Genomic DNA, 72,089 nt, shown 5'->3' with positions numbered 1-72,089 from the left:
CGCCCAACCGACTGAGCCACCCTGGTGTCCCTGAGGATTCACTACTTCTAAACTGGTCTCTTGGGAACATGGTTCATTAGAGAAATTTCCTATGTGTGCAAAAGTGTTCCGCTTGGGAACTGTGCTGGAGTAAGAAGAGGGAACATATACCTAATGAGCAGACAACAGGGAGCTGTAAATACCTCCTGGGCTCCTGTCTGTCAGCCTGTGCAACCTTGCACAGGAAGGGGCATGCTTTTCTGTTTGTTCTGAATCCTAGTTCTGGCTGAGGACTGATGCTTCACTGCCTCCTGCTGTCTCGGGTGAGGGCAGAGCTTTAGTCCCTATCATCTGCTATCCAGGGAGGCATTCAGGCTTCCACAAGGAGACCTTCCCGTCAGACACCCCAGCCAGGTGAGTCCAACAGCGCAGTGGACCGTGGGTGAGAGGGTCAGAGAGAATGGAAGCCAAGATCATTAACTGTCACCACTTGAGAGCCAATCCAACGTAGCCCAGAGCAAGTGGTCACTGTGTTTGTTTGCTTAATTAAGTAATTCATGTATTTATTCAGTGGCTGTGTCAGTTTCAGAGGGAGTGCCATTCACACTCTTGAAGAGCTTTCTTATTCTTTATCATTCAATTGCTATTATGGCCATGCTAGAAAAACTATGTTGAGATCGTTAAATTCAATGTGTGGTTGTAATCAGGTGTAATTTTGTCACCCGGGGGACATTGATCAATGTCTGGAGACACTTTGTCTGTCACGCTGGAGAGGGGTGCACAGAGGTCAGGGATGCTCTGAACATCTTACAGGGCACAGGACGCTCCCCACCACAGGGCAGGCTCTGGGCAGGATGGGTGCAGAGACTGGGAAACTCCTGGTGAAAGAATGTCAGTATCTGTAATACAGCTGCTTTCAGGTTCTGCCTTCAACCTTGTAACACTTACCCTTAGGCCAACAAATTCAGAATAACCCTTTGGCTCCTTTTTGAAAGTTTCAACCACAAACAATGTAACAGCCCTGTAAGTTTTTTTCCAGGCTGCTGGGTGAAGGAGACAGTTTTTGTTATTTTCCTAAATCTTGTTATTTTCCTAAACTATCCCTCAGTTTCAGCCAAGGTCATATGTTTGATGACCGTCTGGTTGGTTTTATTATTATATGCCCATAGGTTTCTCTCTCTGTCTCTCTCTCTCTCTCTTTCTTTAAAACACTATCAGCATTTCAAATGATTTCCTGAGATCATTGTTTCTCAATTGATTTTTGCAACATATTTTGATCATAAAATTTTTTAATTTTATTTAAATAAATCTATCTTCTTACTTCTGAGATTATGGCTTTATTTAGTGGGTTTGCTCATCTTGAATGTTATATGTAGTTTCCTTGATGTTCTGCTATATTGTATGGCTACACTTACATTGGGGTCATAATCCCTCTGAATTTTCGTGAAGTGTCTGAGGAGGGACCAGTTGCATATTCTTCCGGATAGATATCCATTGCTGCCAGCACTGGTTTAGATATTCATTTATTCTAGCTGTTATATACCAATTCAACCTTTTCCAACTAAACGGAAATTAAACCTTGTGAACAAAGAAGGTGAAATCCCTTCACTAGCGTATGTTTCTGTGTAGCATCATGGACAGAGAACAATAATATAAATATACGGATGGCATCATGCGGTCAAGCATAATCATATGAAACAAGTTTTGGTACAAAACTGGACTGTCGTGATGTCGGGAGCATTTACAGAGCATGGTCTGGGGAAGCCTCTGTCTACTGGCTGACATACAGAATGAGGATTCGAGGTGCCCTTGGGTTTGTGAAAAAGAGACCCAATACCCAGAGTCCAAGAGTATCAATGAAAGGACATCACATAGGGAAGGGAGATGAGCGCCTGGGTGGCTCAGTGGGTTAAGAGACCTCTTCTTGGTTTCGGCTCAGCTCAGATCTCACCGTTCGTGAGGTCCAGCGCCATGTTGGGCTCTGTGCTGATGGCATGGAGCCTGCTTGGGACTCTCTCTGTCCCTCCCCTGCTTGTGTGCTTGCTCTCTCTCTCTCTCTCCCTCCTCCCCTGCTTGTGCTCTCTCCCTCTCTCCCTCCCCTGCTTGTGCTCTCTCTCTCTCAAAGAAATAAACATTAAAAAGTGAAAGGGATAACAGGGCTGCCCTCACCTGCTGTCAGCCCCCATGAAGAGGAATTGCCCAAGTAATGATGTGAGGGGCACGTGAAAGCGAAGTCTTCCGTGGTTGACCTTGTAACTGCCCACCTTGCAGCCAATCGTGTGTGCTTCCTTTTGTGAAGTGTTGGCTTATCCCTTCGCTCATTTTTTCCCTTGGGCCCGCCATATGTAAGGTGTTTGACATTAGGACGATTTCAGCACTTTCATCTTTGGGGGGACGTAAATGTGTTCTCACGTGGTTTTTGCTGGGCATCGGGGGAGGTGGTCGGGTGCAAAGCTTCCAGAAGCGAGGAGGTTGCTGTTCGTCACAGTCCCTCGGGGACCCCCTGAGCTTACTGGATCCTTGCTCTGCTGTCCAGACTCTGGGTCTTGTCTAGCAAGGGATGATTATAATGCGAGTGAGGCTAATGTCAGGGAGGAGACCAGAGCCCCAAGTAAGGGTCCTTGTTCTGCTTTCATTAGGATCAGGAGGCTTACAGGTGTGATGGGTGTGCACAGGGACGATGGAACCGTCCATATTAACTCATGGGCGTGGGGGAAGTGGGGCTTTGAAGACGTGTGGTGTTAGGGGTTTGGGTCAATGCAAAACAAATCCTGGGGCAGAAGGTTGGTTAAAGCAGACATGAGGCGCCACCTCTGTTTACCTAAACTGGCCTAGGGCGCAAGCCAGACAGAGCAGGCTACCTTAGGGTCTACAAGGCACCTTTCTTTTGCTAATTAGCTCCCCTCGGGGCAACTTCCCCTTGCTGAGGTCTACAGCCCTGTTTACCCATTTACCTAATTTTAGTCCTTCCTTCCTGGGAAAGCAGCTTTCTGCTATTGTATTCAGTTGGGGGGTGTTTCTGCCCTGAATACCTAATCTTTTCCCCTCATTTTGGATGCTTCTATGCAGAGATTTCCCATTCCTATGCTTTTGTCCTATGGTGGGGACCTGTGCCCTGTTTGCCTAATGTTGGATGCCTTCATCCTGTGTCTCTTTATGCCTTGTTAACGCATCTGTGCAAGCTCAGGGAATTCCTAAGCTTATTCCCCACAGTTGCCCCCTTTTGTTTTTCTTGGTTCTTCTAGTTTCGTGTTCCAGGACCCTCATGATGAGCTCCTGGTCCTTCGTTTGTTGTAGGAAGGCTTGGAGGGTGATTCCGCAAAGACACAAAAAGAGCCTCAGTGGAAGCATTCCGCTTCCCAGAGTTATCCAGAATTTGAGATGAGTGTTGGCTGTAAGTGAGAAAGGATTTAGGTCGCGCCACATTGCCCAGGAATCAGCCCGTTCATTTTTAAGCTGATCTTCTGCATATTGTAGCTGTCGGCACAATGTCACATCTAGATTTTCTATATTGTTAGAGTTGTAGGGAGAGAAGACACTGCAAAAGTGTGTCTGGACAGCATCCCAAGCTTGGGAGTGAGTATAAGGAATGCCAGCGCATGCAAATATGCTGGTAGTTAGGGTCGCAGGACAGTTTAGAGCGGAGGGACAAGGCCTCCTGTCTTTTCCAATAAATTCCACTGAGGCCTGAAGGGCTTCGAGGCGGGCCAGAACTTGTTTATCAATGGAAGTCTGGCTTATAAATTCTTTCGTAGTGTTGACCGTAAATTTATTAAGGACACGGGCTGTCTGGATAGTACGGTGCAGGCTGAGTCCAGCTACAGTGGCAGAAGCGATAATGCCTGCTGCTGCTAGGATGCCCGTGATTAACAGGCCAACACATCATTTCTGCCTTGCAGCTGAGTGCCAGTGTTGAACAAGCTTGGAAAGAGCTCCTAGTCCCGATGGATGCGTATAGGGCTGAGAGCTATTAACAGGAAGCCAGGCCGAGATGCGCTTAAGTGCTAATAAAGAGGAGATGTTTAATTGGGTGATATTATCATTATTTACACAGGACACAAGCCAGCCCTGGGAGGTAGATATATTATAATTATTTTCTAGTTGTTTGATCTGTAAAGTGGAGGTAGCAAAGAGAAGGTAGGAAGAAGGGATACAAATAGTGGCCCCTGCAAATTGATGGTTGTGCGGGGAGGCCCAAGTTATGTTGATATGTCAATTTACATAAATTTCACTTGCTAACAGTATGAATGAAGAAGGGAAGGCCTACCTTCCAAAGGTTAACAAGCCCAGGTCCTTTTAACTTCCTTTTATGTGCAGAAATTATAGGGCCAGACAAGCCTCTGTCTTTCAAAACAATATTCTCCCTACTAGGCTGGCCAAAAGGTACGGTCTTATTACAGTATTTTGTTTCACGATGTCCTCTAGGACCCCTGTCAATAATAGTTCAATTGCCCCAGCAAAGATTATGCTGTTTCTCCATAACAGGTTGTCCAGGGAGAATGTTCCAGGGATGGTCTGAATATTTGAGAGTAGAGCAAGCTAGAACATTAGGAGTGTGAGATATGTTTGTTTGTTTTTTTGAGGTATATGAAGCTTGTGGCTGAGAAGGAGGTAAAATTGTCTGGCCTTGTAGAGGTTTTGGGCTGTACATATAAAAGCCAGCTGATTTTTAGTTGGAGACAAGCAGACAAGTTGCTAAGTTTAGTAACACACACAGGAGGTGCTGGAGGAAGCCATCATTGAGGTCTTGGCATAGAAAGCCAATGGTCTTGTTCCATTTGGAAGGGCGGGTTAAGATTGGCTCCTCCCAGGAACTCAGTGTCATAATGGCCAATAGGAATATCCCAGTCCAGGAGCGTTAGGCTGTCAAATATAGGTGGGTTAAGGAGATGAGCCCAATAGAATACTGAGGTTGGCTTGGACAAATGAGAGCAAGGAGGGGAATCAGGGTTACACATATCAAATTCCTGTTAGTGATGGAAATCGTGGCCATCAGATGTGAGTCAGGGTATACGCAATGTAATTTTCTTGTAAGAGGATGCCGGTAGACAGACGTTTAAAGCTTCCCCATGTTCTATCAGGGGCAGGGATTTGTGTTTGTGGAGTGGCTTCAGGATGGGGAGTCCACCAAGAGGCTTCTTCCATCTTGAAGAAGGGGGACAGGGGCTGCTCATTCAGAATCATTCTCTGGATGCCCTGGCTCATGGGAAAATATCCCGGGTGTCTCCATCATGCCACGGTAAGCCTTCAGCAACCGAGAGGGAATCCACAGAAGTCCAGAATCTGAAAGTACGCAGGCATATCCTCGACCGCAGGTGAGAAGTCGAGTGGGCCCAGTCCGTGTGGGCCCCCGTTCGGGGGGTTTGCGTAGCGCCATAGGGTGAGAGGGTTTATCTGGTTTTGAAGAATGTCACTCAGCTGTAGTCAGTCCTTGAGGATTAAGATTTAAAAAGTGAAGATCCTCGAGGATTAAGATTTAAAAAGTGAAGAGTAATCATAGCATGATCAAGAAGGAGCTGAGGTTGTCATGCAGACTGATGAGGTTTTTTGGGGTGCTAGTGGGGTTCGTGGGGTCTGGAGCCGACGACCAAGAAGGAATTCTCGAAGACGTCTTTTGTGCCAAGAGGTGATTTATTGAGGCATGGGGACAGGACCCGTGGGCAGGAAGAGCTGCCCAGGGACCGTGAGGAGAGACTGGTTTTGCACTATGGAGCTGGGGGGAGGTAAGGTCCAGGCGGAGTTCCCAGTGAGATTTTCATATGCTAAAGACAACTCCCAGGTTACTGGAGGCCTAGCTAGTGTCAAGTGAAGATAGTTCCTCCCTCTAGCAAAGCAGTAAGACAGCAAGGAGTTCCTGGAGAAACGTTTTACTCTGCCAGCCTCACGTATTTGTCAGTGGGCTGCAGGGTGTAAGGAAATGGAGTTCTGTTAGCCATTTCCTTCTGCCTCTGTTTCCCCCGTCACTGTGGAGAGGTGATGGAGACTCAGGTCCTGCTGGACTGCGATCTCCATCAGTTCACCCTCTGTTTGCCCCTTTCCTTTGTTCTTGGGCAGCGGGAGTGCCCAAGGAATATCACACACATCCCACCTGGTTGGGAGGGGATGTTTGCGGCCGGTCAGCTTGCCTTAGGCTCCCTCATCACAGACAGCCAGGGGCCTCTCCCCCTTTTGGTTTGTGTAACATGCTTTTCCAGTGTATGATGTGCTCATTTTACAATTGCTTGGCTTTGTGGATTATAAGGAATGGCTAATTCCAACCAAGGCTTCAGTAAAACAACTTAAAAGGGCACGTTGTCCTTTTTTCCCCCCTTTTAGTTAAGATTTTATTTATTTATTTATCTATCTATTTATTTATTTATTTATGTGGATCCTGAGAAACTTAACAGAAGACCATGGGGGAGGGGAAGGGGGAAAAAAAACTTACAGAGAGGGAGGAAGGCAAACCATAAGAGACTCTTAAATACTGAGAACAAACTGAGGGTTGATGGGGGGTGGGGGAGAGGGGAAAGTGGGTGACGGGCATTGAGGAGGGTACCTTTTGGGATGAGCACTGAGTGTTGTATGGAAACCAATTATAATCATAATAAAAAAATTTTATTTATTTAATTTGCAATAAATATGCAAATTATTTCTTTAATTTATAAGACAATAAGTTATATTTAATAAAAATTATTATTTATTTATAAAATATAAATATATATTTATTTATAAATAAACATGTTTATGTATTTTATTACCTTTAACAAACACGTATTTTCATTTTTTAATCTTTCTTACATATCTCTTACTTTTTTATATACGAAGTTACTTATTTCCATCAGCCTTAATAGCATTTAGCAGAATTTTAAGTCTTAGAAACCTTTCGTCTCCATTGAAAATTAAATAGTAACCAACTGTGAATTGTCTGTTACATCAGAAAGTTTTTAGGTGGCCGACTTATGAATCCGTTAAGCATAATGCATGTTTTTTAATGGATTTACCTGTTCTTCGTTTTTTTTTTCTTTGCCATAAGAAGTCGGAAGCATAAACCGTGTTTAGTAAGCAATGTTTCAGCGTTCTGTTTGATGTGGAAGAGGCCTAAGTATCCGATGAACTTAATTCAATTTATCCTTTGAGCAAAACGCTAAAGTTTTAGGTTTCCAAAGACCCTGAAAGCTATTTTAACAATTACCCATGAAAACTGTGAGACAAAGTTAACTATTACTACAGGTCGTCCTTTTGCTAACAAATTGGAACAGAGGGGCGCCTGGGTGGCGCAGTCGGTTAAGCGTCCGACTTCAGCCAGGTCACGATCTCGCGGTCTGTGAGTTCGAGCCCCGCGTCAGGCTCTGGGCTGATGGCTCAGAGCCTGGAGCCTGTTTCCGATTCTGTGTCTCCTTCTCTCTCTGCCCCTCCCCCGTTCATGCTCTGTCTCTCTCTGTCCCAAAAATAAATAAACGTTGAAAAAAAAAAAATTAAAAAAAAAAAAAAAAACAAATTGGAACAGAGATCACAGGAGCTTATTTGGCCTTCAGTAAGCCTCAGTAGAATAAAGTTTTAATATTTAATTTTAATAATTTAAGAGACATGTCTATCTTAATTACATTTTATCTGTGTGTCCCCCCAGCCGCCCCTCCCCCCTCCCCCAAGGACACCGGAATAGCAGTGTCAAAGTTCTGCATAGCGGGAGCCCCGCAAGCAGCATGAAACTCTTGGGCACAGACAGCATACTGGGCTGGGGTCAAAATGATGCTCATAAGAGAGCCCCAGTCCCAGGCACCCATGGAATAAGTACCCAAGTATTTTCCAAAATGTCGATTGTAATAGGGCTGTGATGGACATACAGCTGAACTGATTTTTGCAATTCTTTTGCTACTGGAAAGAGCAGGCCTCCATGGACCTATTGCCCACTTTGCCTGACAGCGGGAAACCGCTGGAACTTACCCGCCTTATGGGCTTCCTTAAAGTACTTTCCATTGGGGTGAGGACTTTATCAGAACCGGTCGGTGAGGTTCTTAGAGGCTCCGTATCTTCCCACCCTTTTGGGAGAGGAGGAGTATCTTTTGGCTGCAAAGGCACCGAAGGCACAGGTTGACTATGAAAAGTTCAGGTTTTTCCTCTATTTGGGGTAATTTTACATCTTTAATCTTTCTTTTAAATTATTTTTTTAATGTTTATTTGTTTTGAAGGAGAGAGAGAGAGACAGAGCATGAGCGGGGGAGGGACAGAGAGAGAGGGAGACACAGAACCCGAAGCAGGCCCCAGGCTCTGAGCTGTCAGCACAGAGCCTGACGCGGGGCTCGAACTCATGAGCCTTGAGATCATGAACTGAACTGAAGTCAGACCCTTCACTGACTGAGCCACCCAGGAGCCCCTGGGTAAGTTTACATCTTTATCTACATCCTCTGAACTCAAGGGCAGTATGGACAATGGGCTAAGTGAGGATTACCTTTGGGGGACATTAACCCCCTCAGAATGCCCAGCTTTAAATGTTTTCCCTACTTGTTCCCAAATATCAAGTCCTTGGGACTTAACAAGTACCTTGTTTTGGGAACCAAGGGCAGTGTTGCTGGGTAATCATTAGATATTTAAGGAGTGCTTTCTGATTGAGGATAGTGTCGGCCACCTTTCCCAATGATTATAAAATACGAATGTATTGTTCCTGTTTTGGGGAGAGGGAGTTTCCTATAATAAATCTCTCAAAAGTTCCACAGCAGCAAATTGTAATATAGTTTCGCTTTATCTCTTACCTTGTCAGGAAGAGACTGTAACCCCGTGCATTTTTCTTGGAGCTCTTTAGTCGTTCCGCGGGTCCTGCAGTCCTTGAGTTGCACCACCTCCTGGCCACCCCGGGTTCTGCCCACATCAGCCTATAGTCCTCTTGACTCTGATCATGTCGGGGTCACCATCTGTCAGAGACTCTGGGTCTGGAGTTCTCTCTTGTCCAGCAAGAGGGTGGATGCAGGGTTAAAATGCAAGAGAGGCTAATGTCTGGGAGGAGACAAGAGCCCCGAGTAAAGGTCCTTGCTCCATTTTTATTAGGATCAGAAGGTATACAAGCATGACGGATGTGCACAAAGAGACAATAAACCATGAACATTAACTCAGGTGTGTGAGGGAAAGGGGGCTTTGAAGATATCCTGGCACTGGGCAAGTGGTTGTTTACAGCAGACATGAGGCACCACCTCTGTTTCCCTAAACTTGCCTAGGGCACAAGACAGAGCATGCTACCTTGGGGTCAATAAGGCACCTTTCTTTTGCTAATTAGCTTCCCTTGGGGCAACTTCCCCTTGCTGAGGTCCATAGCCCTGCTTACCTGTTGACCTATTTGGGTCCTTCCTTCCTGGGGAAGCAGCTTTCTGCTATTGTACTAAATGGGGGGGCATTACCGCCCTGAATATCTAATCTTTTCCCCTCATTTTGGATGCTTCCATGCTGAGATTTCCTATTCCTATACTTTTGTCCTATACTGGGACCTTTGCCCTGTTTACCTAATGTTGGATGCCTTCATCCTGTGGCTTTCTCTTTCTTTATGCCTTGTTAACTCATCGGTGCAAGCTCAGGGAATTCCTAAGCTTATTCTCCACACTCTGCCTCATCCATTTCATTCACCATCCCTATGTCTTTCCACGTATTAAACAAATGTATGTATGCATATATGTGTATATATATGTGTATATGTACATACATACATTTGTTTAATATGTTTAATACATGTTTAATATGTATATATATATATATATTTGTCTTCAATCTAGTTTATTTTTTTAAGTTTTTTTCAATTTAATTTTTTATTTTTTTTAATTTACATCCAAATTAGTTAGCATATAGTACAACAACGATTTCAGGAGTAGATTCCTTAGTGCCCCTTACCCATTTAGCCCATCCCCCTCCCACAACCCCTGCAATAACCCTCAGTTTGTTCTCCATATTTATGAGTCCCTTCTGTTTTGCCCCCTCCCTGTTTTTATATTATTTTTGTTTCTATTCCCTATATTCATCTATTTTGTCTCTTAACGTCCTCATATGAGTGAAGTCATATGATTTTTGTCTTTGTCTGACTGACTAGTTTCCTTTAGCATAATACCCTCCAGTTCCATCCACGTAGTTGCAAATGGCAAGATTTCATTCCTTTTGATTGCCGAGTAATACTCCATTGTATATCTACATACCACATCTTCTTTATCCATTCATCCATCGATGGCCATTTGGGCTCTTTCCATACTTTGGCTATTGTTGATAGTGCTGCTATAAATATGGGGGTGCATGTGTCCCTTCAAAACAGCACACCTGTATCCCTAGTAGATAAATGCCTAGTGGTGCAATTGCTGGGTCGTAGGGTAGTTCTAGTTTTAGTTTTTTGAGTAACCTCCATACTGTTTTCCAGAGTGGCTGCACCAGCTTGTGTTGCCACCAACAATGCAAAAGAAATCCTCTCTCTCTGCATCCTCGCCAACATCTGTTATTGCCTGAGTTGTTAATGTTAGCCACCCTGACAGGTGTGAGGTGGTATCTCATTGTGGTTTTGATTTGTATTTCCCTGATGATGAGTGATGTGGAGCATTTTTTCCTGTGTCGGTTGGCCATCTGGATGTCTTCCTTGGAGAAGTGTCTATTCGTGTCTTTTGCCCATGTCTTCACTGGATTATTTGTTTCTTGGGTGTTGAGTTTGATAAGTTCTTTATAGAATTTGGATACTAGCCCTTTCTCTGATATGTCATTTGCAAATATCTTGTCCCATTCTGTCGGTTGCCTTTTAGTTTTGCTGATGGTTTCCTTCGCTGTGCAGAAGCTTTTTGTTTTGATGAGGTAGGTCCCAGTTCATTTTTGCTTTTGTTTCCCTTGCCTCCAGAGTTGTGTTCAGTAAGAAGTTGCTGTGGCCAAGATCAAAGAGGTTTTTGCCTGCTTTCTCCTCAAGGATTTTGATGGCTTCCTGTCTTCTATTTAGGTCTTTCATCCATGTTAACTTTATTTTTGTGTCTGGTGTAAGAAAGTGGTCCAGGTTCATTCTTCTGCAAATTGCTGTCCAGTTTTCCCAGCACCACTTGCTGAAGACACTGTCTTTATTCCGTTGGATATTCTTTCCTGCTTTGTCAAAGATTAGTTGCCCATAGGTTTGTGGGTCCATTTCTGGGTTCTCTATTCTGTTCCATTGATCTGAGTGTCTGTTCTTGTGCCAGTACCATACTGTCTTGATGATTACAGCTTTGTAGTATAGCTTGAAGTCTGGGATTGTGATGCCTCCTGTTTTGGTTTTCTTTTTCAAGATAGCCTTGGTAATTCAGGGTCTTTTCTGGTTCCATATAAATTTCAGGATTATTTGTTCTAGCTCTGTGAAGAATGCTGGTGTTACATTGATAGTGATTGCATTGAATATGTAGATTGCTTTGGGTAGTATCGATATTTTAACAACATTTGTTCTTCCTATCCAGGAGCATGGAGTCTTTTTCCATTTTTTTGTGTCTTCTTCAATTTCTTTCATAAGCTTTCTATAGTTTTCAGTGTACAGATTTTTCACCTCTTTGTTTAGATTTATTCCTAGGTAGTTTATGGTTTTTTGTGCAACTGTAAATGGGATCAATTCCTTGATTTCTCTTTCTGTCGCTTCATTGTTGGTGTATAGGAATGCAATCGATTTCTGTGCACTGATTTTATATCCTGCAGCTTTGCCAAATTCATGAATCAGTTCTAGCAGTTTTGGTGGAATCTTTTGGGTTTTCCATATAGAGTATCACGTCATCTGCGAAGAGTGAAAGTTTGATCTCCTCCTGGCCGATTTGGATGCCTTTTATTTCTTTGTGTTGTCTGATCGCAGAGGCTAAGACTTCTGATACTAAGTTGAATAACAGTGGCGAGAGTGGACATCCCTGTCTTGTTCCTGACCTTAGGGGGAAAGCTCTCAGTTTTTCCCCACTGAGGATGATTTTAGTGTTGGGTGGTTCATATATGGCTTTTATGATCTTGAGGTATGCTCCTTCTATCCCTACTTTCTTGAGGGTTTTTATCAAGAAAGGATGCTGTATTTTGTCAAATGCTTTCTCTGCATCTAATGAGAGAATCATATGGTTCTTGTCCTTTCTTTTATTGATGTGATGAATCACGTTAATTGTTTTGTAGATATTGAACCAGCCCTGCACCCCAGGTATAAATCCCGCTTGGTCGTGGTGAATAATTTTTTTAATGTATTGTTGGATCCAGTTGGCTAATATCTTGTTGAGGATTTTTGCATCCATGTTCATCAGGGAAATTCGTCTCTAGTTCTCCTTTTCAGTGGGGTCTCTGTCTGGTTTTGGAATCAAGGTAATGTTGGCTTCATAGAAAGAGTTTGGAAGTTTTCCTTCCATTTCTATTTTTTTTGGAACAGTCTCAAGAGAATAGGTGTTAACTCTTCCTTAAATATTTGGTAGAATTTGCCTGGAAAGCCATCTGGCCCTGGACTCTTGTTTTTTGGCAGATTTTTTATTACTAATTCGATTTCCTTACTGGTTATGGGGTCTGTTCAAATTTTCTATTTCTTCCTGTTTCAGTTTTGGTAGTGTATATGTTTCTAGGAATTTGTCCATTTCTTCCACATTACCTATTTTATTGGCATATAATTGCTTATAATATTCTCTTATTATTGTTTTTATTTCTGTTGTGTTGGTTGTGATGTCTCCTCTTTCATTCTTGATTTTATTTATTTGGGTCCTTTCCTTTTTCTTCTTGATCAAACTGGCTAGAGGTGTATCAGTTTTGTTAATTATTTCACAGAACCAGCTTCTGGTTTCATTGATCTGTTGTACTGTTTTTTTGGTTTTGATAGCATTAATTTCTGCTCTAATCTTTATTATTTCCTGTCTTCTGCTGGTTTTGGGTTTTATTTGCTGTTCTTTTTCCAGCTCCTTAAGGCATAAGGTTAGGTTGTGTATCTGAGATCTTTCTTCCTTCTTTAGGAAGGCCTGGATTGCTATATATTTTCCTCTTATGACGGCCTTTGCTGCATCCCAGACATTGCATATGCATATATTTAAGTTTGTGAAATACACAACAGGAGATGGCCATCCCAACATGGAGCTTCAACTTCATTTGTTCATGGGAGGCTTAGGAATTAAAATTTCCAGGAGCCATTTCTACATTTTTCAGGGGAAATTTCGCTGATCTGGTCTATTTGGGTTGTATCCATTCCCAGCATAACCTGGATGGCATGGGCAGTAAAGACGGGGATTACACAACCCAGAAGACCACGGTGTCCTGTGTGTTTGTTTGTGTGACTTGTAGAAGGTGAGCAGTCCTCACAACAGGGGCCAGGACTCCTAATCTCAGGGTGACACAATACAGGGGCCAGAACTCAGTCAAGAGCAGGCACCAAGATGGAGATCTGTGTCAGTTCATGGGATGTCTTTGCAGCACGATGAATACAGAGGGAGAGGTAGTGTGGACAAGAACGGCCCTGTGCCCTGAGGTCACAGTTGTAGCAGAGAGACTACTTCCGTCATCACATGTGTGACAGCATCTGTCCTCAGTGTCCCCCAGGCTCATTCCCCTTACAGCGCTGGCTTTGCTTTTTGACTTGAACATTTGAAACAAGTACCTTCCTCAGGGCCTCTGCACCGACCTGCATTCTGTCTGCTGGGCACACATTTCCCCCATAATCCCACATCTACCTCTCTTTCCTATCAAGGTCTGTGTTCCAATATCACCTTGTTGCAGAATATGCCCAAATACCCACAAAAATAGAATGCCCTATTTGCTCTGCTTTATGCCTGTTTTTCTTTTCTTCATGTGCTATGCACATATGCACCCCTCACCATCTAAAAAGTTATACAATTCTCTTATATGCTTATATTTTTTCTCTATCATTGTAGGACTTTGTTTCTTTAACACGATATGCTCATTCCTTAGATAGTGCCTGACACATGGTCAGCACTCAGTGTATATTCCTGAAATTCTTGAAGAACTTCTTAGTAAAACTATAAAATATGATTCCTTAGGAAAGAAGCTGATTGAAAAAAAAAACACACAGAACATATCAGATATGTCCGACTGCATTCCTGAAGGGGGGCATATCCACATACAACATATTAAAATGAATTTCTGCACTCCAAACTATAAAAGTAGTATTTCAATCTGTGAGTAATGAAAGTTTGTGTGAAATGTACTCACATTATTTCCTTCTTTCTAAGAAGCCACCTCCACCACATGGAACTGAGCAACAAAACACGAATTTCAGAATTTCTTCTCCTGGGATTTTCAGAGAGACCAGAACTGCAGCCCCTCATATTTGGGCTTTTCCTCTCCATGTACCTGATCACTGTGTTTGGAAACCTGCTCATAATTTTGGCCATCAGCACAGACCCCAACCTCCACACACCCATGTACTTCTTCCTCGCCAATCTGTCCTTCGTAGATATTTGCTTCACCTCCACCACGATTCCGAAGATGCTGGTGAACGTCCAGACTCAGAGCAAAGTCATAACTTATGAGGACTGCATCACACAGATTTATTTTCTCATTCTCTTTGCTGTACTGGACGTCTTCCTCCTGAGTGTGATGGCCTATGACCGGTTTGTGGCCATCTGTCACCCCCTGCACTACATGGTCATCATGAACCCCCGGCTCTGTGGGCTGCTGGTTCTGGTGTCCTGGATCATGTGTGTCCTGAATTCCCTGTTACAGAGTTTAATGATGTTGCGTCTGTCCTTCTGTACACACTTGCATATCCCCCACTTTTTTTGTGAACTCAATGAGATGCTCCAGCTTGCCTGTTCTGACACCTTTCTTAATAACGTGGTGATGTATCTTGCAGCTGTCCTGCTGGGTGGTGGTCCTTTTGCTGGGATCCTTTACTCTTATTCCAAGATAGTGTCCTCTATACGTGGGATTGCATCAGCTAAGGGCAAGTATAAAACGTTTTCCACCTGTGCGTCTCACCTGTCGGTCGTGTGTTTATTTTACTGTACGATGCTCGGCGTGTACCTCAGCTCTGCTGCTACCCAGAGCTCCCACTCAAGTGCCACAGCCTCGGTGATGTACACGGTGGTCACGCCCATGCTGAACCCCTTCATCTACAGCCTGAGGAACAAAGACATAAAGAGTGCTCTGAAAAGAATTTTTTGGGGTCAAGTGATGTAATGGCCAACTGTCTTGGGGTTGGAGACGTGCGAATGATTGCAGGGCAGAGCCTCAGAACCAAGAACTGCTCTTCCTTGAATAGACTTTGGCAGGAGAATCTGCTCCTTCTGTTTTTCTCCTGGAATTTCCACTTGTTTGCTTTCAACTTCTCTATACATTTAAGGAACTCACTTTATCAAGCTTCTTCTCTGTCTGACATACAGTTTCCCCTTTGTCCATTTTCATACATCCCCAGTGTTTTCCCCAGCCTTAGAACACAAATGCCTGGAAATTTCTGTATCTAATGGGACAAGTTGGATATCTTAAAATAAATTTTTTTTCAAATGACTTATCCCACGAGAAGTAAATCTCCCCTAGATTTTCCAAGAACATAATCATGAGTTATAGTCTTCATATGGAAAAAAGCTACACTTGGCCCCTAAGCCTGTTGCATCCACACGACTCCTGAAACAGAATGCTACGGGCACCAGTGACAGTTACAACAAAGTTTTTTACAATGAGAGGCAAGGCCGACCGATCGGGACCAACACTCTTGATAAGAGTGCGGCCTCGAACAGCCTGGGTACAGAGTTTTTAAAGCTGATCACATCGTTTTATCATTACCTGAGAACAGAACAGAGAAACAGTTCCCAGATGAGTTAGAAACAGTTCCCAGATGAGTTAGAAACAGTTGCCAGATGAGTTAGAAACAGTTGCCAAATGAGGTGATTATTTTAGACTTTCTGCCACTAAGTTGCAACCAGTGGATCTCCTTGACCTTGCCTCTGATGCTTTCTTTGAGTTTTTGTTTTCCTTCATGGGTAAACCTGATTTACAAGAGTATGAAACGTGATTTACAAGAGTAAAGTAAGGCTGTTTTCTCTTGACCTTCGATGTCAGAACAAAGCTGTTATTTTTAAAGCTACATGTTAGCCCTACACTACAATTTAGCCCTTATATTTCCCCCTTTTCTTGCCAGTGAATCAATCCCTTGATTCATCATTAGGAACTAAGGGGACATCGTGGGACCTAATCATCATAATTTTTATTTCACCAACTCGCCTCTTGACTAACCAATTGATTATGCATGGGCCAATGGTTAACCCAAGAAGTAACAATAGCAGTGGCCCAGCTATGGTGGTGAGCAGTGATGTGAGCCAGGGGGACCAAGAGAGTAAACTCTGATACCAATTATTGCTGGCCTCCCTGGCACGTTCCCTGGTCCTAAGATTATCCCTGACCAAACTGAGAGTGTCTCAGATTACTCCGGAATTGTTCGCATAAACACAGCACGTTTCTCCGAGGGTCACGCAGAGGCCCCCTTCCTTCATGAAGACTAAATCAAGTCCTCTTCTGTTTTGTAATACAACCTCGGCTAAAGAGTCTACTTGGTGTTCCAGCTGAGAAATTGAAGTTTCCAAGTAGCCTAGGTCTCGGTCCACTTGCTTGCTTACAGTTTTGTAATTTCGGTCCCCCACAATGAGTCCAGCAGTTCCAATAGCTGTGGATCCCGCAATTCCCAGTCCCACTAGGAGTGGAATGAGGACTGGTGCTGCCCTTTTTACCCTGGAATGTCCTTCGAATAGACGTAAGTGTTCTTTCCCTGCTTCTCCGCTGTATAGGTATATTTGTGGGAGAATATGAACTAGGATACAAATCTCTCGGGTGCCAACCCCAATGTATGTGGCTGCAATGCAGGAGGTAATTCCTGATGAGCAAGCAAACCAGTCTCCAGTAAGGGCTTGGTATGCTACATTTTTGGGGGCTATCAGTATCTGATCTACTTGGAATATACACTTCAGCACAAGAGTTTTTGTAAAGGGAGTTATGCCAATTATATTCTTGGGACACTATGCACCAACCCTGCCCTTGGAGGTCTCCTAGGGTTAAAATTGGTCGTGAACCCCAAGGGCATAATGTCATGCTTGGATTTAGCAATTTTATGACATGCTTTTCTATGTCTTGTCCAATGCTGGCATTTGTAGCCACTCTCACATAATACGGGGGTTTAGGGTTTAAACACAGCCAACAATCTTGTACAATCTTGGTGTGAGATGAATGTAGCCAAGCATACATAGAATCTACTACATCTAGCCAATGCGTCTCATGGGAGAAAGGGTTCTGGATATGACCTGTTGGTAATTCTGACTTTGTGAGGGCACCTGATCGTTGGGTAGGTTGGGAAGGGACAGTCAGAAAGAGCGGGGGGTGTAAAATCATGTCCTTGTTTGGCCCTACCGGATTGGGTGGAGTTTTTCTTTTAACCCTTTGTATAGTAAAGGAAATGCCCTTGTCATCTCCTGGAGCATACATTCTGAGACCCCCCCCCCCCAAGTGTGTCTAGTGTCCCAGGAAGAGGAAAGATTACTGGAACTAGAAACCTTTTTAAAACATTTTTGTTGGGTTACATTTTCCTTGAGTCTTACGTTTGGGATCTGGAGTTCTAAGGCGGGTGATTAAGCAGTCATGGCCCTGTCCTGCCAGCCAGGGAGCCAGCGTTTCACAACCCCGTTTTGCACAATGGTATTGGCCTTTTCCTTCACATTCAACCTTTCTATTTGCAGGGCAACTGTATAACCCTGGTAGGTTAGCCCATTTTTGTTCTTGATCCCTGTGTCCATATCCATAGGTAACCACATAGGGGTTTTCGGGGATGGGAGGAGTGGAGCCCGTTGGCTGTTTATAATTAGTAACTAACTCCCCCATGAGTCCCCCACCAAGTCGCATAAATCAAACAAAAAAAACAAGGCACAGTGGAAGAGGTATTAGATGCTATCACCTTCCCCGTGACAGTGTCCCTGAGTTCCCATTGGTATGGACAAAAAGATAGGGGATGCAATTTCATACAGTCCCCCACACTTAACACCATACAAACCCAGAAAATTATTATTATGCCCGCATCAGTCTTAGTTTTAAAGGATCCTCTGGGGCCTTTGAACCTTCCTTTGCTGTTTGTTATCTGGTTCTGTAACAGCCTTCACGCAGTTTTTCTTGACCTGAGAGTGATGAATCCAGGTTCGGACACCGTCTATCTTCACGGCCACGGGTGTAGTCAGAATCACGGTGTGTGGTCCTTTCCAGCGCGGCTCCAGGGTTTTAGGCTCGTGCCTTTTGACCCAGACTAAGTCTCCTGGTTGAAAGGGGGTGGGGAAGAACAGGAGGATGAGCAAAGGCTTCTCTCAAGGCCCTGGTTATTTCCTTTTGTACATGTTGCAGGGCCATGAGCGAAGCCAGCAAATGGTCCCGTTCCAACTGTTCCATTACGTTGTCTCCTAGCCTCAGCAGGATAGGTGGATGTCTGCCGAATAAAGTTTCATAAGGGGAAAATCCCTTGACAAATGGAGTACAACGCGCTCGCAAAAGGGCAAAAGTCAGGACATCAACCCAATTTTCTCCTGTCTCAAGGGACAATTTGGTTAAGGTCTCTTTTAGGGTCCGATTCATCCTTTCTACTTGACCTGAGCTCAGGGGTCTATATGTACAATGTAATTTCCAATCTATTCCCGATGCCCGGGCTAGACCCGGGGACACCTGCGCCGTGAAGGCCGGGCCATTGTCTGATCCTATGCTCAGAGGCAGCCCGAATCTAAGAATTATTTCATTTAATAATTTCTTAACTGTCGCCTGAGCCGTTTCTGATTTAGTGGGGAACGCCTCGACACACCCGGAGAAGGTGTCTACAAAAACAAGCAAGCATTTATATCCGTATTTCCCTGGTTTAATCTCAGTAAAATCTACTTCCCGAAAGCGGTCTGGCTCAATTCCTCTATCTCTTTTAGCTTCTGAAACCTTCCTGTTTGCACCCTGATTTACTTGGGCGCAACTTACACATCTTTCAACCACCTCTTCCATCTCTTTTCCCAGCCCTTGCGCCCTGAACTTTCTCCGCACTAATTCCGCCATCCTCGTTTTTCCCAGATGAGTCCCTTGGTGGAGCTGACCCACCATGCGCCGCCCGAGTGCCGCGGGTAAGAGTATCTTACCTTCAGGATCCTGAAACCACTTTTGTCCTGGCATCTTACTTCCCCCCTTTTCTGGAAATCCACTCCAAATCTTTAGGAGTGTAATTAGACTCCAGTGGAAGCAGGGGCTCTGTCAAGATCGGTAGCTCCAAGGCACTTTCACTTTTAGTTAGGGCAGCTTCTCGGGCTGCTGCATCAGCCAGGCGGTTTCCGATTGCCTGTAGGGAGTTGCCTTTTTGATGTCCTGGGCAGTGAATGATTGCCAGCCGTGCAGGTTCCCAGATGGCTGCTAGAAGATCTAAAATTTCAGCTTTATTTTTGATAGCCTTGCCTTCTGCTGTGAGGAGACCGCGCTCTTGATAAAGGGATCCGTGTACATGCGTAGTTGCAAAAGTACAGCGGCTGTCCGTATAAATGTTAACTGACTTGTTTCTTCCGAGTTTTAGGGCTTTTGTTAATGCGATGAGCTCTGCACGTTGGGCTGAAGTTCCTGGGAGAAGGGTCTGTTGCCATCAAATTTCATGGTCTGTCGTCACCGCAGCACTGGCACGCCTTTGCCCTTGAAACACAAAACTACTGCCGTCTGAAAACATGCTGATATCAGCGTCATGTAAAGGAACGTCCCTAAGATCAGAGCGGAGGGACGAGATCATTGCCAAGGTTTCTGGGCAAGAGTGCAGAGGGGGATTCTGTCCTTCGGGCAGCAAAGTGGCTGGGTTTAAGGTTGTGGGGGCACAAAAACGTACTCGGGGCTGGTCGAGTAGCAATGCTTGATATTGGGTAATCTGAGCATTTGACAGCCATCGCTCTGGGGGAGCCCGCAGTAAAGTTTCCACTTCATGGGGCCCCGTGACAGACAATGCTTGCCCCAAGGTTAGTTTGTCTGCATCTTAACTAGAAGCGCGGTGGCGGCGATTTGTCGAATGCATGGGGGCCACCCGGAAGCAACTGGGTCCAGCCCTTTGGATAAATAAGCCACCGGTCGGCGCCAAGGTCCTAGGCGCTGAGTCAGAACTCCCTTGGCTACCCCCCCTTTTTCGGCTACAAACAAATGGAATGGCTTGGTGGGTTCTGGCAAAGCCAAGGCCGGTGGGGTCATGAGAGCATCTCGTAAGGCTTGGAAGGCTTTAGTTTGAGTCTCTTCCCATGTGAAGGATTCTGGAGACCCTTTGAGAGTGGCGTATAAAGGAGCCGCCAGTTCAGCAAAGCCAGGTATCCGTAGCCTGCAGTAGCCTGCTGCCCCTAAGGAACTCGCGGACTTGTTTGAGAGTTCTAGGCTGAGGAATATCGAGTATAGCCCGAATTCTTTGTTCACCAAGATAGCGCTTACCTTTTTTAAGGTTGTCACCCAAATAGGTCACTGCAGTACGACAGATCTGCACTTTTCTGGCTGACACTCTACCCCAGTTTTTGTAGAAGACTCAAGAGTCCTTTGGTGGCACTCAGACATTTCAAATGAGAAGGGGCCGCCAACAAGATATCATCAACATATTGCAATAGAGTTACCTGTGGGTTGGAGGTTCGAAATGGCTCTAAATCTTGGTGCAGGGCTTCATTAAAAAGAGTAGGAGGATTTTTAAATCCCTGGGGGAGTTGCATCCAGGTGAGCTGTCAGGCTTTTCCCTCTTCAGGATCAGTCCATTCAAATGCAAATAGTGGCTGGCTTTGTGGCGCCAGTGGGAAGGCAAAGAAGGCATCTTTTAAGTCCAGAACTGCATAATACGCTTGAGAAGGGGGAAGCAAACTAAGGAGAGTAGAAGGGTTGGGTACAGTGGGATGAATGTCCAGACCAGAATTCTTTGGGCGTTCTGGGTCCTCTTCCCTCACGGGCATCCAGGACGGCCGCCACCACCCTAGTTAATTTTTTTTGTCTGTCTTTCTTCCTGAGAATCCCTATTGTTGAAAACTTTTGGGGCTATTTCAACTAACTCAGATAAGTTTATTCCTTCAAACCCATCTAGTTTTTGTAACTTTTTCCAAATGTCTGGGGCTGCCTGTGAGACAAAAGCCAGATTTAATGCCCTTCTATTTTCAGGTGCCTCAGGGTCAGTAGGGGTAAAGGTGCGGTATGCCTCCATGAGCCTTTCTAAGAAGGCCGAGGGGCTTTCCTCAGTGCCCTGAATTACTTCTGTTACCTTAGACACATTTGTGGGCCGGCGGGCGGCCGCTCGGAGACCTCCCAGTAGAGTCTGGCGAAATAGGGTCAATGATCGCCTACTGCGAGGAGTGTTTGGGTCCCAATTCTCAGGATGCGAGGAAGGAAAAACTTCCTCGAGTACAGTGGGATCCTCGGTGGGTTGCCCATTTGGCCCCATCACTAAGTTCTGGGCCTCAAGACGGATCTTATCTCGCTCTTCAGTGGTGAAGAGAACCCGCAAGAGCTGCTGGCAGTCATCCCAGGTTGGCTGATGGGTCACAAATATAGTCTCAAGAAGAGAAATTAAGGTTTGGGGTCTCTCTGAGAATGAGGGGTTTTGAAGCTTCCAATTATAAAGGTCGCTAGTGGAGAAGGGTACATAAGTCATAAAGGGTCAGACTTCACCCTGCAGGGGTGGCCCTGGACGAAGGGGTAGGGCAGTGGGAGGGGGATGGAAGGGAGTCCCTGACCGGGTATGAGATGGGCTCAGGGGAGTGTCCCGACTCGGGCTTGCCTCCTGATCTGAAGCATCTTGACTTGTATTCTTTGAGCGAGAACTATAGGGCGGCGGGCGGCAAGTTTCTTCTTCCTCTGGTGCAGGTGATAGAGGGGGCAGCCGCTTAGTCCCGTCAAGATTCTTATTTTGAGCTCCAGATGGGCTGCCTTTGAGTGATAAAGCCTGTACTTTAGGGAGGCAAGGGGGAAGGGGAAGGAGAAGTTTTAGCCAATCTGGAGGGTTTTCGATGAGGGTCCTCCATGCCCCAATATATGGGATTTGGTCTTCGTGCCTAGAAAAGACAATATCATGAACCTTATATACCAAAGTAAGGTCAAAGGTCCCCTATGGAGGCCATTCCACCTGAAAGCTGGCCCATTCCACCTCGCAGAGAGTTCGAAGGACTGGCTTCTTAACGTGGAGGCCAAAAACTGAGGCAGCTCTCCTGTAGTCCTGGAAATGGGTTAGTATGAGACTCAGAGGGGTGGGGGTACTCTGATTTTGACCCATGACAAAGATAGGCAGAACTGACAAGGACGCACAGTCAACAGGAAGAAGACAATTAAGACACGAAGGAAACACAAGTTTGAGATCTCTAGGCCAGTAGGCCGTGGCAGCCACCTGCAAATAGGATCCTTCTTGACAAAAACCAAACCGAATGGGGTCCACCGGCGTCCCGGTAGGATCCCTGACTCTGGGTCTATAGCCGCGTCCAGCAGACCCTCCTGAGTCATTCAAATGACGCGCCCCAAGAATTCCTTATCTCTCCCAATCCCGAGCTTCCTCCAGGGGTCGGCAGAGCAGTCCGCAGAAAGGGCCTTGTTTCAGACCTTTAACTTTCCTGGCCAATGCACCAAATGTTGCATCCACGTGACTCCTGAAACAGAATGCCACGGGCACCAGTGACAGTCACAACAAAGTTTATTACAATGAGAGGCAAGGCCGACCGATCGGGACCAACACTCTTGATAAGAGTGCGGCCTCGAACAGCCGGGGTACAGAGTTTTTAAAGCTGATCACATCGTTTTATCATTACCTGGGAACAGAACAGAGAAACAGTTCCCAGATGAGTTAGAAACAGTGGCCTAATGAGGTGTTTATTTTAGACTTTCTGCCTCAAAGTTGCAACCAGTGGATCTCCTTGACCTTGCCTTTGATGCTCTTTTCTTTGAACTTTTGTTTCCTTCATTGGTAAAGCCTAATTTACAAGAGTAAAAGCAAGGCTGTTATCTTTTGACCTTCAGTGTCAGAACAGAGCTGTTATTTTTCAAGCTAAGCATTAGCCCTACACTACAATTTAACCCTTACAAGCCCTCTCCATAATTTTATTGCAGATGAACATACAAACCAAAGTTTTCACCTTGTGTCTGTCAATCTTTTACATCACAACCTAAGCATTCCTACTGATGACGTGGACTCTAACAGTGTTCCCTTTAAGCCTCTGGCTATTGACACCACAATGCTCTGGCTAGGAAAGCCCCAGCACTCACCCGTGCCCATGTGCTTGTGGACATTCCCAGAGCTTATGCTGTGACTCACTGGCCCTCGGGTTCTTATTGTGATCAGAAGACACACCTCGGCACCACCATCAGAGAACTCTAAAAAAGCAATGCCTGTTACTCACAGATCCCGGAGGGCACATGGGATGACCAAAGGCCATTTGGAGAGGTCTGAGAAAGGGAGACAGAGATTGACAGACACTGGGAGCACCGCTGAGGGATCTGATTTATTGAGGACCATGGCCAGAGTGGCTAGGGGGTTGCGGGTTCACACCTTACTGGACAGTTTTATAGGAGCAGATTTCAGCAGCTGAAGGGGAAAAGCAAGGTCACTCAAGGGCAGTTATATCAGTTACCCAGGGCTTTGTCAAAAGGAACTTCCTGGCTGGGGCGATCCGAGTGCTAATTTGGTAATTGTGTCATACACCTGACAATATGTTTGTTCAACATGGTTGTTTTCAAATGGATGCCCCAGAAATGCAAAGCTTAATTTCAGGCATTTACATTATAATCAAAAGCTTAATGTCAGGCACTTACTCTAAAAAACATGCTACTGTATTTCCTAATCGGTCTCCTGTTTTTTCTCTGTTATTCAATAGCGCGGTGTCCAGGAAGCCTACCATAGCCCAAGACAAAACTTGTTCAGCATAATATATCTCCCAGTGGAGTCTATATGGAAAGACAGACTTAAATAAGTTCATCAACCGGATATATTCTTAGTGTTGGGACGACCATAAATATGAGGAGGCAAAATTTCAAAACCCTATCTCTTATTACACAAGTTTCTTTCTTCTTTCTTTCTTTTCTTTTTCTTTCTTCCTTCCTTCCTTCCTTCCTTCTTTTCTTTCTTTCTTTCTTTCTTTCTTTCTTTCTTTCTTTCTTTCTTTCTTTTCTTTTCTTTCAACAGTTGATCCTGTGCATCTACTTATTGAAGCATAGAACATTTGTGTCCACAGCTGAAGGGACTTAGTTTTTGAGGTGAAGGATTGCTCAGTGTCTTCTATGCTTTATCATGGAATTTTCTTCCTGTTTCTACTTGAGAACTTCCGGTGCTACCTGTTAATATGACACTTCCTGGTATTATACATAAAATAACTCGCTTTTCTTCATTTTTGTCACAAATGCTAAGGGTTGGCAAAGGAACAGTATCAGCCCCATCTATTTCGTGCCTCCGTCCTGCTCTGAAATCTCTCCCACCTGCATGACCAGAGGATGCTTCATAGGAGAGCTGGATGTCCTGCTGGCATGTGGTTCAGGGTCCCCAGGTCTTCTGCACAAACATGCATGTCCTACAAACTCTCCCCCTTACCCTGAGGGGAGCCCATATATAGTCACTTGTTCATCAAGTCATGGGAAATAGACTTGAACCACAGAAGGATGACAACCATTCTCCTCAATTATCGGACCATATGCCACAAATAAAAAGCAGCACATGTCTGATCACCTGAAGTCTGTTTGCTGGGGTGATCATGTCAGCCAGGTGTTGCTGTATAACAAACAGGCTGTTCTTATCAAATGGGATATCATAATGATGTGGGGTTGCCGAGCACAATGGTGAAGAAAGAATTCTTGAGACATTTTATGATCCAAAAAGGTGTGTTTATTAGAGCTTGGAGATAGGACCCATGGGCAGAAAGAGCTACACTGGGATTGTAAAGAATGGCTGATCATATACTTTTAAGTTTATGGAGGAGGGGAGTAGAGATAGCACGTTTCTAAGGAATTCCTTTATGCTGAAAGTGAGGTTTACGGGGCCATGGAGGTTTGGTTCTTGTCAAGATAAGGTTGCTTTTCTTGTCTAGTAAAACATCAACATTAACACAGCCTCGAGTTCCTGGAGGTGACTCAGGGATTTGTCAGTGGGCTGCAAGTTGTAAGGACACTGATGTTTAGCTACATTTCTCTTGCTTTTGTTCTCCTCATCGATGGTAGATTTAGCATCAAATGGCATCATATTGGGAAACATTTCTTTCTTTGTCTTTTTAACATTTACTTATTTTTGAGAGACAGAGAGACAGAGCGCAAGTGGGGGAGGGGCAGAGACACAGAATCTGAAGCAGGCTCCAGGCTGTGAGCTGTCAGCACAGAGCCTGATGCAGGGCTTGAACCCTCAAGCCGTGAGATGATGACCTGAGCCGAAGTCAGACGTTTAAGGGACTGAGCCACCCAGGAGCTCTGGGAAGCATTTCTTTTTTTTTTTTTTTTTTTTTTTTTTAAATTTTTTTTTTTTTCAATGTTTATTTATTTTTGGGACAGAGAGAGACAGAGCATGAACGGGGGAGGGGCAGAGAGAGGGAGACACAGAATCGGAAACAGGCTCCAGGCTCTGAGCCATCAGCCCAGAGCCTGACGCGGGGCTCGAACTCACGGACCGCGAGATCGTGACCTGGCTGAAGTCGGACGCTTAACCGACTGCGCCACCCAGGCGCCCCCTGGGAAGCATTTCTAATCTCTGCTGGGCTCCTCATGCGTCTGTGGTCTGGTACGAATCTCTCTGTTGTGTTTCTAGGGCTCATCCCTGATGCTGTGTGTGGTTGTAGTGCTCTACTGTCTCAGCCAATTTGTGGTCTTATTACTACATTTCTATGTGCAGGGTATTCTTCTATTTCTAAATAAAATGAATTATCATGTGAATTCTTTGCATTGAATCCCAGTGTTCCTACACCCGTATGTAACATTGGTTTTCCTTCCCTGGTGGAAGGGCTATCTCCCAAACCTGTAAGGAGAGTCATCTATCTATGCTCTCTATCCAACCCTCAGCCTGTACCATAGATATGTGCCCATTTAATTAAATTACCAGAGTATAATTACACAGAATACACCACATATTTAAAGGGTACAGTTTGATGAATTAAACGAGCTACACGAAAATTCATAGCACATAGTGCAAGTTTCCATTTGTGTATAATTTAAGTTTTAACTGCTTTGTGAGGTGTTCTTAAAATTTTAAACTCCCTAAGCCTCTCTTTCCTTATTTCTGAAGGCAGAGTGGATGCTAAACATATCTTCCAATGAAATGTAAGGAAAGAATGAAATGCATGGAAATACATTTTTTACTCCAAGGAAACCATTCAAGTGTAGTGGTTGTGTCTTATGTGTGTGTATGTGTGTGTGCACACATTTTTCTTTCTTATAATGTGTACACACACAGATGATTTATGATTTCATCTTTATGTTGAAAGACTTGAAAGTTGGAGAGGATAGTACTGAAAAGAACGAATGGTTGAATCAGCCTAAAATAAAAAGAAGCAGAGATAAAGACACAAAACTTTAAATTACAATGGGTGAACTTAATTTCTGTTTTTAAATTTATGTATTTAAATTAAAGTTAGTTCACATACAGTTTACTATGGGTTTTAGGCGTAGAACCAAGTGATTCGTCGCCTGCCTTGACACCCAGTGTTCTTCCCAAGTGCCCTCCTTAATGCCCTTCACCCATTTAGCCCATTCCCCCCCCACACACACACCTCCTCTCCAGCATCCCTGAATTTGTTCTCTTTATTTAAGAGTCTCTTAAGGTTTGCCTCTCTCTGTTTTTATTTTATTTTTCCTTCCATTCCCCTGTGTTCATCTGTTTTGTTTCTTAAATTCCACATATGAGCAAAACCATGGCATTTGTCTTTCTCTGACTGACTTATTTCACTGAGTATACTACCATCGACTTCCATCCACGTCGTTGCAAAAAGATCTCATTCTTTTTGATGGCTGACTAATATTCTATTGTAGGGATATATCACATCTTCTTTATCCGTTAAAGGGCACCTGAACCCCAATGTTCATAGCAGCACTATCAACAATAGCCAAACTATGGAAGGAACCCAAATGTCCACTGGCTGCTGAATGGATAAAAAAGATGTCGGTGACCCTAATTTTGATCATGAGTTCCTTTCCTATCTTGTTGCCTCAAAGACATTATAGTCAGACCACACTCACATTTATGCCCACAGGAATTCACTCTACCACCTACTGGGCAGAATATCTCCAAATCGTTTTAATTTTTTTTCTACATATTGTGGGGTTTTTAAAATATAATTTATTGTCAAATTGGCTCTCATACAGTGTGTAAAGTGTGCTCTTGATTTTGGGGGTAGATCCCCATGGTTCATCGCTTACCTCGTATTGTGGGTTGTTAAACTGTAAATTGCCCTTAACCAAGGGCAGCTAATGAGTGAATTGAGAGGCTTAAAGTTGGTTGTCTCAAATAATTTTATTGACTATGTTTATATGAGATTCCTACTGCTGCTGTAAAATATCCCCACACCAGCTGCTTGAAACAAACACATACAGGCTCTTACACTTCTGGAGTCAGAGGCTTGGAAGGAGTCTCAGGGCTAATAGCAAGAAGTCTGCAGGGTTGAGTTCCTTCTGGAGGCTCAGGGGAGAATCTATTGCAGTCTCTGTGGCTGGCCACCTCTTCCTCCACCTTCACGGCCAGCAGGGTAGCATTTTCAAAGTCTTTCTGACACCAACTCTTTTGTCTCCTTCCTTAACAATTGGGGGACCATCATGATTACCTTAGGCTCACGTGGATAATCACAACTAATGTTTTTATCTCAATGGCAGCTGACTAGCAGTCCTGTTCAATTTGCCACCTAAATCCTTCTTTGCTATAAAAATATTTTAAAGGTACTGGGGATTTGGAGGTGGGCATATTTGGAGTGTTGTATTCTGCCCACTACAAAGTATTTTTCTCTTTTTCTCTAAGTATATTATTTTGATCACTTACAAAAGCAATAAACACAGAATTTATGCAGCTTAATGAATGAGCAAATACTGTATTCCTTCAAAATCACATCATGCAATGACAATATTCAGTGCAGAAGACTTAAAATTACCTACACCTATCTCTAACACAGGACCGCCTCCTTGCTAATCAGAGTGTTCCACAGACGATAGTGTCCCACCTATATCACCTAGGAACTTGTAGAAATGCAGATTCTCTGGGCCACTCAGGATGTGTTATCAGATTCTGCATTTGTAGTGGGATCTGTGTGGATTCACAGGCACATTGAAGTTGGAGAAATGCTGGTCTATTTGGGTTTCTACCTTTTGTGGTTGACATTTGTGGCAGGATAGTAATATTTTGGGGTGCTTCCTTTTTCCTTGTAGGTGTTTGGCAGCTTCCCTTCAGACTTTGACAGGTATCCTCAGGGGAAAACGCATTTCTGGCTGAGAACCACTGCCCCAGTGTTTGAGAACTAGAAGCATCCTGACAGAATCAAACTTAAGGGACACCTCATGCTCAGATATTCAATTCGGACAGATGACTAGATACCACCAAGCGCCATTTCTACAATGCAAAGTGGACTTGTAGGCTTCTGGGTGAAAAAGACATTTCCAGGACCAGATGGCTTCCCAGGAGAATTCTACCAACATTTAAAGAAGAGGTAATACTTATTCTTTTGAAGCTGTGTCAAAAAAATAGAAATGGAAGGAAGACTTCCAACTTCATTCTCTGAAGTCAGCATTACCTTGATTCTAAAACTAGAGAAAGACCCCACTAAAATAGAGAATTACAGACTAGTCTTTCTGATGAACATGGGTACAAAATTATCAACAAGATAGTAGCAAACCAAATCCAACAATACGTTAAAAGAAGTATTCACCACAATCAAGTGGGATATTCCCGGGCTCTTTGGGTGGTTCGGTATCCTCAGATCAATCAATGTGATACACCACATTAATAAAAGGATAAGAGCCACATGATCCTCTCAATAGATGCTGTAAAAACCCTCAAGAAAGTAAGGATAGAAGGAACACACCTCAAGATCATAAAGGCCATATACAAAAGACCCAGAACTAATATCACCCTCAATGGGGAAAAAGTTAGAGTTCTCTACCTAAGGTCAGGAACAGGACAAGGGATGTCTGCTCTCATCACGTTTGTTCAACATAGTGTTGGAAGTCCTAGCCTCGGCAATCAGACAACAAAAATAAATAAGAGGCATCCAGATTGGCAAGGAAGAAGTCAAACTTTCACTCTTCGTTGATGGCATGATACTCTACGTGGAAAACCTGAAAGGTTCCACCAAAAATTGCTAGAACTGATGCATGAAGTCAGCAAAGATGCAGAATATAAAAATTAACATATAGAAATCGGTTGCAATTCTATGCACCAATAATGAAGCAACAGAAAAAGAAATTAAGAAATGAACCCCATTTACAATTGCACCAAAACCCATAAAATACCTAGGAATAAACTTAATAAAGAGATAGAAAAAAACTGTACACTGAAAACTATAGTAAGCTTATGAAAGAAATTGAAGAAGACACAAAAGTATAAAACATTCCATGTTCATGGATTGGAAAACAAATATTGTTAAAATGTTGATAGTACCGAAAACAATGTATACATTCAATGCAAGTGCTATCAAAATAACACCAGCATTCTTCATGGAGCTAGAACAAACAATTCTAAAATTTGCATGCAACCAGAAACGACCACAAATAGCCAAAGCAATTGTGCAAAGGAAAATCAGAGCCGGAGACTTCACAATTCCGGACTGCAAGCTGTATAACAAAGCTGAAATCATCAAGACAGTATGGTACTGGCACAAACACAGACACGTAGATCAATGGAACAGAATAGAGAACCCAGAAATGGACCCACAAATGCATGGCCAACTAATTTTTGACAAAGCAGGAAACAATATCCAATGGAATAAAGACCGTCTCTTCAGCAAATGGTGCTGGGAAAACTGGACAACAACGTGAAGAAGAATGAACCTGGACCACTTTCTTACACCATACACAGAAATAAACTCAAAATGGATGAAAGACCTAAATGTGAGATAGGAAACTATTAAAATCCTACAGGACCAAACAGTCAACAACCTCTTTGACCATGGCTACAGCAACTTCTTACTAGACACGTTTCTGAAAGCAAGGGATAGAAGGGCAAAAATGAACTATTGGGACTTTATCAAGATAAAAATCTTCTGCACAGCAAAGGAAACAATCAACAAAACTAAAAGTCAACTGATGGAATGGGAGAAGATATTTGCAAACGGCATATTGGATAAAGGGTTAGCATCCAAAATCTATGAAGAAATTCTCAACCTCAACACACAAAAAACAAATAATCCAGTGAAGAAATGGGCAAAAGACATGAACAGACACTTTTCCTAAGAAGACATCCCAATGGCTAACAGACACATGAAAAGATTCTCATCACTCATCATCAGGGAAATACAAATGAAAACCACAATGAGACACCACCTCACACCTGTCAGAATGGGTAAAATGAACAACTCAAACAGCAACAGATGTTGGCTAGGATGCAGAGAAAGAGGAACCCTTTTTCACAGCTGGTGGGAATGCAAACTGATGCAAGCACTCTGGAGAAGAGTATGCAGATTCCTCAAAAATAAAAAATGGAGTTACCCTACAACTCAGCAATTGCACTACTAGGTATTTATCCAAAGGATACAAAAATGTTGATTCCAAGGGACACATGCATCCCAATGTTTATAGCAGCACTATCAACAACAGCCAAATTATGGAAAGAGCCCAAATATCAATCAACTGATGAATGGATAAAGAAGATGTGGTATATATCTTATCTTATCTTATCTTATCTTATCTTATCTTATATATAATGTAATATTGCTCAACAATAAAAAAATGAAATCTTACCATTTGCAACAATGTGGATATAAGTAGAATGTATTACGCTATGCGAAATAAGTCAGTCAGAGAAAGATAAATATATCATTTCACTCATATGTAAAGTTAAACAAAACAGATGAATATAAAGAAGGGAGAAAAAAAAGAATAAAATAAAGAGGGAGGCAAACCGTAAGAGAGTCTTAAAGTGAACAAACAGGGTTGCTGCAGAGGAGGGCAGAGGAATGGGCTAAATGGGTGATGGGCAATAAGGAGGATACCTGTTGGGATGAGCACTGGCTGTTCAAGGCAAATGATGAATCACTGGGTTCTACTTTGAAACCAATACTACACTGTATGTTAACTAACTGAATTTACATAAATAAAAAAAATTTTAAGGTGTAACAAAAACCTTGGGTACTACATTCTTTGGCTTCGTGATAGTTTCGCCAAAACCATTAGGAATTTCATAGTTAGATCACAAAATAAGAGTCATCATTTACTCCCTCATGATGCAGTATTTATTAACTGTAAGAGATACATTTTGATTTTCTGCAGCATAGACGAGCTTAGCACACTAAAGGGATTCTATGGTTTAATTTTGACAAAAGTACAATCTATGATGTAGTACTTTCATGAGCTGTTTCTCTATTGTAGAAATGGGCTCAGAGGAATTCAATGTGCTGCTCAAAGGCACAAACCAATCAGCAAGTAGTCTTAATTGGAATGATGTCAGGATGTTTCCGGTTCTGAAACTCTGGGAAGTGGTTCCCACCAGAGCTGCTCTTGGGATTTTTGTCCATGTCTGAAGAGGTGCTTCTGAATACCTTCAGCGGCAGGACAGCACCCGACAAAAATAGTTATCCAGCTCCAAGGGTCAATGGCGAGAAGGTGATGAAACCTGTCCCACACTAAGGTTTCTCCACTCCTTGTGCACACAATTCACTAGAGACTGTAGTTGAAATGCAAATTCTGATTCCTCAGGTCTCCAGGGGCCCCGAGGACCCTGCTTCTCTAACAAGCTCCCTGGTGGTGGTGATGCTGCGGGTCCTGGATGTGGAGCCCAGACTGAGAGCAAAGCTGTGGTCCCTCGTTAGGAGAAATTTCAGTTAGAATTAAAGTTGTTAAGATTGAAGGCAATACTACCCAAAGAACTACAGATTCAATGATAATTTGAAAATAACAAAAATGGGGTATTCTTGGAAAAAATTTTTAAAACCATCCTAAAATTAAATAAAAAATCTTCCAAGCATGAGCACAGGAGGTCATCCCATTTATTTATGTCTTCTTTAATTTCTTTCAGGACCATTTTATTGTTTTTATTTATAAGCGTTTTGACGGCAATAAGTAACCAATCATTCACCCCAGCAAATAAATCCCCTTAAACACTGCCACTGCTATTCCATACTTGATTGAGAGATGTACAGCTTGAGAAGAAATGTAGACCATAGTAATACAAAGGAGAATTTAAAATTTGCTTTATCATAGTCGAGGTCATCTTTGACTCCAAAGCCGTATTGAGTCATTCTACTTATTTGAATTTCTGTTTCCGTGTAGACTCCACTGGTAGACAAGTTTTTGATAATCAGATTTGCCAGTGACTAATGTAAGCACTGGGGACATAGAGCCTGAGAAGAGAACAGAATCCTAATTCGGAGAAAAAAGCTAATGGCCCATTATAAAACACACTGGTTTGTTCATCAGGAAAAACAGTTAAGGCAGTGATAAAGGAATGACAGACTCAAAATGAAAAACTGTGGTCCCAGAGTTAGAATAGAATAGAATAGAATAGAAATGGCCTATTTGCCAAATTGAATTTATTCCAAAAGAGAGGTAACAAATCACTATTCTTTTAGTAAAACTAAAAACATTATTATGTGGAGTGATTTTGTCATTGGTGAAGAAATTATTCTTTTTTCTTTAAAAATTTTTTAATGTTGTTTTTTTATTTTTTGAGGGAGAGAGACAGAGACAAAACATGAGTGGGGGGGGGGAGAGAGACAAAGGGAGAGACACAAATCTGAAACAGGCTCCAGGCTCTGAGCTATCAGCACAGAGCCCGATGCAGGGCTCGAACTCGGGAACCAGAACCTCAGCCGAGGTCAGATGCTTAACCAACTGAGCCACCCAGGTGCCCCTGTGAAGAAATTATTCTTAAGAAATCCAGGCAGTTCCATGAGACAAATGAGAACTCCTAATTTTCTCATATCACAGCTTGTGAATCAATTTAGAAATAAAAGAAAAAGAGAAGGGAAAAAGGTTGGAACACAGAGAGGGAAAAACTTAGTAAAATGAGGAACTAAATTGTACTGAGTGGTTGAAAAAATAAGAATTCCGGGAAATAAATGAGAGACACAAACTCTATGTCTACAATCTGCTTAAAAAAAACAAAACACAATTTCTGACACTAAGACTTTGAGGCTTGCAATCCTGGGAAATTCTTCAACCGCAGGACAATTGGACCTTTTCTAACCGCCATCGCAGAGAATCTCTTCAGAGCCCCCTTTATATCTTTGTTCCTCAGGCTGTAGATGAAGGGGTTCAGCATGGGCGTGACCACCGTGTACATCACCGAGGCTGTGGCACTTGAGTGGGAGCTCTGGGTAACAGCAGAGCTGAGGTACACTCCTAGGCCCGTACAATAAAATACGGAAACAACCGAGAGGTGAGATGCACAGGTGGAAAATGCTTTATACTTGCCCTGAGCTGATGAGATCCCACGTATGGAGGAAAGTATCTTGGAGTAAGAGTAAAGGATCCCAATGAAAGGACCGCCACCCACTAGGATAGCTGCAAAATACATCACCAAGTTGTTAAGAAAGGTGTCAGAACAGGCAAGTTGGATCATCTGATTGAGTTCACAGGAAAAATGGGGGATTTCCAAGCCTGTCCAGAAGGACAGCCGCAACACCATTGAAGTTTGCAACAAGGAACGCAGGACACTCGTGACCCAGGACACCAGGACCAGCAGTGCACAGAGCCGGGGGTTCATGATGACCGTGTAGTGCAGGGGGTGACAGATGGCCACAAACCTGTCATAGGCCATCACACTCAGGAGAAAGTCGTCCATCCCTGCAAAGGTACGAAAAAGTTCATCTGTGTGATGCAGTCCTCATAGGTTATGACTTTGGTCTGGGTCTGCATGTTCCAGAGCATCTTCGGGACAGTGGTGGAGGTGAAGCAGATGTCCGAAAAGGACAGGTTGGCCAGGAAGAAGTACATGGGGGTGTGGAGGTGGGAGTCAGAGCTAATGGCCAGGAGGATGAGCAGGTTCCCAAACACAGTGATCAGGTACATGGAGAGGAAAAGTCCAAATATGAGGGGCTGCAGTTCTGGACCCTCTGAAAACCCCAGAAGCAGAAATTCTGATGTCCGTGTATCATTTCCTGGTTCCATGAGGTTGCACTGACCACGAGGAAAGACAATGGGAGACATCATTAATTTTCACATGAACAGTATCACTCACATTGTTGCAATGCTACGATTTATATTTTGTGGTCAAGAGGTTGTAGTGAGGGTCAAACATATTCCAGGCATTGTCGAGGCAATGAGTCCGGGAAAATCAAAAGCCAGTATAATCCAGTGATGGAGAATGAACAGAAGGAAATCAAAATATCAATAGGACATCAGAGGGTGTCGAGTGCTGTGAAGAGAACAAGAGTAGGTGTAAAGGAGAGTGTGGATACAAGTGTTATTTTGTAATTGGTGTTCAGTCAAGAACAGTGAACAAGGCGACATCTGAACAGAGACCTCAGGGAAAGGAAGGCAGGAGCCACGAGCATCTCTGGGGAAGTGTGTGCTGGCTGAGGGAATGGCCTCTGCTAAGGCCCCGAGGATGATCCTACTTTGAGCTACGTGGGTCCCAAACAGGAAGCATGTGTAGGAAGGGGAGTGAACAGGAGGGAAATCAGAGACGGTGTGAGGCAATTTCAAGGAAATGGGCGCTGCTGGTTAACCCTCAAGAAAACAGAGTCACTCACCCACACTATGTACTGCTTGTATTTTAGACTCTCCTTGCAAAGTCTCCTGTAAATTGACATCGAGCCCTCCTGAGTACTGTGTGTTGATTGAGTTCTGGCTTCTGTATTCACCTTAGAACATATTAGACCGTGTACCCCTGTTCTGAGGATGAATCCCACTCCCAAAAGCATGCACACACACACACACACACACCCCAAATGATTGTTTCTCTGGCTGTGTTCTTACCATGACTTCTCACCCCCAGCCCCCGTGATTAAGTTTAGAGGGAGTATAACTCAAGCTGGCCAGATCCATAATCATTCCCCTAAACAATGTAAAATGTTACCTGAATTCCAATGAACAAGCTTCCCGTGAAGAAATAACATTGACAAGTCAGACTGGCATGTTCATTTTCTTTCCTGTATTTAAAGTTTTTAACGTTTATTGATTATTGAGACAGAGAGAGACAGAGCGTGAGTGGGGGAGGGGAGGAGAGAGAGGGAGACACAGAATCCGCAGCAGGCTCCAGGCTCCGAGATGTCAGCACAGAGTCCGACGCGAGGCTGGAACTCACAGACCGCGAGATCATGACCTGAGCCGAAGTCAGACGCACACCCATCAGCCTTTTATAATACAGAAAATCCCACGCAGGCTCCACGCTCGGCATGGGGACTGATGCATGGTTTGATCTCACGAACCATGAGATCATGACCTGAGTCGAAAGCAAGAGTCAGATGCTCACGGACTGAGCCCCCCAGGCACCACTGTATTCCAATTTAGTTGGTGAAGGTTGTTTCCTAAAGGCTGGCACAGGTGGCTATCCATCTGAAAGAAAAGAAAGTTTCCCTAGTACGCACATTTTAACAATTCAGAGGATTAGAGATCTTGCAGTAAATGGAAAAAGTACATTTTCAGTGAACGTGCATAAAAACGCGGATATAAGCCACAGGTGAGCAAAATCATTGTAATTAAGGCAGGAAAGTCAGAAGTAAGAAGATAGATATATTTAGCTATTAAAATTTAAATCATTTTGTGGACATAATATCCAACCCAAGGCAATAAACGGTAATCTGTGAACTTCATGTGAAATGCTGCTAGCTGCGGAATAGGCATAGACTATGGACATATAATAACAACAGACATGTAACAATGAACCTGGTGATCAAATATGTACATATTGGCTCAAATTCAGTAACTGTTGAAGAAAACAAGATCTCTCAAGCAGACTGGGTTGAAATTTTTAAACAGGTAGAAAAAAGAGATTCTCTAATTTTTCTGGGAGGAATGCGAACCACTGCAATGTTGAGAAAACAACTGAAGACAGCTACAAATGTGAAAACACAGATATGCTTTAACTCAGAGATTCTCAGTCTCGGCACCTTTGACGTTCTGATCCAGACTGGCCTCTGTGCTGTGTGTCCTGGGCTTTGAACGTGTTTAGAGCATCCCTGGCCCTTCCTGAGCCCACCCCCCCCCCCACCATGTGACACCCAAATAAGTCGTGTCCCCCTGAGGGACAGTATTGCCTCCAGTGGAGCACCAGATTTTTCACATAACAATCTCAAAATATTTTTGTAGAATGGTCATAAGAGCAATGCATCGAGAAAAGCTAGGAAAAGCTTTGGAAGTGTGAGTACCACAGCCGTATCATGAAATATTATGCAGATATTGAAATAAAGAATCAGCTTTTCCCTAGTTGGTTGGAGACAAGTCCATGAGGTAGTTTTGAGGAAGAAGGAAGAGTGGACGCACGTAGAAGAAAAGACTACCCTAAAACCTAAAGAGCGTTTATGTTGTCCACAGGCCACTATTCATTCATCCGTCTGGTTATGAATGTGTATGTGTGCCTAAGATAACAAGAGAAGATTTATGAGAATTTCAAGAATAAAGACTTCCAGGAGGAGTGAAATTAGGGCAAGTTTCAAAACAACTGTGTGAAACAAAATTATGTGAGACTCTAAAAGCGACTTACAAAAGGCATAAAATGATTTAGTGGTATCGAGGTGGGCCACTGATTTCAGATCACACTTCCAAACACGTGGAAAGAAAAGAATGCGATAGAATCACCTTTATCACTGGGGAAGGAGCCGTATCTAAATGATAAATGTTTTCTTATAACGATACATGGATTCAAATATGCTTATGGAGAGTAAGGTGATCTTCAGTCAAATGTAAAGAAGCCGTGGTAGTCAGAGATAACGCAACTTCCAGAAATAGATCTTTTCACAACGGGCCAAAAGGAACTGTAGGGAATAACAGAGATGGGAAGGCACGTGGAAATGTGTATAAACAGTGATTTGTGAGCAATGTACAAAATACCACGTATGCTCCTTTTTGTTTATAGCAAGAATTTGCAAGTGAAGAGTATTAATGACAACTCAGTATAGGATAATGAAGGAAGGCAAATAAATAAATACATAAGTAAATAAATAAATAACAAGAGAGAACACAGTATAACCGAGTGACAGATTTGACCCCATATTACTAATGAACACAGTCCTATATGTCTATGTCACAGTGCGTATATGTCTATATGTACACAATAGAACTCAATGGTAAACGGCAAAGTGGGGAAAATAACACCGAACACCCCATCCACTTCCTTTTTAGAAAGAATGCAATCAGAAATGGAAGTAGCACCTCCCCGACTCCACTGTACACATGCAAAGACCCGTTAGAGACAATGCGTAAATGAGGCAACCAAGGAATAACTAACCCACAAATATAGTCAACTTCGTAGATAATGAAATCACTGCAAAGCAAAGCTAGGTAACCATAGTTTTTGCTTATCACATCATGGCAGTCATACGAATATCCAGAGTAAGAGCACGTTGTGAAAATATATGTCTCATGAATTAATGTTGCAAGGTCATATATGTAAGCAGTAAATTGGTCTAGATATTTCTCATCAATATGGAAACGTAGCCCAGTATGCCCCATTTGTTTAATGTTTTGTTATTTATTTTGAGACAGGGTGTGTGACCGGGGGAGAGGCAGAGAGGGAGAGAGACACAGGATCCAAAGCAGGTTCCAGTCTCTGAGCTGTCAGCCAGAGTCCGATGCAGGGTGGACCTCACAAACCATAAGATCATGACCTGACCCGAAATCAAGAGTTTGCAGCTTAACCCACTGAGCCACTGGCGCTCGAACTCACAGACCACGAGATCATGACCTGAGCTGAAGTCAGACGCTCAACCAACTGAGCCACCCAGGCGCCCCTCTATCAATTGCATATTAACTCAAACATTTATTCTTTTTATATCAACACTCTTCAAATTTCACTCATTTCCTTTCAACATAAAATAAGAGGTCATAAATGAGTCTGTGTTCATTTTTTAAATTTTTGTTTGAGAATAAGAGTTGTGTGAGTGGAGGAGGGGCAGAGGGAGAGATTGAGAGAGAGAGAGAGAGAGAAAGAGAGAGAGAGAGAGTCCTAAGCAAGTTCCATGCTCAGTGTGGCGGGAAACCCAATTCCACGAGCCCAGGGGAAATCAAGAGTCAGACATTCAGCCAACTGAGCCACTCGGGTGCCCCATTGAGTCTGCTTAAAATGAATAAACAAGCACGCAAAACAGCAGAATCCGATCCATAAAATGAGAATAAACTCGTGGTTGTCAGAGGGGGGTGGGGAGGATGGGTGAAGGGCAGTGGGAGGTACAGGCTTCCAGTTGTGGAATAAATGAGTCACGGAAATCAAAGGCACAGCGGACAGAATATAGTCAATGATATTGCAATGGCCCGGTAGGCTGACAGCCAGCAGCTGCCTTTGTGCTGAGCACCGCATAGTGTACAGAGAAGTTGAATCTCTACGTCGTACACACGAAACTCGTGTCACATTGTGTGCCAAGTACTCTCAGATAATAATATTTTTAAAATGATTCTGTGTTGAGTAACCATGTGTAGGTGTGTTTATTTGAAATAGAAATGTATACAGAGAAACACATATATATGCATAATACAACTTTACGGCTGAGCATTTTCTTCAGACTCAACGAAATATGTCCGCACACTTCATTTATTTCTTACAATATCCATTTGAAGTTATGTTTACGGTCCCAAGTTACTTTCAGAAATAAAGAAGCTGAGGCCAAGCGAGATTACATTTTAACAATTGGATTAAGAAATCATCAAGGTTGTGCATTTTCTTGAAGAACATCAAATAGGAATGTGCAGTAGGTACTTTAGTTTTTGTATGGCTCCCTTAATTCATCAAATCATATGTTCCAAATAGATGCAGTTTATAGCACATGATTATACCCCCACTAAATTAGTTAGAAGGGAAAAAAATCTAGCAGCGTACGGATCAGTGTGAAATATAGAGCAGAGGTAGCTGATTCATACTGAGTCATGACAGGAGCTTTTTTTTCTCAGTAGGAAGAAAGCAAAGTGTCATGTATGAATACAGGAACAGTAGATGTAAATTAAAATCATTCACTTTTGATATTCTTTTTTTCCCTGTAAAACATAAGATAAAAATGCACTCGGAAATCGAGTTAACTGATCATATACTTGTTCAGAAGAGAAGTGCCCCATGGTCACACATGACATCATGGATGAGCCTTAGGAACAATGTAGAGTCGGGCGCCTGAGTGACTCAGTCGATTGAGTGTCCAACTTCGGCTCAGGTCATGATCTCACAGCTTGTGGGTTCAAGCCCTGTGTCAGGCTCGGTGCTGCCAGCTCGGAGCCTGGAGCCTGCTTCGGATTCTGTGTCTCCCCCTCTCTCTCTGCCCATAACCCACTCGCATCCTGTCTCTGCCTCTCTCAAAACAAATAAAGTTTAAGAAAAAATTTTAAAAAAAGAAACAGCGTAGAGTCTCACAGCTCACTATAGATTCACGAGGAGACAGGCAGAGCTCAGAACAATCCCCAACATACAATATCATTTGGTAATAAAAGCATTACATTAAATCATTTTCTTTTAAATGGCTTGTTATGCAGCAATGGCTAACTGATTCAATGATCACGGTGAACAGAAGTAAGGACAATTATAATCTGCTGCTGACTGTTCTTGGTATTTATTCTTGTATTTGAAGCTGCATTCATGGTACCTCTGTTATTTCAGTTTAGTTCAGACAACTGCATATAAAACCTCTCACTGAGAAGCACCTTAGTGGCTCAGTCGGTCGAGTCTCCAACTCTTGATTTTGGCTCAGGTTGTGATCTCAAAGTCATGAGATCAAGCCCCGTTCAACTTGGAGCCTGCTTAACATTGTATCTCTGTCTCCCTCTCTGCCTCTTCCCCTCTCTTCTACTCAGTCCCCCTCTCCCTCTCTCTCTCTCTCTCTCTAAAAAACAAACAAACAACAACAACAAAAACAACAACAAAACAACTACCTCTCATTGAGGGTCATTTCCCCATAGCCAGGAAAGATTGAAAATGTATGCATTATTGTGTTCATCATATTAAAGGGCATCTGGAGTCTAAGATCGTATTCTAAAGTCAATCTATCTATTAAAGATGTTGTTCCATAAAGACTTCTCTTGGAGACGCGTATTTGGTGCACACTTGAGTAAGGAAGTGACTGTCGTACACATTGTGGACAACAAGGTACTAAGAGACCAGGATCCTAATGAGGAGAATAAAACCCATGTATATGACACATTAATATATTAAGTGTCCACTATTAAGAAGAGCAGTTAAGATACTGATATACAAAGGAACTTCAGACATATAAGCGACAAAAACATAGCCTCAGATATTTTTCTACTTTAAAATCATATATATTTGTCATAAAGTGTGGTTGTTTCCATAGGTGGCGTATCAATCATGACAGTTCTTTTTGTTTGTTTGTTTCAAGTTTTTATTTAAATTCTAGTTAGTGAACATGTAGTGTAGTGTTGGTATCAGGAGTAGAATTTAGTGATTCATCACTTACATACAACACCCAATGCTCACCCCAACAAGTGCCCTCCCTAATGCCCATTGCCCATTTAGACCATCACCCACCCAGTTCCGCCCACCAATCCTAAGACATACAGAGAGCTAACCAGTGGTAATCGTGGCATTAAAAAAACACGTATGAAAGAAAAATTATTTGGTGTGACTCAATTGTTTGAGAAAGATTATTTTTTAAAAACATCTATGTTGCCTCAAGGTAAATGAACATTTCCAAATATTTCAGATTCATGGTTGGAAATAAAATTCAGAAAGTGGGAAATACAAGGGAAAAATCTGTAGGATATCAGAGAGAGCAGAGCTTCATAGAATGAGTTACATACATGGCATATGGAAGTTGAGGACAAGGAAATAAACGGAAAGAGGAATACTACATCTACAGTCTGAATAAAGACCACAATCTCTGAACCAGAGGCTTTGACCCCTGCAATCATAGGCATTTCTTCAATCTTATGACGATTGGCCATGCAACGGTCTCCTTCCCAAAGAATGCTTTCAGAGCCCTTTTCATGTCTTTGTTCCTCAAGCTGTAGATGAAGGGGTTCAGCATGGGTGTGACCACCGTGTACATCACCGAGGCTGTGGCACTTGACTGTGAGCTGTGGGTAGCAGCAGAGCTCATGTACACGCCGAGCATCGTACAGTAAAATAAACACACGACCGACAGGTGAGACGCACAGGTGGAAAACGTTTTATACTTGCCCTTAGCTGATGCAATCCCACGTATAGAGGAAACTATCTTGGAATAAGAGTAAAGGATCCCAGCAAAAGGACCACCACCCAGCAGGACAGCTGCAAGATACATCACCACGTTATTAACAAAGGTGTCAGAACAGGCAAGTTGGATCATCTGATTGAGTTCACAGAAAAAGTGGGGGATTTCCACCTCTGTACAGAAGGACAGCTGAAACGCCATTAAGGTTTGTAACAAGGAATACAGAACACTCATGATCCAGGACACCAGAACCAGCAGTCCACAGAGCTGGAGGTTCATGATGACCGTGTATTGCAGGGGGTGGCAGATGGCCACAAACCGGTCATAGGCCATCACACTCAGGAGGAAGATGTCCATCACAGCAAAGAGTATGGAAAAATAAATCTGTGTGATGCAGTCCTCATAGGTTATGACTTTGCTCTGAGTCCGGATGTTCACCAGCATCTTCGGGACGGTGGTGGAGGTGAAGCAGATGTCTACAAAGGACAGGTTGGCCAGGAAGAAGTACATGGGCGTGTAGAGGTTGGGGTCTGTGCTGATGGCCAAGATGATGAGTAGGTTCCCAAACACAGTGATCAGGTACATGGAGAGGAAAAGCCCAAATAAGAGGGGCTGCAGTCCTGGTTCCTCTGAAAATCCCAGAAGAAGAAACTTTGAAATTTGTGTTTCATTGCTTGGTTCCATGTGGTGGAGGTGACTTCTGGGAAAGAGGGAAATAAAATAACACAAATTTGTATTAGTCGCAAAATTGAAATGCTACTGTTTTTTTATTATGCAGTCCAGAAATTCCTTTTAATATGTTGTGCACGGATATGGTCCCCTTTAGGGAATCGTCGCTGCCACATCTGATATATTTTTATTGTCAATCAGCTTCTTTCCTAAGAAATCATTTTTTTATACTTTTCCTGAGAAATGCTTCAAGTATTCAGGAATGTAAATTGAGTGCTGACCAGGTTTCAGGCACCATCTAGGCAATGAGTATAGAGTGCTGAAGAACAAAAATCCCTACAGCGATGGAGAAAAAATATGTAAGCAAAGAAGACAGTAATACAATTATGTTTTGATACAATTATCTTTTGATTATCTCACCTTTTTGATGGTGAGGTGTGCTAAGAGGAAATAGAAAACAGGGATAAAGCAGAGAGCAAATAGGGCATTCTATCTTAATGGCATTTAGGCAAATTCTGTACACAGGTGGCATTGGAACACAGACGTCATGTAAGACAGAGACATAGACACAGGATTCTGGGGGAAGTGTGTGCCTGGCAGAGGGAATGGCCAGTGCAAAGACCCTGAGGAAGGTACTTGTTTCAAATGTTCAAGCAAAAAAGCAAAGCCAGCGCTGCAGGGAATGATCTTGAGGGACAGTGATGACAGACTCTGTCACACATGTGAGGAGGGATGTGGCCTCTCTGCGACAACTGTGACCTCCAGGCACAGGGCCGTCCTTGTCCACACTGCCTCTCCCTCGGTATTCATCGTGCTGCAAAGCCATCCCATGAATTGACACAGATCCCCGTCTTGGTGCCTGCTCTTGACTGAGTTCTGGCCCGTGTATGGTGTCACCTTGGGACTGAGGAGTCCTGGCCCCTGTTGTGAGGACTGCTCACCCTCTACAAGTCACACACGCACAGGACACCGTGGTCTTCTAGGTTGTGAATTTCCCTGTCCTCACAGCCCCCACATTCCTGGTTATGCTGGGAATGGATACAACCCAAGGAGACCCGATCAGCCATCTTTCCCCTGCAAAGTGTAGAAATGGTTCCCAGAAATGCTAATTCTTAAGCCTCCCATGGACCAATCACCATGGAGCTCCATACTGGAATGTTAATTTTCCGCTGTGATTTACACCAATGTAACAAAGTCTGCTCAGTAAATGAAAGAGACAGAGAGTGAGATACAGAGGGAATGAAATCGATGAGGGAGATCAAGGATCTCATAAGCTGGGGTGGTCCCTGAGAGACTGTGAGGAAGAAATATCTCCCTTGCTTCCCCCCGCCCCGCCCGGTTACATTCCCTGATGCCCAGCAAAAATAATAAGAGAATGAAACAAACTTGTTTAAAAGACAGATAGTGATATATTCATGGTGTACTTGTACAAAACTATATAGATAAAAATATAAATAGATATAAATGTTAACATATCCATTTATATTATACATCAAGAAAAACGAGCAAAGGGATAAACCAGTACAATCAAAGTTGGGCATTTTTATATCAAGCCTAGAAGACATTTTCCTGTACCTCCTGCATCATTATATGACTGATTTATTTCTACGTGATTGATAGGGGATGAGGTTAGCTCCTTTCTCCCTCTTCTTATGTGGCACCTTTTCATTGATATTCCTGGGCTTTGAGTAAAGATCTTTCTTTCTCAAACCCAATGGACACCCTCTAATCCTCATTCTGGATCTCATCCAACATGCAAAGGACTCCCCAGACCATGCTCTGTAAATCCTGCCCACATCATGACAGTCTCAGTGCTACACTGTAACATCCAGAAGAGCAGGGACTTTATCCTCTCTGTTCATTTCTGTTTTTCACCAACTTAGTTGAATATATGTTTTCTATAAAAAGATATAAGACTATGAAAAGTTATAGAATGGAAAGAATAAAGGATCTGGCAACCAGGTTAAAATAGTAGCTTGAAAACAACTGTCATAAGCAAAGTTGTATGAAAAATAAAAGCAAACTGGAACAGGTAAAAATAACAATCATTAGTAATACCAACATGGATTAATAACTAAATTGTGAAACACCATGAAAGAATATGACATATAATGTCTCTAGAATGTTCTGGCCCATGGCAGATGCTCAGTTATTATTTGTTGAATGAATCAGGAATTAGGTCTCAGTGTATAAGGACATTTCCTATATGGCAAGGTCGTATTTCAGTTTCTTTGGGAAGAGATGAATAGCTAAGTAACAGCTAGAATAAATGGATATCTGGAAAAACATTAAATTGGTCCCCTCCCTCAGACACATTACCGACACCAGAGGGATAATGACTTCAGTGTAAATGTAACCATACAACATATCAAACATCAAGAAAACTGGGGCGCCTGGGTGGCGCAGTCGGTTAAGCGTCCAACTTCAGCCAGGTCACGATCTCGCGGTCCGTGAGTTCGAGCCCCGCGTCGGGCTCTGGGCTGACGGCTCAGAGCCTGGAGCCTGTTTCCGATTCTGTGTCTCCCTCTCTCTCTGCCCCTCCCCCGTTCATGCTCTGTCTCTCTCTGTCCCAAAAATAAATAAACGTTGAAAAAAAAAATTAAAAAAATAAATAAATAAAAAAAATAAAAAAAAAACATCAAGAAAACTGCATATAATATTTACAGGTGGGAAAAACCACTAAAATAAAGCAAGAAACTCAGCAGTAAGAAGATAGGAATATTTAAATCAAGTTAAACATTTTTATGGTCAAAGAATGTTTCCAAAGTCGACTGAGAAGCAATGATCTGAGGAAATCTTTTGAAATGCTAAAAAAAAAAGCAGGGGAGGGGGAATAGCATATGGCCATATAATAATCAGAAAGGTCATCAAATATATGACATTTGCTGAAACTGAGGGATAGATTAAGAAACAACAGGAAATGTCTTCTTCACCCAGGAATGGGGGAAAAAACTTAGAGCAGTGTTACATTGTGTGTGGTTGGAACTTTTCTTTAATGTTTATTTTTGAGAGAGAGAGAGAGAGACAGAGTGCAAGTGGGGAGGGGCAGAGAGAGAGGGAGACACAGAATCCAAAGAAGGTTCCAGGCTCTGAGCTGTCAGCATAGAGCCTGGCGCGGGGCTCGAACTCATGGACTGTGAAATCATGACCTGAGCCAAAATCAGATGCTTAACTGACTGAGCCTCCCAGGCACCCCTGTGGTTGGACTCTTAAGCGGGTCGTCTTGGGGTTACACTGAATTTGCTGGTGGAAAAGTGGGTGTTACAGGTTGAAGGCAGGACCTGAAAGCAGCTATATTACAAATATTCATATTTTTAATGCAGGGTTTCTACGTCTCTGCCTATGGACATCCTGACCAGAGCCTGCCCAGTGCTGAGGTCTGTGTATCTTAGGATGTTTAGAGCATCCCTTTCATGATAAAGAATATGAAGGACTCTCAAAAGTGTTCGTAGCAGCCATTCTGCAAAACTGGCACAGTCACTGAATAAATACATCCATTACTTACGCAAGCAAATAAACACAGTGATCACTTGCTATGGACTAAGTTGAATTGGCCCCCGGGTGATGATGGATTAATGTTCTCGGACAACCCTGTCATCCACGGTGCACGGGGCTGTTGGACTCACCTGGCTGGGTGTCTGACAGGAAGGTCTCCGCGTGAAACGGAATTCCTCCCAGGACAGCAGGTAACAGGGACTAAGGCTCTGTCCTCAGCGGAGACAGCAGGGGGGACTGAAGCATCATTCCCAGCCAGAATTAGGACTCAGAACAAACAGACAAAAACCACTCGCCTTCCTGTCCAAGGTCTCACGGGCTGACAGGAGACCAGAGGGTATTTATACCTCCCTGTATCTGCTCATTAGGCGCATTTCCCTCTTGGTACTCCAACCTCTATGCGTATGATTCCCAATGGAAAGCTGCTCTGGACATAAAGGATTTTTTCCTGATGAATCTCAGTTCCCAAAAGACTAGGTTAGAGATCAAGTGAATCCAGTTCTTTTCTTTTTTCTCCTTTTCCCTGAACTTGCCCTCTTCCTGTTATGTAAATCTCCTAGCACGTTATCTCAGCGCACAGTTACACTTTTCTCCAGCTCTAAGAAGGAAGAACACACCTGGCTTAGGTCTCTCTAACTTCAAAACCTTGACTGGTCTCGGGGACCCAGCTGCCCTTCTTCTTCTTCTTCTTCTTCTTCTTCTTCTTCTTCCTCTTCTTCTTCTTCTTCTTCATCTTCCTTGTCTTCTTCTATGGGAGAAAAAGTACCAGGGAGGGGCAGGAGAGACAGGCAGAGAGATAATCATAAGCAGGCTCCTCACTCTCAATGCAGAACCTGATGGGGGCTCAATCTCCAGGTTCCTGAGATTAGGACCTGAGCCGAAATCAAGAGTCAGATGCTCAGCCAACTGAGTCACCCAGCATCCCTAGTGTCTATTCTTTAAAAAAATATTTTTGGGGCGCCTGGGTGGCGCAGTCGGTTAAGCGTCCGACTTCAGCCAGGTCACGATCTCGCGGTCCGTGAGTTCGAGTCCCCCATCAGGCTCTGGGCTGATGGCTCAGAGCCTGGAGCCTGTTTCCGATTCTGTGTCTCCCTCTCTCTCTGCCCCTCCCCCGTTCATGCTCTGTCTCTCTCTGTCCCAAAAATAAATAAACGTTGAAAAAAAAATTAAAAAAAAATATTTTTAATGTTTATTTATTTTTGAGATACAGAGAGAGACAGAGCATGATCAGGGGAGGGGCAGAGAGAGAGGGAGACAGAATCCGAAGCAGGCTCCGGGCTCTGAGCTATCAGCACAGAGAAGCACAGAGAACTGGGTTCTTCTGATAATAAACCTTGGGTTCTACACACACTGGCTTCAAGACACTTTTGCCATCACAATTAGGAATTTCTTACATTATCACAAGGTAAAAGCTGTCAGTTGGTCCCTTGTTATTAAATGTTTAATTATAACAGATGTATTTAAATATTTTACGTACTACAATGTGAGCTTGACATCTCATAGGGATAGTTGGATTCAATTTTTATAAACATACCTAAGGAAGTACATTTATGAGCTCCATTCTACATTGTAGAAATGGCGCTTGGTCATTTCTAGTCATCTGTCTAAATTTAATACCTGAGTATGTGGTGACCCTAGAGTTTGATTCTGTCAGGATGCTTCTAGTTCTCAAACTCTGGGGCAGTGGTTCACAGCCAGAAATGAATTTTCCCCTGAGGATGTCTGTCAAAGTCTGAAGGGAAGCTGCCAAACACCTACAATTCAAAGGAAAGCACCCCCTAAAATATTATCCTACCACAATTGTCGATCATAAAAGGTGAGAAACCCAGCTACACCAGCAGTTCTCCAACTTCAATGCGTGTGTGCATTCACACAGATCCCACTACAAATGCAGAATCTGAAATCCCATCCTGGGTGGCCCAGAGATTCTGCATTTCTACCAGCTCCTGGGTGATGCTAAACTGTGGGTCTGGGTCTGTGGGCCACTCTTTGATTAGCAAGGCTGGGATCTTGTGTTAAAGACAGGTGTAGGTATTTTCAAGTCTTCTGCACCAAATGGTGTCCTTGCATGCATGTCATTTTGAAGGAATAATGTATTCACTCTTTCTTCAGTCTGTGTCAATTCTGTGCTTATTGCTTTTCTAAGTGACAAAAATAATACATTTATGAAAAAGACTTTGTAGTGGGCAGAATAAGGCCCTTCCAAATATGTCCACATCCTAATTCCCAGGGCCTTTAACATGTTATTTTTGATAGCAACGTAGGATTAAGGTAGCAGACTAAACAGGGCTGTGAATTAGCTGCCATGGAGATAAAAGGATCAGCTGTGATTCTCTAGGTGGGACTAGGGTAGTCAGGATGGTCCTCCAAATGTTGAGGATGGAGACAAAAGAGTTGATGTCAGAGATTTTGAGAACGCTCTCCTGCTGGCCATGAAGGTGGCGGAAGAGCCATGAGCCAAGAAGTGCAGGTGGCCAGCAACAGAGACTGCAATTGGAAAGGAAACACATTCTCCCCTGAGCCTCTAGAAGAACCACAACCCTGAAGACACCTTGCTATCAGCCGGACGAGACTCCTTCGAAGCTTCTGACCCCAGAACCGTAAGAACCTGTATGTGTTTGTCTTCAGCAGCTAGTGTGGGAATGATTTATAACAGCAGTAGGAATCTCACAGGGACATAGTCAATAAAATTATTTGAGGGAACCGAGTTTAAGCTTCTCCATTCATCAGCTTCCCCATTCATCAGCTTCCCTTGGTTAAGGTCAATTGACATTTAAAGAACCACATTATGGAGAAGAAATTATATCAATTTGGAGATATTCTGCCTAGCACCTGGTAGAGTGAATTCCTGGGGCATAAATGTGAGTGTGGTCTGACTATGATGCTCTTGAGGTAGCGAGATAGGCAAGCAACTCATGATCAAAATTTAGGTCACTCACATCTTCTTTATCCATTCATCAATCCACGGACATTTGGGCTCTTTGCATAACTGGCTATTGTTAATAACACTGCTATAAACATTGGGGTACATACGCCCCTTTAAGGGATCAAGAGGATGTGGCATATATATATATATATATATATATATATAATGGAATATTAGTGATCAAAACGAATGAAATCTTCCATTTGCAACAATGTGGTTGGAACTAGAGTGTATTATGCTAAGCAAAATATGTCCATCAGAGAAAGATAAATATAATATGATTTCACTCATATGTGAAACTTAAGAGACAAAACCGATGAACATAGGGGAAGGGAAGGAAAACTAAGATGAAAACAGAGAGGGAGGCAATTTATAAGAGACTCAAAAATACAGAGAACAAATTCAGGGTTGCTGTAGAGGAAGTGGGTGGGGGGAGGGGCTAAATGGGTGATGGGCATTAGGGAGGGCACTTGTTAAGACGAGTACTGGGAGTTATATGTGAGTGATGTATCACTGGGTTCTACTCGTGAAACCAACACTGCACTGTATGTTAACTAACTTGAATTGAAATGAATAAATGTAAGGTGTGCTTGGGTGGCTCAGTCAGTTAAGCATCCGACTTCGGCTCAGGTCATGATCTCACAGCTCTTGAGCTCAACCCTATGTCGGGCTCTGTGCTGACAGCTTAAATTCTATGTCTCTGCCCCTCTCTGCCCCTCCCCAGCTCAGGCCATCTCTCTCTCTCTCTCTCCCCCTCTTAAAAATAAAAAAAATATTTAAAAATATAAATTATTTGGTTTTTTATCTGTAATATTTTATTATGTGTCTCTAAAAGAACTCTATTTTTGGCATGCCTGGGTGCCTCAGTGGGCTGAGCGTCCAACTTTGGCGCAGGTCATGATCTTGCGGTTGACAATTTCAAGCACCGCATCAGGCTCTGTGAGATTATGTTTTTTTCACTTATATGTCGAAGTTCCTTTGTATATCAGTATCTTCACTGCTCTTCTTAATAGTGGACACTTAATATATTAATGTGTCCTATAGATGGGTTTTATTCTCCTCATTAGGATCCTGGTCTCTTAGTACCTTGTTGTCCACAATGTGTACAACAGTCACTTCCTTACTCAAGTGTTCACCAAATATGCATCTCCAAGAAAAGTTTTCATGGAACAACAAACTTCAATAAATAGATTGACTTTAGAATATGATCTCAGACTCTAGATGTCCTTTAATATCCAGAAGCAAAATTTTATTTTATTTTATTACTTTTTTAAATTTAAATGATAGTTAGCTTTGTTGAGTCCAAACAAAATGTTCAGAGGCAAAGTTGTACGTATATATTACATGTGTTTTTTCAGATAAACACATATACGCATATGTACATAAACACAAACTCACTTAAAAGAAATCTTATCTGAGTACAGTTGGCAAGAATGTTGCATTAGTTTCGGGTGCACAACGTAGTGATTCAACTTCTCTGCCCATTATGCGGTGCTCGCCACAGAGGTAGCTGCTGTCTGTTATCATACAAACCCATCCAGTATCATTGACTGTATTCCATACCCCGTGCCTTTTTTACCCCAAGACTCATTAATTCCATAACTGGAAGCCTGTATCTCCCACTATCCTTCACCCATTCTGCCCATCCCCCCACGTCCCCTCAGGCAAACCATGAGGTTTTTTCCTCTGTATTTGTAGGTCTCATTCTGCTTTTTTGTGTGTTTGTTTATTCACTTAAAATTTTTTTAATGTTTCTGCATTTAATTTTGAGAGAGAGGTGTGGGGAGAGGCTGAGAGGGAAAGACAGAGAATACCAAGCAGCCTCATGTCAACACAGACCCTGACATGGGGGTTGAACTCACAAAATGTGAGATTGTGACCTGAGCCAAAATCAAGAGGCAGGTGCTTAACCAACTGAGCCATCCAAGAGCCCAATGTTTATTCATTTTAATAGCAAACTCATACATAATCTCTTATTTTATGTTGAAAGGAAACAAGAGAAAGTTGAAGGTGTAGGTATTAAAAGAGTAAATGTTTGAATTAATATGCATTTAAAAGAATGAAGATGTGTAGACACAAAGATTTCAAGACAGACATAAATGATAGACATACATTTAAAGGATGAATTACATTTCCTGTCATAATGCCTCCAAGACGTCAAAATCTGAAGCATGCTTGCAGTTACGTACTGAGAAATTCTCTACCAGCTAAAGAGGATGAATATCTGTAAATTGATTTTAAATCTCCTTTTCTCCTTAGAGATGAGATTACGATGCAAAATGCCTTTACCCAGGGGAAACTCCGTGAATGAAGGGAGAACCCTAATCTCAGATTCTTAACAAAATTTCATTGGAACAGCATTTGTCGTTTTAAGTCCTAACGCTGATGTAAAATAACTACATTGGTGTTTTAAAATTCATTTATGTTCTTACATTCGATGGATCAGAACCCAGAAGTGGCTCACCTTGGTCTAAAATGAAAATGATTGCAAGGCCTGATTTCTTCCCAAAGCTACCGGGAAGAACCTGTTTACTTTTCTATTCCAAGCTCATATTATACTGCAAGAAAAAAAATCTCACCATATTTCATATAATTAAAAAATTCTTTACAAAGAGGGGCTGAACAGCAGCTCTTAATTGTGATGTGGAATGAAAGCCCTAAAAGTGTGCAAATGTGTCATGAAGCTGTGGTACGTAGTGCTCCGGGTTCGTATCAAGGTGCTTTTTTCTCCTCCTTGTTGAAAAGGAAAACCGGAATGTTGTGTAGATGGCAGGACTGTATCTCCAACACAAGCCAACAGCTTGGAGATCCAAGGGAACTAATCCACACAGATTGCTCAGTCCTAGACTTGGGCGAAACATTGACATAAGCGTTGGGAGTCGCTGCTGGGAGGTCTCAACTCTGAGAGCAGCGGAGTTCATGAGGAAGGAATACTCAACACTGGGGTCACGCAGTTATAATCTGGTCTATTGGGAACACAGAACCTCCAGAACAGTTTCCTTTGTGTCCAGACCAGTGTCCCCCAGGGAAATCATGTGCTGCTCCAAAGAGGAGGAGGAGGGGAACGTGCCTCATGAACAGACAGAGGAAACTATAAATCCCTCCTGTGCACACCCACTGCCTGTGCCACCGTGGGCTGACGGGACCAGGTTGTTGCTGTGGAGTCGAAAGCTTGACTGGGAGACTCATGCTAGCCTCCGTTCTGCCGTCTTGTGTGGGGACAGAGTTTAGCCACCACCAATAACCATCCAGGAGGAATCCAGACGGCCCCATGGACACCTCTCCCTCAGAGCTCCCAGCCAGGTGAGTCTGAGAGCTTGGCAAGACCCGGAGGAAAGGGTCAGAGAGAATCAAAACCAGGCGCATCTACCTGAGGTCACCTGGCAGCCACCAGCCTAGCCCAGAACGTGGAGATCTCTATGGCCATGTACTTGCCTGATCATGCCCTTCTGAAAAACTACAGTGAACAAGGTCAGAGAGGGCCCCGTTCCTTTGGTACTTGCCTTATAATGGTGGAATCACAGTACTATGAATAAAGTTTGTGTGGTGTAAGAGCCTCGGGCAGAAATCTTTCGGAGATGGTGACTTAGAGCCAGAATGGTTGTCATGGTATGTGCAGAATTTTGTAGCGCAAGGTCTGAGCAGAACTTTGCACGTTGTGCAAACCAGAAACAGGACCAGAGTGTGCCCAACACTCGGCCAAAAGATCACAGCACAAAGCCCAGGAAAAACAGAGAAAAGATGCCATGTCTAAAGAGTGAAAGGGACTTGTCCCACCTTCTCTAAGATCACAGGACATCCAGTTGGTCAAAGAAATAGCAAAGTCTCAAGGTGCTTTTTCAAAGAAAAAGCAAGTCTCTTACCTTCCATTATAACCTGCCCAAGTTTTGCTGTGCTTTGCATAGTTCCTGTGCCGAAAGGTTGATTTATTCCCTTAGCACACTTTTCTCTTGGAGCATTCACTCTGTAAGACGATCCACACCCTGAAGTTCCCATTAATGTCGTCTTCTGACTGAATTTAATTTTGCTCCTTATTATTTTTGCTGGGCATCAGGGAGGTAACAAGGGTTGGAATGTTGTCAGAACCAGGGATGCTCTTTCTTCCTCATGGTCCCTCAGATTTCAGCGATCACCTGAGCCATTAGATCTTTTCTGCCACTTCTATTTTATTTCACTTTCTTGTTTCTCTGTCTCTCTGATTTTGTTTGTGTTTCTTTAAATACAGGAAAGAAAATGAGCATGCCAGTCTGACTTGTCAATTTTATTTGTTCATGGGAAACTTACATCATTTGCAGAAATGATAATGGATCTGCACATCTTAAGTTAAACCCACCCTGAACTTAATTCTTGGGGTTGGGATGAGAAGTCATGGTAAAAACACAGCCCAGGGAGCACTCATTTGGGGTGTGTGTGGGTGTGTGTGTGCCTTGTGAAATACATCCGTCATCAGAGCGGGGGACATGGTTAAATATATTCCTAGGTGATTCTTATAATACAGAAGCCAGAACTCAATCAACACACTGTATTCTAGAGGGCTCTATGTCAATTTACAGCAGACTTTGCAGGTAGATGCTAAAATACAAGCAGTACATAGTGGGTGAGTGACTCCTTTCTCTTGAAGGGGAACCAGCAACGAGGCCACCTATTTCTTTGAAATTGCCTGACACGATCTCTGATCATTTTCCTGCTCATTCCCCTTCCCATACATGCTTCCTGTTTTGGACTCAAATAGCTCCAAGTAGTATCATCCTCGGGGCCTTAGCTGAGGCCATTCCCTCTACCATCACACACTTCCCTACACAGGCTCTGGGCTCCTGCCTTCCTTCCCTGCAGGTCTCTGATCAAATGTCACCTTGTTTACTGGTCTTGACCAAACACTGATTACAAAATAGCACTCATATCCACGCTCTCCTTTATATCTGCTTTTGTCTCTTCATAGCTCTTGACACCCTCTGATGTCTTATTAATATTTTTATTTGTTTCTAATCACTCTCCATCATTAGATTATAGTGGCTTTTGGCTTTCAGTATCCCGTGCTCATGGCCTAGACAATGCCTGGAACATGTTTGACGCTCAGTACATATTCCTCCAATGCAGGAAAGATATTCTTAGTAAAACAGTAAAATGCATGACCTCTGCTGGGGAATGTGGAGAATGAGACCAAAACACCTAATCTGAGATGAAACAGGAGGGAATCTCTTCAAAAGGACAATCCTTTGGGGACAAAAAAGGATAAGGTACCGAAATGAACTTCTTGACTACACAATATAAATGGTAGCATTTCAACTATGTGAGTAAACTGTTCATATGAAAATTAATGATGTCCTTTGCCTCTTTCTGACAGTCAGTGCAACCTCATGGAACCAGGAAATATCACACGGATATCAAAATTTCTGCTTCTGGGATTTGCAGAGAGACCAGAACTGCAGCTCCTCATTTTTGGGCTTTTCCTCTCCATGTACCTGATCACTGTGTTTGGGAACCTGCTCATCCTCCTGGCCGTCAGCTCTGACTCCCGCCTCCACACGCCCATGTACTTCTTCCTGGCCAACCTGTCCTTTGTGGACATCTGCTTCACCTCCACCACCGTCCCGAAGATGCTCTGGAACATGCAGACCCAGACCAAAGTCATAACCTATGAGGACTGCATCACACAAATGAACTTTTTCGTAACCTTTGCAGGGATGGACGACTTTCTCCTGAGTGTGATGGCCTATGACAGGTTTGTGGCCATCTGCCACCCCCTGCAATACACGGTCATCATGAGCCCCCGGCTCTGTGCACTGCTGGTTCTGGTGTCCTGGATCACGAGTGTCCTGCATTCCTTGTTACAAACTTCAATGGTTTTGCAGCTGTCCTTCTGTACAGAGGTAGAGACCCCCCACTTTTTCTGTGAACTCAATCAGATGATCCAACTTGCCTCTTCTGACACCTTTCTTGATAACTTGGTGATGTATTTTGCAGCTATGCTGCTGGCTGGAGGTCCCCTCGTTGGGATCCTTTACTCTTACTCCAGGATAGTTTCCTCCATACGTGGGATCTCATCAGCTCAGGGCAAGTATAAAGCATTTTCTACCTGTGCATCTCACCTCTCGGTTGTCTCCTTATTTTATTGTGCAAGCCTAGGTGTGTACCTTAGCTCTGCTGCTACCCACAGCTCACGGTCAAGTGCCACAGCCTCGGTGATGTACACGGTGGTCACGCCCATGCTGAACCCCTTCATCTACAGCCTGAGGAACAGAGACATAAAGAGGGCTCTGAAAAGAATCGTTGGGATCCAGTGATATAAGAACTAATCATCCAAAGGCTGGAGACATGCCCGTGATTGAAGGGCTAAAATCCTAAGAGCCAGGAACTGCCAATCTTTGATCAGGCTGTGGAAGTAGAATCTACCCCTTCTATTTCTTTCTTGGCATTTCCATTTGTTTGATCAACTTCTCTCTACATTTAAGGAACTCACTTCATTAAGCTTCTGCTGTGACTGAAATATAGATGGTTTCTCCTTTGTCTATTTTCAGATATCCCCAAAGTTTACCCCAACCTTGGGTCACAAATGCCTGAAATTTCTGTATCTCACATGGGACTAGTTGGATTTCTTAAAATTAATTTCACCTCAAATGACTTATACCATGCCGGGTAAACTTCCCCTAGATTTCCTGAGATCATTATCATGAATTATACGCTTCGTACGGAATAAAGCTACACTTGATCAGTAAGCCTTTTCCATCATTTTACTGTCAAGCAGAATGCAAAAGCACAGTTTCCACCTTGTGTCTCAGTCTTTTCCTTCACTCCCTTTAGGACTCCACCTGATGATGTGGACTCTAACATTGTTCCGTTTAAGCCTCAAGTTATTGACACACCACTCTGGCTAGGAATGCCCAAGTACTCACCCGCGCCCATGTGCTTTCCACACTCACACAGACCTTTCCCTGACCACAGCCTATGCCTTGGCTGCACCAGCCCTTGGGTTCTTATTGTGACTGCAGGACACACGTCAGCAACATCTATCAGAGGGCTCTATATGCCCAGGTTTATTACTCATGTATCCTGGAGGGCACATGGGATGCTCAAAAGCCATTCTGGGAGGTCTCAGAAGGGGAGAGAGGGTCAAGAGGGAGAGAGAGAGAGAGAGAGAGAGAGAGCTGCAGAGGGATCTGGCTTTCTCAGGGACCATGGCCAGGGTGGGTAGCTGGTGTTGGGTTCACACGGTCTTGGAGAATTGTATTGAGTAGAATGTATGTGCTGAAGGGGAAAAGCTGATTCACTCATTTGGCAGCATCTAGTTTATAAAGGGCTTTCTGAAGAGGTACTTCGTGACTGGGGGTAGCTGAGGGCTTATCTGGTGATTGTGGAACACATCTGACGATATGTGTTGTGTTCGAAACGGACCCGGGGAAAATACGTCATTTCAGTCCCTTGCACTAAACATGCCCTTATGCTTTGTAAGCGTTCTCTTGGTTTTATTCTGTTACTCAGCTCTGGGTCCAGAATTCCTACCATAGTCACTGGGAAAACCTGATTAGCTAATCTGGATCTCCCAGTGGAGTGTACTTAGAAAGGCAAGTTCGAATAAATAGATCGACCTGATATGTTCTTCGTATTGGCCTGACCATGAATATGAGGAAGCAAACTTTCAAAACACTCAGTTTGTGACACACAAAATATTTCTCTCGTTTTTAAAAAATCACAGTTTGTGCTATGCACCTATTTATTAAAGCATGGAAGATGGTGTTCACCACTGAGGGAGTTTGTTCATCGAGGCGCAGGATTGCTTAGTGTCTTCTACGTTTTATCACTGAATTATCTTCCTGTTTCTGCTTGAAAACTTCTAATGCGATCCGCTCATATGATTCTTTCTGTTGTTACACGAAATAGCTTCCTTTTCCTGATATATGTCACAAATCCCATGGGATGGCGAATGCACAGTATCAGCACCATCTATCTAATACGTCCTTTCTGCTCTGAAATCTCTTCCATCTGCTTGACCAGAGGATGCTTCACCCAAGAACTGCAAGTCCTGCCAGTCATGTGGTTCAGGGTCCCCAGTTCTTCCCCAAAAATGGGCATGTCCTTCAGAGTCGCCCAAGCTGACGAGCAGCCCTGTTTAATCTGCTGCATAAATCCTTCTTTGCTCTAAAAAAAAAATAATAACATGTGAAAGGGACTGGAGATTAGGATGTGGGCATATCTGATGGTGCCTTATTCTCCTTAGTGTAAAGGCTTGTTCATCAGGGTATTATTTTGGTCACTTATAGAAGCAATAAACACAGATTTCACACAGCCTGAAGAATGAGCGAATACACGATCCTTTCACAATTACAGGCATGCAAGGACAGTACTTGGTGCAGAAGGCTTCACGCTTCCTACTCTTATCTCTAACACAGGATCATCTTCTTGCTAATCAAACAGTGGTTCGCAGACTCAGACCTGCACTTCAGCCTCACCTAGGAGCTTGGAGAAATGCAGAATCTCTAAGATTTTGCACTTGTAGTGGGATCCGTGTGGATTCACAGGCACAGTGAAGTTGGAGACATGCTGGTCTAGCTGGGTTTCTCACTGTTTATGGTGGACATTGGCGGCAGGATAACAGGAATTTGGGGGTGCTTTCCTGGGGACTGTAGGTGTTTGGCAGGTTCCCTTCAGACTTTGACAGACGTCCCAGGGGAAAATTCATTTCTGGCTGAGAACCACAGCCACAGAGTTTGAACCAGAAGCATCCTGACAGAGTCAAACTCAAGGGACACCACATACTTAGATATTAAATTTGGACAGATGACAAGACACGACCAAGCACCATTTATACATCATAAAATGTAGTTCATAATCTCAGGGATAAGATTTTATAAAGATTAAATCCAAACTCCCTGTGAGATGTTAAGCTCACATTGTAGTACATAACTAGATCTCAATACATCTGTTATATTTAAGGACGATTTTATAACAAGGGACCAAATGACAGCTTTTAACGTCTTATAAAACAAGTGACAGAAAAAGTGTCTTGAAGCCAATCTCTGTGGCACCCAAGTTTTATTATCAGAAGTCATTTCTCTGCTGTATTATTTTTTCTTTTTTTTTAATATATGAAATTTATTGTCAAAATGGTTTCCATACAACACCCAGTGCTCATCCCAACAAGTGCCCTCCTCCCTGCCCATCACCCACTGTCCCCTCTCCCCCACCCCCCACCTACCCTCGGTTTGTTCTCAGTCCTCAATAGTCTCTTATGTTTGCCTCCCTCCCTCTAACTCTCTTTTCCCCTTCCCCTCCCCATGCTCTTCTCTTAAGTTTCTCAAGATCCACCTATGAGTGCAAACATATGGTATCTGTCTCTGCCTGACTTCTTTCACTTAGCATAACACTCTCGATTTCCAGCCACGTTGCTGCAAATGGCAGGATTTCATTCCTTCTCATTGCCTAGTAGGATTCCATTGTGTATATAAACCACAACTTCTGTATCCATTTGTCAGTTGATGGACATTTAGGCTCTTTAGATAATTTGGCTGTTGCTGAAAGTGCTGCTCTAAACATTGGGATGCACGTGCCCCTGTGCATCAGCACTCCTGTGTCCTTGGGTAGATTCCTAGCGGCGCTGTTGAGAACAACAGTAGACACTGGGTCGCCTCATGGGCTCAGTGGGTTCATCTTCCGTGTCTTGATTGCGGCTTAGGACATACCCCATGGTCTGGAGATGAGCCCCCAGATTACTTCTGCACTGAGCATAGAGACTGCTTGGGATTCTCTCTCTCCCTCTTTCTCTGACTCTCTCTCTTAAAATAAATAAATAAACATTAAAAAAGCTTCTCTCTGTCCCTCTCTCCCTCCCTTCCTCTCCCCCACTCATGCTCTCTCTCTCCCTCTCTCTCAAAAACAAACAAAGAGACAGACAGACAGACAGCACTAGGATAGCTACAGCTGGGTCCCTAGGACAGGCAATACTTGGAAGACAAAGAGGACTAATCCCGGAGGGTTCCTTGGTCTTAGACTTGGAGGAAAGTGTGTCTCGGCCGAGATAAGGTGCCAGACGATTTACACATCAGGAAGGGGACAAGTTCAGGGAAAAGGGGACGAAAAAAAGAACTGCATTCACTTGGTCTCTGACCTAGTGTTTTGGGAACCGAGAGTCATTAGGAAAAAATACTTGTGTCCAGAGCAGTTTTCCACTTGGGAATATGAGATCAGAGGCTGGGGTACCAAGAGGGAAATGAGCTTAATGAGCGGATACAGGGAGCTGTAAATACTCTCTGGTGGCCTGTCAGCCTGTGTGAACTTGGATGGGAAGGGACAAGGTCTCCCTGTGTTCTTCCAGGCCCTAATTACGGCTGGGGCCCATGCTTTACTCCTTCCTGCTGTCTCAGCTGAGAACAGAGCTTTAGTCCCTACCATCTGCAGTCCAGGGAGCCATTCAGACTTGTCACAAGGAGACCTTGTCAGACACCCCAGCCAGGTGAGCCCAACAACCCGGTGCGCCATGGATGACAGGGTCAGAAGAATGGAAGCCAAGTTCATTAACCTGTCTTCGCCTGAGAGCCAATTCAACTTAGTGCAGGAGGGGTGATCGCTGTGTTCATTTGTTTGTTTGATTAAGTGATGTATTTATTCAGTGGCTGTGTCAATTTCACAGAGTGGATGCTCACACTTTCGTTGATCTTCCATATTCTATTCCTTTAACTTACTATTAAGGCAATGACAGTTTATTTTACCTCCCAGTGTCTCAGGAACCTCACAAGTTTCTTAGATAATTGCTCTGCCTCCTCCGTTTCATTCACTGCCCGCCCCCCCCCCGACTCTCTGCCTCGCTGTGTGTTGAACAGACATTTTTAAGTTTGTGTAAATCACAGCAGAAACTTGCCATTCCAATATGGAGCCTCAAATTCATTTGTCCATGGGAGGCTTAAGAACTGGCATTTCTGGAAACCATTTCTATACTTTGCAGGGAAAAGATGGCTGATCTGGCCTCCTTGGGTTGTGTCTATTCCCAGCATAACCGGGATGGTGAGGTCTGTAAAGACAGGGAATACACAACCCAGGAGGACATGGTGTCTTGTGACTGGTGATGGGTGAGCAGTCCTCAAAAAAGTTAGAGAGGGAGGGAGCCAAACCAGAAGAGACTCTTAAAAACAGAACAAATTGTGGGTTGATGGGGGGAGGGAGGAGGGGGAGGCTGAGTGATGGGTATTGAGCACTGTGGGGATGAGCACTGGGTGTTGTATGGAAACCAATTTGACAATGAATTTCATATTTTAAAAAAAGGAGGGTCAGGACTCTGAAATCCCAAGATGACGCAATACAGGGGCCAGAACTCAGTCAAGAGAAGACACCAAGAAGGGGATCTGTGTCAACTCATGGGATGCCTTGAGACCATGATGTATACAGAGGGAGAAGTAGCATGGGCAAGGACGGCCCTGTGCCTTGAGATGGCAGTTGTAGCAGAGAGGCCACTTCACTCCTCACATGTGTGACAGCATCTGTCATCAATCTCCATCAGGCTCATTGCCCTTGCAGCACTGGCTTTGCTTTTTGCCTTGAACTTTTGAAACAATACTTTCCTTGGGGCCTTTGTACTGGCCATTCCCTCTGCCAGGTAAAGGCTTCCCACATAATCCTTTCTGTCTTATATGAGTTCTGTTTTCCAATGTCACATCGTTTGCAGAATTTGCCTAAATACCCACTAAAATAGAATGCCCTATTGGCTCCCTCCTTTATTCCTGCTTTTCTTTTCTTCACAGCAGCCCTCACCATCTGAAAAGTTATAGAATTCTCTTGTTTGCTTATATACTTTTTCTCCATGTTTCTAGGGATTTTCGTTCTTCACCACACCCTATACTCATTGCCTGAAACATGGTCAGCACTCAATTTATATTCTGAATACTTGAAGAATTTCTCAGTGAAATTATAAAATATGTTGTTACTTACAGAAGAAGCTTTTTGACAAAAAAAAACCCTACATCAATGTGGCAGAAGGAATCCCTTAATGGGGGCCATATCTATGCACAACATATTTAAATGCGTATCTGGGGGCGCCTGGGTGGTTCAGGCTTAGAAGCGTCCAACTCTTGATTTCGGCTCAGGCTCCACCGTAAGCTAACATTTTGGAGATCCAAGGGATCTAATCCAGACTGATTGCTTAGTCCTAGATTTTGGGGAAATGTTAAAATCAGGGTTGGGATTAGGTGCTGGGATATTTGAACTCTGGGAGCGACAGAACTCACAAGGTAGGAGTAATGAACACAGGGGTCACACAGTTATAACCTGGTCTATTGGGAACACAGAATCTCCAGGAAATCTTTCTTTGTGTCCAGACCAGTGTCCCCCAGGGAAATCATGTGCTGCAGGTTAGACAAGCAAGAGGGAAACATGTCTCATGAACAGACAAAGGAAACTATAAATGTCTTCTCTGTGCAGTCCCTCCCCCTGTGCCACCCGGGGCGATGGGACCTGATTGTTGTTTCTAGAGTCCGAAGCTTGGCTGGATGACTCATGCTAGCCTCCTTCCCACCATCTTCTGCAGGGAGAGGGTTTAGTTGCCACCGATAACCATCCAGGAGGAATTCAGACAGCCACATGGACACGTCACCCTCAGAGCTCTCAGCCACGTGATTCCGGGTGCCCAGCAGGTCCAGCAGGAAAGGGTCAGAGAGAATCAATGCCAGGTGCATTTACTTGAGGTCACCGCACAGCCACCAGCCTAGCCCAGAACCTGGAAATCTCTATGGTCATGTGCTTGGCTGACCATGCCTTCCTGAAAAACCACAGTGGACAAGGTCAGAGAAGGCCCTGTTCCTTTGGTACTTGCCTTATATGGCAGAGTCATAGTAGAATGAATTAAGTGTGTGGTGTAAGAGCCTCAGGCAGAAATCTTATGAAGACGGTGATTCAGAGCCTAGACTGACTGTCACGGTGCGTGCAGAATTCTGTAGAGCAAGGTCTGAACAAACCTTTGGGTGTTGTGCAAACCGGAAACAGGACCAGAGTGTGCCCACTACCCTTGTCAAGAAAGAGGTCACAACGCAAAGGCCAGGAAAAACAGAAAAGATGCCACATCTGAAAAGTGAAAGGGACTTGTCCACCTTCTCTGACATCACAGGACATCCAATGGGTCAAAGAAATATGAACCAGGCACAGAAAAAAAAAACAAGTCTCCTACTGCTTCATTATAACCTGCCCAACTTTTGCTGTGCTTTGCATATTTCCTGTGCCGAAGGGTTGATTTATTCCCTTAGCACACTTTTCTCTTAGAGCATTCAGTCTGTAAGGCGATCCGCATCCTGAACAACCCACTAATTTCATCTTCTGACCACATTTAATTTTGCTCCTTATTATTTTTGCTGGGCATCAAGGAGGTAACAAGACTTGGAATGTTGTCAGACCTCAGGATGCTCTTTCTTCTTCACGGCCCCTCAGGTTTCAGTGACCATATGAACCATGAAATCTTTTGTGCCACTTCAATTTCATTTCACTCTCTTGCCTCTCTCTCTCTCTCTCTCTCTCTCTCTGTGTGTGTGTGTGTGTGTGTGTGTGTGTTTCTCTGATTTTGAGCAGATGGTTTGTTTTTCCTTAAATGAAGGACAGAAAATAAGCATGCCAGTCTGACCTGTCAATTGTATTTGTCCATAAGAAACTCAATCATTGGAATTCAGGTACCATTTTTACATCATTTGTGAGGAATGATAATGGATCTGGCCACATTGGTTTATAGCCACTCTGAGCTTAATTACTGGGGCTGGAGGTGAGAACTCATTGAAGAACACAGCTCAAGGAGTGATGATTTGGTGTGTGTGTGTGTGTGTGTGTCTTGTCTTGTGGAGGGGGATCCGCTTCCAGAGCAGGGGTGCCTTAGCTAATAGATTCTAAGTTGACTCTAATAATACAGACCCCAGCACTCAATCAGCACAAGGTATTCAGGAGGGCTCCTTGTCAATTTACAGGAGGCTTTGCAGGTAGATTCTGAAATATAAGCAGTATGTAGTGTGGGTGAGTGACTCCTTTTCCTCTAAGGGGAACCAGCAATGAGGCCACCCATTTCTTTGCAATTGCCTGACACCATCTCTGATTTCTCTCCTGTTTACTCCTCTTCACACAATCCTTCCTATTTTGGACCCCAATAGCTCCAAGTAGTGTGATCCTCAGGGTCTTAGCAGAGGCCATTCCCTCAGCCAGCACACACTTCCCCAGAAATGCTTGCAGATCCTGCCCTCCTTTCACTGAAGTCTCTGTTCAAATGTCACCTGTCACGGGTCTTGACCAAATACCAATTACACAACGACACTCGTATCCATGCTCTCCTTTATATCTACTTTTGTTCTCTTCATAGCACTTTGACACCCTCTAATGTCTTATTAGTATTTTTATTTCTTTCTAGTCATTCTCCATCATTGGATGATACTTGCGTTTGGTTTTTCAGTATCCCATGCTCATTGCCTACACAATGCCTGGAATATGTTTGACAATCAGCACATATTCCTCCAATGCAGGAAAGATATTCTTAGTAAAGCAGTAAAATGCATGACCTCTGCTGGGGAGTGTGGAGCATGAGACCAAAACACCTAATCTGAGGTGAAACAGGAGGGAATCTCTTCAAAAGGACAATCTTTGGGGACAAAAAGGACAAGATACCGAAATGAACTTCTTGACTACACAATATAAATGGTAGCATTTCAACTATGTGAGTAAACTGTTGATGTGAAAATTAATGATGTCCTTTGCCTCTTTCTGACAGTCAGTGCAACCTCATGGAACCAGGAAACATTACACGGATATCAAAATTTCTTCTCCTGGGATTTTCAGAGAGACCAGAACTGCAGCCCCTCATATTTGGACTTTTCCTCTCCATGTACCTGATCACTGTGTTTGGTAACCTGCTCATCATCCTGGTCGTCAGCTCTGACTCACGCCTCCACACGCCCATGTACTTCTTCCTGGCCAACCTGTCCTTTGTAGACATCTGCTTCACCTCCACCACCGTCCCGAAGATGCTGGTGAACATCCAGACCCAGAGCAACGTCATAACCTATGAGGACTGCATCGCACAGATGAACTTCTTCATAATCTTTTCAGGGTTGGACATCTATCTCCTGGCTGTGATGGCCTATGACAGGTTTGTGGCCATCTGTCACCCCCTCCACTATATGGTCATCATGAACCCCCGGCTCTGTGGGCTGCTGGTCCTGGTGTCCTGGATCACGAGTGTCCTGCATTCCTTGTTACAAACTTCAATGGTGTTGGGGCTGTCCTTCTGTACAGAGGTAGAGATCCCCCACTTTTTCTGTGAACTCAATCAGATGATCCAACTTGCCTGTTCTGACACCTTTCTTAATAATGTGGTGATGTATCTTGCAGCTATGCTGCTGGCTGGAGGTCCCCTTGCTGGGATCCTTTACTCTTATTCTAAGATAGTTTCCACCATAATTGGAATCTCATCAGCTCAGGGCAAGTATAAAGCGTTTTCCACCTGTGTATCTCATCTTTTAGTTGTATCTTTATTTTTTTGTACGAGCCTAGGTGTGTACCTCAGCTCTGCTGCTACCCAGAGCTCCCACTCGAGTGCCACAGCCTCGGTGATGTACACGGTGGTCACGCCCATGCTGAACCCCTTCATCTACAGCCTGAGGAACAGAGACCTAAAGGTGGTTCTTAAAAGAATCATTGGGATTTCATTGATGTGAGGGCCAATCATATTAGGGCTGAAGACGTGCCCATGATTGCAAGGCTCAAAGCTTCAAAGTCAAGAATTAGTTATTCTTTGATTAGACTGTGGAAGTGGAATCTGTTCCTTCTACTTATTTGCTGGAATTTCCATCTTTTTTTATGTCAACTTCTCTATACATTTAAGTAAATCACTTTATTAAGCTTCTGCTGTTTCTGATATACAGACAGTTTCCCCTTTGTCTATTTTCATATGTCACCAATGTTTTCCTCAACCTTGGATCACGAATGTCTGGAAATTTCTATATTTCACATGGGAGTAGTTGGATTTCTTAAAATTAATTTCATTTCAAATGACTTATACCATGCCAGGTAAATTTCCCCTAGATTTCCTGAGATCATTACCATGAATTACTCTTCATATGGAATAAAGCTACACTTGATCAGTAAGCCATTTCCATAATTTTATTGTCAAGGAGAATACAAAACCACAGTTTCCACCTTGAGTCTATCGGTCTTTTTCCTTCACTTCATTTAATACTCCTCCTGATGATGTGGATTCTAACATTGTTCCATTTAAACCTCAGGCTATTGACACCAATGCTTAGTCAGGAAAGCCCGGGCACTCACCTGCACCCATGTATTTTTGGACATTCCCACAGACCTTTCCCTGACCAGGCCTATGCTGTGACTGCACAGGTCCCTGGGTTCTTATTGTGATCACAAGACACACATCAGCAACACCTATCAGAGAACTCTAAAAATGTAAATGTATTACTCACATAAGCTGGAGGGCACAGGGATGCCCAAGGGCCATTTCTGGATGTCTCAGAAGGGGAGAGAGAGATGGAGAGGGAGACAGAGAGAGTGCTGCTGAAGGACCTGGGTCTATTAAGGCCCATGGCCAGAGTGGCTAGGTGTTTGAGGATTCACTGGAGAATTTTATTGAGTAGAATTTATGTGCTGAAGGGGAAAAGCTGATTCACTTATGTGTCAGTATCTAGGTTATCCAGGACTTTCTGAAGAGATACTTTATGGCTGAGGGTAGCTGAGCCATATGTTTATTTAAATAATAAATAATATGTTTATTTCACATGGTTGTCTTTCAATTCGATGCCCCAGAAATCTAAAGCTTAATTTCAGGCACTTATGCTAAACATGCTATTGTGCTTTATAACCGGTCTCCTGGTTTTATTCTGTTATTTAGTTCGGGGTCCAGAAAGCCTCCCATAGCCACTGGCAAACCTGATTAGCAAATATTCATCTCCCAGTGGAGTGTACTTAGAAAGACAAATTTGAATAAATAGATCAACCTGATGTTCTTAGTATCGGCATGACCATAAGTATGAGGAGGCAAAATTTCGAAACACTCATTTTGCTACACGAAAAACAGTTCTCTCTTTTTTTTTAATGTCCCAGTTCATGCTACGCACCTCTTTATTAAAGCACAGAAGATGGTGTTCACAACTGAGGGGGTTTATTCATTGAGGTGCAGGATTGCTTAGTGCCTTCTATCTTTTATCAGTGAATTATCTTCCCATTTCTGCTAGAAAACTTCTCATGCTAGCTGCTAATATGATTCTTTCCGTTGTTACACAAAATAACTTCCTTTTCTTAATATTTGTCACAAATGCCGAGAGATGGTGAATGAACACTACCAGTATCATCCATTTCGTACCTCTTTCCTGCCCTGAAATCTCTTCCACCTGCATGACCAGAGGATGCTTCACCCGAGAGCTGGATGTCCTGCTGGGGTGTGGCTCAGGGTCCCCAGTTCTTCTGCACAAACGTGCATGTCCTTCAAACTCTCCCTGTTACCCAGAAGGGAGCCCTCACGTGGTCACTTGTTCATCAAGTCATGGGAAATACACTTGAATCACTGAATGGTCATGAGTGCCCTCCTCAATTGTCAAATCATATGACACTAGTAAAAGGTAGAACGTGTTCAAATTAGTTCAGGTCGGTTGCTCAGATGATTGTGTCAGTCAGCTCTTGCTGTATAACATTCTTTCCTTGTCACGTGGGATGTTAAAATGATGTGGGATCGCCGAGGACAATGGTCACAAAAGAATCCTTGAGTTGTTTTACCGTGCAAAAAAAATGTGCTCTCAGCAAGGCGGCAGTACTCATGGCCAGGGAGCGCTGCACTGGGATTGTGGAAAGTGAGTGATTATATACTTTTAAGTTTGTGGAGGGAGGGAAGGGTAGTGATAACATAAACGTCTAAGGAATTTCCGTATGCTGAAAGTGACCTTGGAGGTCTCGATCCTGTTGAGAATAATGGTGCTTTTAGTCTCCAACAAAACATCAGCATCAGAGTAGCCGTGAGTTCCTGGAGAATGTCATTCCCTGCATTTCTTGGGGATTTATCAGTGAGCTACAGTTGTTGGGAATCTGACTTCAAGCAACATGTCTCATGCTTTTTGTTTTCTTCATCAATAATACCTTTACAATCAAACGGCATTGTATCGGGAAACTTTTCTGACCTCTGCTGGGCTCCTCACGGGTCTGTGGTCAGGACTGAATCTCTACCTGGTATTTCTAGGGCCCATCCATGACGTTGTGTCTGTGGCTGTCATGCTCTTCTGTTTCAGCCGGATTCTTGGTCTTATTTCTACATTTCGATTTGTAGGATAGTCTTCTATTTACAAATTACGTACGCTTATGTGTATTCTTTGAGTTGCATCTCACTGCGCCTACATCCATACATAAACTTGCTTTCCTTCCGTTACAAGAGCTATCTCCACACCTGTAATGGAGAGTCAGCTAACTGTGCTCCAAATCCTCCTCTGAGCCCTGCTCCATAGATATGTCCCCAATTAAATCATTGAAGTATAATTATACACAATACACCGCGTATTGAAAGGGTACAATTTGGTACGTTAAAGGAGCTACACAAGAATGTAGAGCACATGGGGCGCCTGTGCGGCTCAGTCTCTTAAGCGTCTGACTCCAGCTCAGGTACGTGGGTTCGAGCCCCCCACCGGGCTCTGTGCTGACAGCTAGAGCCTGGAGCCTACTTCGGATCGTGTGTTTTCCTCTCTGTCAACCCTCCCCCGCTCATGCTCTGTCTCTCTCTCTCTCTCTCCTCAAAAATAATTAAATGTTTAAAAATTTTACAAAAAAGATAATGAAAAGCACAGTGCAAGTTTCCATCTGTGTATAATTTAAGGGTCTACATAAGCTTTAATTGCTTTCTCAGGTAATTGTTAAAAATTCAAGCTCCCCGAGCCTCTCTTTCCTTATTTCTGTAGGCAGTGCGGACGCTAAACGTTAATTCCTATGAATCTTGTAAGGAAAAAAATTAAATGCATTTTTACTCAAAGAAAACATTCAAGTGTAGTGGTTTTGTCGTGTGTGTGTGTGTGTGTATACATTTTTCTTTCAAATAATCACACTCCCCATACATGTACACACACAGATGATTTATGATTTCATCTTTTATGTTGCAAGGACACTTGAAAGACAGTTGGACAGGATAGCACTGAAAAGAATGAATGGTTGTAGCAACAAAAAATAAAGGGAAACTAAATAAAGAACATATGTAAAAGGAAGTGGTAATAGACACAAAATTTTAATTTGTCACATTACCATAATTCTGATGATGAGTTCCTTTCTTGTGTCACTGCCTCAAAAGATTCATGGTCAGACCACACTCACATTGATGCCCCACAGAAATCACTGTATCAGGTAAAGGGGCAAAATGTTTCAAAATCTATTTCATTTTATTTCTATTAATGTGGTTTCCTTACATGTCAATTGCCCTTACCCAAGGGAAGCTGATAAATGAATTGAGAGTCTTAAACTCAGTTCCCTCAAATCATTTTATTGACTCTGTCCCTATGAGATTCTTACTGCTGCTGTAAAATGTCCCCATTTTAGCTGCTTAAAATGAACAAATACACACTCTTACAATTCTGGAGTCAGAAGCTTGGAAGGAGTCTCATCAGGTTAGCAGCAAGATGTCTTCAGGATTGAGTTCCTACTGGAGGCTCAGGGGAGAATCTGTTTCCTTTCCATTTCCAGTCTCTGTCACTGGTCACCTGCAGTTCTTGGTTCATGGCTCTTCCTCCACCTTCAGAGCCAGCAGGGTAAGTTTTCAAAGTCTCTCTAGCACCAACTCTTTTGTCTCCCTCCTCAACATTTGAAGGACTGTCGTGATTGCCTTTGTCCCACCTGGACAATCACAGCTCTTTTCCTCTCAATGGCAGCTGATCAGCCGCTCTGATCAATCTTTTACCTTAATCCTTCTTTGCTATAAAAAATAACATGTTGTAGATACTAGGGACTAGGATGTGAACATATTTGGGGGGGCCTTATTTTGCCCACTACAAAGTCTTTTTCATAAGTGTATTATTTTGGTCACTTATAAAATCAATAAGCACAGAATTGACACAGCCTGAAGAAGGAGCGAATACACGATCCTTTCACAATTACAGGCACGCAAGGACAACATTTGGTGCAGAAGCCTTCACGCTACCTACACTTATCTCTAACACAGGATCATCTTCTTGCTAATCAAACAGTGGTCCACAGACCCGGACCTGCACTTCAACATCACTCAGGAGCTTGGAGAAATGCAGAATCTCTGGGCCACCCAGGACATGAGATAAGATTTTGCATTTGTAATGGGATCCATGTGGATTCACGGGCACAGTGATGTTGGAGACATGCTGGTCTAGCTGGGTTTCTCACCTTTTATGGTGGACATTTGTGGCAAGATAACAATATTTTGGGGGTGCTTTCCTAGGGATTGTAGGTATTTGGCAGCTTCCCTTCAGACTTTGACTGACGTCCCAGGGGAAAATTCACTACTGGCTGAGAACCACGGCCACAGAGTTTGAGAACCAGAAGCATCCTGACAGAGTCAGACTCAAGGGACACCACATACTCAGATATTAAATTTGGACTGATGACTAGACATCACCAAGCACCATTTATACAATGTAGAATGGAGTTCATAAATGTACTTCCTTGGGGATAAGATGTTTATAAAGATCAAATCAAAACTCCCTATGAGATGTTAAGCTCACATTGTGGTACACAAAAGGATCTAAATACATCTTGTTCTATTTAACAAGCATTTTGTAACAAAGAACCAAATGGCAGCTTTTAACTTGTGATAAAGTAGGTGATGGCAAAAGTGTCTTGACGCCAATGTGTTTAGTGCCCAAGGTTTATTATCAGAAGAAGTCAGTTTTCCGCCTTATTAAAAAGAAGAATAGATACTGGGTTGCCTGGGTGGCTCCAATGGTTGAGATTATGATGTGAGCCAAAATCAAGTCAGGTGTTTAACAGACTGAGCCACCCAGGAGATGCACATTTATTCATTTTAAACACAAACTCATTTCTAATCTCTTATTTTATGTTGAAAGGAAACTTGAGGGAAAGTTGCAGAATAAATGTTTGAATTAACATGCATTTAAAAGAATGCGTACATGTAGACAAAAAGATATACAATAAATGAGAGATATACATTTAAATGATGACTTACTTTTCCTGTTGTAATGTCTCAAAGACATCAAAATCTGAAGTACGTTTGAATTTATGCATTGAGAAATTCTTTTACAGTTAAAGAGGATTAATAACTCCAAATTGATTCTACATTTCTTCTTTTACTTGAAGATGGGATTACAACACAAAATGCCTTTACCCAGGGGAAGTTAAATGGATGAATGAAGAAGCTTAATCTCAGGGTCTTAACAAAACTTAATTGGGAAAATTGTATTAAAGTCCTAATGCTAATGTAAAATGACTACATTAGTGTTCTAAAACATTTATGCTGGGTGCATGGATGGTTCAGTCAATTAAGCATCTGATTTTGGCTCAGCCGTGATCTCAGGGCTCATGATCTTGAGCCCCATGTCAGGTGAGCCCCACTTCTCTCTCCCACCTCTCTCTCTCTCTCTCTCTCTCTGCCCCTCATGGGATTCTCTCTTTGCCCTTTGCTCACTTGTGCCTTTTCTCTCTATTTCAAAAATAAATTAAATTAAATTAAATTAATATAAAAATAAACACATTATGTTCTTATAATTCTGTGAATTAGAAGCTGAAGTAGCTCTCATTGGGCTAATATGAAGATGTTTGCAAGACTTGGTTCCTTCCAGAAACTACAGGGAAGAATCTGTTTACTTTTCTATTCCAAGCTTTTCCAAGCAAAAAGTATCTATAAAAATAGATCTACCCTATGACCCAGCAATAACACTGCTAGGAATTTACCCAAGGGATACAGGAGTGCTGATGCATAGGGGCACTTGTACCCCAATGTTTATAGCAGCACTCTCAACAATAGCCAAATTGTGGAAAGAGCCTAAATGTCCATCAACTGACGAATGGATAAAGAAATTGTGGTTTATACACACGATGGAATACTACGTGGCAATGAGAAAGAATGAAATCTGGCCTTTTGTAGCAACGTGGGTGGAAGTGGAGAGTGTGATGCTAAGTGAAACAAGTCATACAGAGAAAGACAGATACCTTATGTTTTCACTCTTATGTGGATCCCGAGAAACTTAACAGAAGACCAGGGGGGAGGAGAAGAAAAAAAAAGTTAGAGAGGGAGGGAGCCAAATCATAAGAGACTCTAAAAAACTGAGAACAAACTGAAGGTTGATGGGGGGTGGGAGGGAGGGGAGGGTGGGTGATGGGTATTGAGGAGGGCACCTGTCGGGATGAGCCCTGGGTGTTGTATGGAAACCAATTTGGCAATAAATTTCATATTTAAAAAAAAGTATCTAAACATATGCCATACAACTAACAAAAGCCTCACAAAGAGGGGCTAAAGGGCAGCTCTTAACTTGTGACATAGTATGCAATTCCTAAATGTTTGGCAAATGTGTCATGAAGCTGAGGTATGTAGTGCTTGGGGTTTATATCAAGGAACTTAGTTGCCCTCCTTGTTTAAAAGGAAAACAGGAATGTTCTATAGATGGCAGGGCTGTGTCTCCACCACAAGAGGTACATGGTCTAATATATATTCCAAGGTGACTTTTGTAACACAGAGGTCACAACTCAATCAACACGTGGTATTTTGGAGGTCCAAGGAGTGTAATCCAGACAGATTGCTAGTCCTAGACTTTGGGGAAATGCTGAAACCAGGCTTGGGATAAGGTGCTGGGAGGTCTGTACTCTGGGAGCAGTGGTGTGCACAAGGAAGGATTAATCAACCCTGGATATGCGTGGTTATAACCTGGTCTATTGGGAACACAATCTCCAGGAAAACTCTCCCTTGTGTCCACACCAGTGTCCCCCAGGAAATCATGTGCTGTAGGTCAGAGGAGTGGGAGGGAAACGTGCCCTCTCAACAGAAGAGGAAACTGTAAGTATCTCCTGTGTGAAGTCCCTCTGCTTGTACCACCTGATGGGACCTGGTTGTTGCTTCTGGAGTCTGAAGCTTGGCTGGGAGACTCACGCTAGCCTCCTTCCTGCTGTCTTGTGTGAGGACAGAGTTTAGCCGCCACCAATAACCAACCATCCAGGGGAAATTCAGACTGCCGCATGGGCACCTCTCCCTCAGAGCTCCCATCCAGGTGAGACTGGTGATTGTATTTATTCTTGGGAAGCTTATTCATTGAAATTCAGGTACCATTTTAGATTGTTTAGGGGAATGATAATGGATCTGGGTATCTTGAGTTAGAGCCACTCCGAGCTTAATTGTTGGGGTGAGGGTTGAGAACTCATGGAAAGAACACAGCTCAGAGAGCAATGATTTGGGGTGTGTGTGTGTGTGAACCTTGTGGAATGGGATACGTATACAGAGCAGAGGTATATGGTCTAATATATTCCAAGATGACTCTTGTAACACAGAGGCCAGAAATCAACACATGGTGTTCAGTAGGGGCTCTATGTCAATTTAAATGATGCCTTTGCAAGTAGATTCTAAAATACAAGCAGTACATGGTGTGGGTGAGTGACTCCTCTCTCTTAAAGGGGAACCAGCAACGAGGCCACCTATTTCTTTGAAATTGCCTGACACCAACTCTGATACCTCTCCTGGTAATTCTCCATTCCCAAACATGCTTCCTGTTTTGGAC

At 43.3% G+C, this 72,089-nt stretch overlaps 5 protein-coding genes across 5 annotated transcripts; 3 read left to right on the top strand and 2 right to left on the bottom strand.

Annotated features, from left to right (window-relative positions):
* The first annotated feature begins 281 nt into the window (after positions 1-281).
* Positions 282-15,069, top strand: LOC115505131 (olfactory receptor-like protein OLF4). Its single transcript, XM_030302562.2, has 2 exons — positions 282-393; positions 14,124-15,069. Exon 2 carries the CDS (start codon positions 14,137-14,139, stop codon positions 15,067-15,069), a length of 933 nt encoding a protein of 310 aa, XP_030158422.1. The 5' UTR covers positions 282-393; positions 14,124-14,136.
* An 18,085-nt stretch (positions 15,070-33,154) lies between these two features.
* LOC115527775 (olfactory receptor-like protein OLF4) lies at positions 33,155-34,143 on the bottom strand. The gene is given in 2 exon segments (XM_030335589.1): positions 33,155-33,828; positions 33,831-34,143. Coding segments are annotated over 2 exon segments (987 nt in total).
* A 6,893-nt stretch (positions 34,144-41,036) lies between these two features.
* On the bottom strand, positions 41,037-42,032 carry LOC115527767 (olfactory receptor-like protein OLF4). Its single transcript, XM_030335578.1, has one exon. The coding sequence runs from the start codon at positions 42,003-42,005 to the stop codon at positions 41,037-41,039; it is 969 nt and encodes a 322-aa protein (XP_030191438.1). The 5' UTR covers positions 42,006-42,032.
* An 11,736-nt stretch (positions 42,033-53,768) lies between these two features.
* On the top strand, positions 53,769-54,695 carry LOC115505228 (olfactory receptor-like protein OLF4). Its single transcript, XM_030302694.1, has one exon. It carries the CDS (start codon positions 53,769-53,771, stop codon positions 54,693-54,695), a length of 927 nt encoding a protein of 308 aa, XP_030158554.1.
* An 8,448-nt stretch (positions 54,696-63,143) lies between these two features.
* LOC115505211 (olfactory receptor-like protein OLF4) lies at positions 63,144-64,076 on the top strand. Its single transcript, XM_030302657.1, has one exon. It carries the CDS (start codon positions 63,144-63,146, stop codon positions 64,074-64,076), a length of 933 nt encoding a protein of 310 aa, XP_030158517.1.
* The last annotated feature ends 8,013 nt before the right edge of the window (positions 64,077-72,089 follow it).

The sequence above is a fragment of the Lynx canadensis genome, chromosome A2 (genome assembly GCF_007474595.2).
Source record: "Lynx canadensis isolate LIC74 chromosome A2, mLynCan4.pri.v2, whole genome shotgun sequence".
Classification (NCBI taxonomy): Eukaryota; Metazoa; Chordata; class Mammalia; order Carnivora; family Felidae; genus Lynx; species Lynx canadensis.
This window is presented reverse-complemented; position numbering and strand designations above follow the sequence as displayed.

Bases quoted from the DNA above. Each gene is read 5' to 3' on its own strand.
- LOC115505131 (XM_030302562.2), top strand. From the start codon at position 14,137: ATGGAACTGAGCAACAAAACACGAATTTCAGAATTTCTTCTCCTGGGA.
- LOC115527767 (XM_030335578.1), bottom strand. From the start codon at position 42,005: ATGGAACCAAGCAATGAAACACAAATTTCAAAGTTTCTTCTTCTGGGA.
- LOC115505211 (XM_030302657.1), top strand. From the start codon at position 63,144: ATGGAACCAGGAAACATTACACGGATATCAAAATTTCTTCTCCTGGGA.
- LOC115505228 (XM_030302694.1), top strand. From the start codon at position 53,769: ATGGAACCAGGAAATATCACACGGATATCAAAATTTCTGCTTCTGGGA.